Below are 71266 nucleotides of genomic sequence, written 5' to 3' on the forward strand. Positions count from 1 at the left end.
TCCACCTTGTTTTCTAAATAAACCAGGTTGTCTCTAGGCCATTAATGGGCTTTGGAAGAAAGGAGAAGCACCATGAGAGATAGCTCTTGCCTGGGTGATTTTTTTGTTGTTGTTGTTTGTTTGTTTTCTTCTCTTTACCTTGAAGGCATCTTTCTGCTGATTGGGATGAGGAGTGTTCAGTCTTTCCCTGCCCCATGTCTCTGTGCTCCTGGGAGGGAATGTTCAACTTCAGCTCCAGGCAGGATGAGCGCCCCAGCTTGGGTATTAAAATATTTGCTTTTGTCATCTCTCAGACAAGCAGTGGTCATGAACAAGCTCCTTGGGAGATGCAGCCACACTTGGCTCAGTCCTGGTTTGGTACATGGGCCAGGAGCCAGCACCCAAGCTGGGGCTCAAAGGCGCTGATGTGTACAGCGTGGAGGTGCACGCAAAGGTGTGAGGAACCAGATGATATGCCAAAATGAGTGACTGTGGGTGGCTGCCTGGGGATGTGGGAGCCATGGGAGGGACAGAGCACTCCCTCTCTGCCTTGTTTTGTCTGTGGCAGGTGACCTTGAGTTTAACAACTTAATGAGTGCTGTGCAATCACCAGCATCATTTGCATGTGCTGTGTCCCTGACAAGGAGGATGCTGAGCTACAGGTCGCACCCAGCGTAGGCTGAAGGTGACTTTATAACTGTCTTCCTTGAGCCTTTTCACTGTCTCTCCAGATGAGCAAAGGGGTCTCAGGGCTGCAGCATCCCACTCAGGGCTGCCCATGGAGCTGCCCTGCCTGTGCAGACAGCACCTGGGCACACCACAGCAGGCAGGAGCTGTCCTTGACCTTATCAGAGAGTAAGCATCTGCTGTCTGCAGCATCCTGCCTCGCCGCCTCCACAGCCCCGCCAGGGAGAAAGGATGGGGCAGGCGCTTGCTCAATCACAGCCATTCACTCCTGGGCGTAAATTTGTCTTGTGTAGCACGTGACAGGCGGGGAAAGAGCTGTAAGGGTTTGACAGTTGCTCCACTGCCTGGAGGTCCAGCACTGAACTGGGCTGGGGCTGATCACTACCCAGAAAATACTTTCCTCCTGAAACACCTTGCTGCTCAGGCTTTTTTTTCTTCTGTGTTGTTGTGTGTGTGTGTTTGTTTGTTTTCCCTGGTGTAAATACAGCTCCAGGCAGGGATGCAGGAGAGCTTTATCAAGGCTTGGTTGGAGTTTGAAATAGTTTTCTTCCAAAAGTATGTGTACTTACAAGAAATAGCTTCAACCCAAGCCCTGGGAAACCCACAGTTACTACAGACTGCTGTTTGTGTGCCCATTTCTTTTACCTGCAATTATGGGGAAATTGCCATCGTGTAAGCAGTGAGCTGTATGAATAGCTTTATTATTTATTATTATTAGACCTAGATGTGTGTTTTTCTTGAGATCATATCTGCATAAGCAGGCACAGTAATAATAGCTTTTTGGACTGGCCAGGTTTAATTTGTATGGACCGTGAAACTTTTGAAGCGAGGTGCTGTTTATTGCTGTATTTTAAAATAAACGTTATTAAGCAAGGTTAATCAATGGTATTAGCTTGCAGTAGAGAGATGTCTGTGTTGTCCAGGCTGAGTTCCTGTAAGGGCAGTTGGTCATGTTGTGCTTGCTCTCCTTGGCTGGTATCAGCAAAAGAGTGTCTTGTTACAGCCTCGTGCCAAGCTGTTTCAGGAAGCAACGTTACCCTTTTGTGGAATAATTTTTCAGGTGAGTTTAAGTACTGAGCTCATTTGCATTTCTCTTTTTCTGGTTTGGTCTGTTTGCTTTTGGGAAAGGTACGTAATATAGAGAGCAACAGCTTCTCAATTTTGTTACAGCACAGTGCTATCCGAGTATGGAAAATGTGACCAAGAATGGGTCAAGAAATAGGAAAAGATAATGTTTTCTCTTGGAGGACCATTATCAGGAGCTTTTCATCAAAAGAGTAAAACCAGAGCTGGGTTTGTTAATATATATCGTGACCTACCAGTATTTTTTGGGCTGCTTACCAGGTGTTTGTGCCTGTGCGGACACAAGAACATGTGGTTGCAGAGCCACACAGGCTGGCTGTTGCTGAAAAGAAGATGAAAACAAAGCTGAGTTGAAATGGTGTCTTGTCAAACTTGTGCAATTTGTGCTTTTGATGATGGGTGTGGTAGCCCAAAAGTCACCTCACGGTTGGTGTTTTGCTTCACTTTCTGAGCAGCTGGTGGTACCAGGCTTTGCCGAGAGAAGATGCACTGGAGAAAGACAGGCAGCCAAGGACAGATAAAATGAGAACTCAAAATGCATCACTTTGGGGGGATCTTTTTGTTTCATTTTTGAATCTCAGTATTTCAAAACAATATCAGGTTTGGAAACAAGGATTTTGACATTTAGTGTTTGATGTGGGCAAATAAAGGAGATAAAGAGGTCCGTGACAGAGCGCATGAGCTATTTGTAATCTATTGTGCAACAATTGCCAGTGAACCTGTGTCTTTGTGTGTTTAAAGTGTATTTCCTGACATTTACTGGCAATTTTAAAGGGATTTACTCTTCGCTATTTCATAATCCCTGGTTCAGAGCAAATTTGCAGATTTTGAACATCAGGAGAGACCATTAGTGCCATAGTCTATTTGGATAGGTCAAGCTACCTAAATTCATCCTCCTCTCTACTGAGCCCAATACTTTTTGTTCAGCTACAGCATGTCTTCTATAAAAGCATGATATGAAGGTGGAAGGCTCAACCACTAACCCAATGGTTTGTTTCAAGGTCTGATCATTATCACTATTTAAAATAAAAAGGGCAATTTACTTCTCATTTTTCTTTGTCTGCCTTTGGCTAGAAGAATTTATGCCCAAACATTCATGTGAAAGCAAATATTTCTTTAGCCCTCTCAAAGCAACAGATAGGCTACATATGTGCTGCAGTGAATCTGTGTACATAGAAAATAGATTACCATCCTTCCAGTGGTTCAGTGCTGTGGTCTGCAGGCAGCATGCATGCATTTGTAAAGTCGTTTGAGCTGCATTAAGGTCAATATAATAACTCAAACATAATTTATTTTAGTGGCTTTTCTTATTTATAGACATTTCTTCAGCCATTTGAAATCCAATGTTGCAAGCAAAATTAAACTGGCACAGAAAGTGAAGCAGGAAGGGAGGGTTGTGCACTTAAGTGGGGGCAGAAAAAAGGTGTTTACCTGGAAATGGGGAGTGGGCTGGGCTTGACCCCTTCTGGCTATTATAGGGCTATATTGCAAGATAATTTGGGAAAATATTCTAGGTGGAGAGAGGGTGTGAACCAAATGGTTCATACAGAGTCAGTAATTTGAGTGCTGTAGTTTTGTAATGTGTTTCTAATGCAAACTGTGGATGTCACCACTCCTGAATTTTTGGGCCTGGCTCTTATCACAGTATCAAACAGCTTATAAGAAAGTATTCAGAATACAAATGGGGAGAAAATCTTTTTCAGAGCTATAAAACCATCTTCTGTTGTAAGGAGCTTGGTCGTTTTTTGGCAAGGCTTTCAAAGAAAACAGTGAGATCCTCTAGATGAACAGGAAAATTAATATATTAGGTATTATGTAAATCCATACTTCAGCAGAGCGCTAGATAAGATAAATGGGAGCAAAGAGCAGGCTTTGAAGGCTGTTGGTAAGATTTCTGTATGTGTGCTGTGCCACTTGAAGGCTTGGTGCAGCACCCACAGCCCACAGGGATACTGAGGTCCTGCATCCCTCTCCTGATCCTGGGCTGCTCAAGGCGCTGCTGCAGCATCACCAACTAAATTTTGTCAGCCTGTGGTACAACCTTGCTCAGGCCACAGGGCTGTAGCATTATCTGTGAAAAACCTCTTTTCTCCCTGTTTTGTTGTGAAGGATTCCTTTGAGACCCCACCTGGAACAAAACTGTGTCCAACTCTGGAGCCCTCAGTACAGGAAAGACATGGACCTGTTGAAGAGGGGCCATAGGAGGCCACAGAAGTGATCAGAGGGATATGGAATAAGAATGTCTCACATGAGGAAAGACAGAGAGTTGGGGTTGTTCAGCTTGGAGAAGAGAAGGCTCCAGGGAGACCTTATTGTGGCCTTTTAGTACTTAAAAGGGGCCAATAAGAAAGATGGCGACAGACTTTTTAGCATTGTCTGTTGTGATAGGACAAGGGGTGATGGTTTTAAATTAAAAGAGGGGAGATTCAGACTAGACATAAGGAATCTTTTATAATGAAGGTGGTAAAGTACTTGAACAGGTTGTTCAGAGAGGTGGTGGATGCCCCATCCCTGGAGACATTCCAGGCCAGGCTGGATGGGCTCTGAGCAGCCTAATCTGGGTGAAGATGTCCCTGTCATGGCAGGGGTGGCACTGGATGAGCTTTGAAGGTCTTTTCCAACCCAAACCATTCTATGATTCACAGTTTCAATGTAGGTGGAAGAAAGCTCCTCAATGGCAGAACCAGGCTGTGCAGCCCCTTTACACCTCCCTGGACATTCTGTAGTGTGAGGGGATCAAGGCGCAGATGGCCAGGGTTACAGCAAACCCAATTTGTGTGCTGAAGCAAATATTAGGGGAGAGTCCAGCTTGACCCCTGCATACACATTTAAATACTTGATTATCGCTGACAATGAATTATCGAGATAAGGACTCGAGAGCAGATAAGCCCGGGACTTGTGCATTGTATACAAATATATGGCCTGACCTCACATCTCATGTGAGGCAGCAGCAGGAGGGATGTCAGAGCTCTTCCCTGGCGTGTCTCCATTTTCATGTTGTGCAGTTGTGCAAGACAGGATTGATACAGACACCCCCACGTGTGGGGCCACGTGCTTCACTTTTTCTTGCACTGCTTTGTCTCCTGACAATCCCTACCATTGCTCCATATATATATTTTGCTTAAGCTGCTTTTCAGAAGCCTCTCCCTGCTTCCACACTTATGCATCCAGACCCCTCCAGTATCAACCCATCTAAGCAATATCTTGGCCCTTGTTCAGAAGATGCAAGCCCATGCATGCCACCTTCAAGGCTATTCCTCAGTTCAACATCTCCTTTCCTATTGCCAAGCCACACACCTGCCCCATCAGCGCCCGTCTTCATCGTCAGGGGCTTCACACTTTGAAGGTGATGCCAAAAGCTATCAGATGACCCATAAAATGGTGTAGTCTAGACATGGAAAAAAGACTTTCTTTTTTTTTTCTTACACTTTTCATTTAGATGCTGAGCACTTTCCACCATGTTATTGAGACCATTTGCGACCAGAAATCAGTCCAGGCTGAAAAAATGTAGCTGTGCCTGTTTACATTATAAACCACAAATGTTTGTATCCTGCAACAAACATCTGGGCAGTGTCCAGACCAGACATTACAAATGTGTTAATTACCCTGAGTTAACCAGTAATCAATTCAGGGCTGGAACCTCGCGTGTGGACCTTTCCTCTGAAACGGCTGTTAATAACGGGGCTTTCATTTAGATCCTGACCTAGAAGCGTAATTAAACCATGGCACATTCTTGACTTTGAAACAAACTTCTGGGAGCTTGCAAAGGCAGAGCACAGACCCAGATTTACCAGGTTTAAATGAACGGCAATGTGCCACCTCTTTCATTAATGGTTGTTGATGGCAAAAATGTCTGCCCAGTAGAAATTGTGAATTATATAGGCAGACCTTGAAGGCTGTGCTAATAAACACATGAAAGGATTTGAAGGAACTGAAAATACTGGCCCATTGAAATCCTTTTTAATGCCACCAGTTGGGGAGAAGGTGTATTATTCAGGGCTGGAATTTCTAATAATTAAAGTGCGTCTTTTGTAATTAAGACAGTGCTTTTGATTTTTGCAGTATAAGTTTGCTCCAATTTCTTCATCAATATGGAGATGTATCACCAGGCAGGAGGAAACCGTAGCCATGACCTGCTGGAGCTGCTTTGATGGAGCCGAAGGATTTGTTTTTCCAAGCAACTGCTAAGAAAGGGCAGTAGATGGTGCTGTTATTCTCTTTTTCGAGGACGGTGTACTGAAGACAGAGGCATAACCCGAGCCGGACACGAGGTGTTACCGGTCCCCAGTGCCGCCGAAGCATAAATCAGGCTCCTTCAAATCTTGGGATGTGGCCTTCAGAAAAATAATCAGATTAAATCAAAAGGTATCCTTTCCTACATCTAGTGCATTTTGATCTTTCTGATGAGATGTAGAGGTCACATTTTTGAGCTTTTTGTCATACCCGTGTAATTTGATTTTTTTTTTTTAATTTTTATACTTTTTTTCCTCTTTGTAATAATGAGAAGTGGAATCTTCTAATCATTTCAGGAGCCAGCAAGATTCAGGGGAACTACATTAAATTAAGGAGAAACACCAGGATTGTGAAACTTGGCAGCAATACAGAAGCTGGTTTCAAAACAGCCTGGACTTCTGAAGGCTGTTGGCAAATCGAATGCATCTGACTATGAGTGATTTGGGATGCCAGGAACCACTCTGTGACCACAGAGCTCCCTACCCCATGGGTTACTGTGGCACATGCTTGAGGGATGACCCTCCTGGCCTGCATCCATCTGGACACCCCATTTCCTGAAGAGCAGCAAACCCTGTATCAGGATGACATTTATCAGTTATTTTTTAAAATGACCTGAAGATTTATGAGGCTTGATTCTTCCCCGTGGCATTGGAGAGGGCAGAACTGGGCCCCCTTTGGATTTCACTTTTATTTGCCTCTCTCTGCAATGACAGGTCTAAGTTCAGCCTTTGCAAACATTTCTCAACAGGGCAGCAATGATTGCGTGCGTTGGATAACCCAGCACCGGTGAAGGTGGCCAGGCAGGGGACGTGGCAGCTCTCCTGCCCTTCACCTCCTCCTGCCTTGGCCTGGGGTTGGCAATGTCAACCCTCCCCACTGCTCGCAGCCCCTCTTGTGTTTTCTCCAGCAGCAGCTGCTGGTGCTAAAAATAGTCCTCAACAGAGTAGTGGTGGCTCAGCTTTGGACTTCCCAGAAGTTTACTGGTATTCTGGCCTCGTGACTCCAGTTTAGGTGACCTGATGCTCAGCAGCACGGAACTTTGCCCCAGTTTCCCTGTTCGTTGTGGAACAATCTCAAATAATGTAGAGATAACAATCAGCATACTGAGTACAGCTCACTTTCTTATTTTAGGTTTGCTATAGACATGGTCATGAACAGCTCCAAGAAATACAATAGGCAGGGCCTAGTCCTTCCCTGCTGCATGTCCCATCTCCAGAAGAGCTACTGCCAAAGCTTCTATGTGATGGAAAAACAAAGTGGGCTCCTATCTAGAACCCTGATGCAGGTCTGAGAGGGCAGCACTGGTTTGGTGTTGGGCTGTGCATCAAAATAAGTGTCCAACCATACACACTTTAGACATCAAACTGTCCTGCAACATTGTTCTTGTCAGGATGTCAGGAAGAGCGGGATTCTCTATGCTTGCAAACACAGCAGCCCTGGGAGCAGGGGAGCTGCGCGGGCAAGGGGCAGAGCTGACACTGTCAGTGATGCTGCACTAATGAAACACCTTGTAGGGACTAATTAAAGTTGTGCTGGGCCAAGGGGAGTGGGATGGGATAAGTGGGAGTGTAAGAGCAGGCTGCAAATCTGCTCCCTGCTCTAACAAATAGTTATTTTCTATTAAGTGACCTATAGGATAAACTGCTTCTATGAGCCTCAGAGCAGAAACTGGAGCTGCTTCCCTTCTCTTTCCCCAAACCTACTCTGTGTACCAGGTGGAAACACAAGCTCTTGACAGGCTACTTTTTCTTTTTCCCCAAACCCGACCTTACTGTCTTCTTGGACTTGGTGTGGGTGTTTTTTGTTGTTGTGGCGGTGTTTTGTTTTGTTTTTTTTACAGAATTATGCCCTTTGACCTGGATCATGGTGACTGGTCATGCTGAAGGACGAAGAGCTTCTCTCCATTTTAAATTATTGCTGCAAAATGAGCAGGTTGCCATGTAGTCATGCCCTACCATACGAAGGTGCAAGGGACAGCATCCAGTTCCTGCCCCTTTTCCTGTTACAGGAGTAGTCTTAAAGAGCTGAGTCTCTTAAAATGGCAAGACTGAACATAACACAATTCCTGTTTTAATATTGTTGGGTTCTGAAATATCATAGTTAATGTTTATATCTGGGCAAGAACAAGCATTACCACAACTATTTTATTTTCCTATAGGTTGTATCAGTGCTGCGTTCCTTGTTCACTGGCTATCTAGTCCAGCTGAGACATGAAAATGGTGAAAATGTTGTGAGGTCAGTCAGTCTCCAAAAATGTTGGGCAAAATTCACTGATAACATAAATGCAATTGGCTCAGTTAATTTATATCAAGGAAAAAACCTTCAGTCCGTAGTGGGAATTTAGAATCTGAAAGGAAAAGCTGAGCCCTAAGTGGATAGCTGTTGCATGCTGTATTCAATAATTGCATTTGTGAATAAACAATTATTACCAATGAATCTCTTGCATATTATTGACAAAAGCACAGAAGCTGCGTTTTGGGGCTGCTGACTTACCCATTGTCAAGTGTGAACTGAGCAATTGTAGTGGCTGCTCCCTTAAGAAATTGTCCAAGATTCAGACTTATTTGTGTGCCCTTGCTTGCATCAATTAACAGTACAATCTTTTTTGTTATGAAAATGCAAACATTAGTAGCCTGAGGGGTCTTGTAAATGCAAATATGAAACTATAATTTTAATTTCCCTTTAAGTACAAAAAAGTTTTTGTTTGTTTGTTTGCTGTTACAATGTCAGGTCTCTCTCTCTCTTTTTTAAAAATTTATTTTCTTGTTTTAAATGCAAGATTGAATTTAGCCCAGGGAATTTGCATGAGGATCATTTTCAGTTAGCAGATTTGGGGAGGGTGAAAGCAGCTGCTGAAATCTGTGGGCTCCTCTCACAAGGGCCAGGCTCTGAAGGGTGCAGGGCAGGGTGGATGCTTGGCCCTGCAGCAGAGGTGGTGAGCTGGGCTGGGCAGTGTGCCCACAGCTGGTGTGGGCTGGTCCCCTGGGCTGGGGGAGAATTCCCATGTGAGGATTCTTTCCACTCACTTCAGGCATTTGAGGAGCCTAAATTAGGCACCCGCACCTCTGCCCTGGTCAGGAGAATGAGAGAGAGACCTTGAGATGTGTCCTTCAGAGGCAGCTTGGGCCTGGGTGCGTGGCCATCACTGTGGGGCACCATTTTGGGCCAAAACTGATGGGTTTGTGTTCAGTGCCACAGGGTGATACTGGGCGAAAGAGAGCCATCTCCTCAAAAGTAAGGTGGGAGATGACACCTGAGTGCATGTCGCTGAGGTGTAATGAAAGAGCTGGAAGAAAGTCCAAGGTCTGTTTTCCCCTTTGTTTTTACACCACACATATAAAAGTAAAATATGAAAACGCTTTGCTTTATTCCTCCTAGGTTGGCCTCAGTGTGCCCAGGTATGTGTCTAAACAGATTCCTGGAAAACCTGCCCTTGCCAAGGCGCAATCTGTAGCACTCGGGTTACAGTCTGCAGCTCTGTGAAAAGCAGCAGGGAAGCATGTCCTTGCTGGGGGGCCCTACCTGCCCTCCCTGCCTGCCTGCCCGCCCCTGCAGGCAGGGAGATTCTGGGGACACAGCAGGATATGGGGGACACAGCCCAGGCACAGGATTTGGCCAGGTCATGGTTTGCCAGCACACAGACAGAAGGCTGAGGTCAGATATACAAACAAATAAAAGAAGAAAAGCAGTCAGATGCCATCCTGAGCAGCTTCCACGCACTCTTCCCACCACCTTGCATCCCTGTCTGCGCTGCTTGGAGCTGCTAGCATCACCATCCTGCCAGCCCAGGGTTCTTGGGAAACCTTTTGTTTACTTCCTTGATGATTTTTAATTAGAGCAAAAGGACGATTAACCAACATAATAATCCCTCACCAAACTCCAAATGCTCTTGTTCTGCACTTTACGAAGGTCGTATTGCTGGTGCAGGAGAGTGAAGCTGCCATGGTTGGGTGGTGGTACCCACGGGAGGGTGTCATGGCCAAACCAATCCTTCATCTGTGAGCACACAGAGCGGAATCCGGCCCTGCCAGGCACCAGGGTCCATGGGTACCGTACACACTGCGTCCCCTCGAAAAGGATCTGTCTCAGCACGTGGAGCAGAGCTGGAGGTCAGGGAAAAAAAACCAAAACAAAACAGGAGAAATGTGTTTAAAGTTATTTGTTACCAGCTTTCTCCCCTTCACACCATTGCCACTTTTCGGGAGTCATCCAGCCTTGGATCGGCTGGTTGTTTTCCTTCCCCCCGCCCCCTCTCCCATCGCCCTCCTCTCTCTGGTGTATGAACGCTAGAGGCTCCCTCCTTCTGGTCTACGAAAAAACTTTTAGTTCCTGACTTTTTTTTTTTTTTTTAAACTTCCCTCAGGAAAAAAATGTGGAGTTAATTATCTATGTAAAATGTCAGATGCAGGAAAGGGGCTGTGCTTACTTGGATATCCCATCCGAGGCGAAGTGACTGATTTTTTTTTTTTCTTTTTTTTTTTTTTTTTTTTCCTAAGGGGTGGAAAGGCCCTCGCGAAATAAAAGTGCAGAAACAAGCCGGTGGCTCCCAGAGCGGCCGGGGCGGGCGCGGCGGGAGACCCCAGCGCAGCGCGGAGCAGAGCGCGGAGCCGAGCGCGGAGCCCACCTGCCCGCGGGAGTGCGCATCGCCCAGCTCCTCGCTCCGCACGTTTTCCCCCCGCGTACTGAGATCCTGATATATACATATATACATATATTTTTTATCCCTCCTCCCGGCTTTTCCTCCAGGACTTTTCCACCGCCTTGGGACACCCGCAAACTTCTCCTTCGCTCTCCCTTCCCTCCCGCCCCTCCTTTGCTGGTGGTTTTGTGCTTGTTTTGTTTTTGTTCTGCTATTTTTTTGTTGTTGTTGTTGTTGGAAGACCCGCCTGCGTTTCGCCTCCCGTGCCTCACCGGAGAGGCCGGGAGCGGCTCCGGCGGCGCGGGCAGCACCTCCCCGGCTCACCGCCTGCCAGCCCGGCGGCGCGGCTCGGCTCGGCGTGGCCCGGCTCGGCTCGGCACGGCTCGGGCGTTCGCCCCCGATAATGCAGAGCTACAAGTACGATAAGGCGATCCCGCCGGAGAGCAAGAATGGGGGCAGCCCGGCGCTGAACAACAACCCGGCCAAGAGCAGCAGCAAGAAAGCCCTGCTCATCTGCCTCGACTTCCTCTGCCTCGTCATGGGTGAGCAGCCGCGGGAGCTCCGCGGGGCTCCGCGCCCCTTCCCTCCGCTCCTCTCCCTTCCAACCTCCCCCCAACCTCCTCCCCAGCCCCCCGGACTCCTACTTTGGGAAAGTTTGGCGGAGGGCGGGCGGGCAGAGCTCGGCCGTGCCCCGGCCGTGCCGCTTCCCAAACAAAAGCGGAGCGGAGCCGGGCGCGGAGCGGGGCCGCCGGCCGAGGCGAGTGGGGAACGGGGCAGCGGCGGCGGCGGCACCGGCCGGGCCGGGGAGCGCGTCCCGCCGGGGTCACAATGGGGGTGGGCGCGGTGGGGAATGGGGCAGCCGTGGGACAGCCGGCTCCCCGCGCGAAATGGTGGGCACAGCACCCCTCACACCTCGATTTACTTTTTAATTTATTTATTTTTTGTTTCTCCCCACCCCCGCCACGGCCTGACCCGGCGCGGGGGGAACGCAGGGTGGGTGGGTGGCCGGGCTGCCGACGGGGCGCAGGGGGCACTGTGAGCTCGGGGATGCGCCCCCGGAGGGGGGCCCCCCCCGGGCAGGGCCCCACACCCCCCGCCTGCCCGGCCAGCGGCACCTCGGTCGGCGCCGGGGCCAGCTCCAGGTGGGGGTAGTGCTCTACGGCTGCCACAAACCGCCCCGCTTGGGTGTACTTCTTTATTTTATTTTTTTTAATAACGAAGGAAAAAAACCTTTTGCCACTCTAGTTACTTTGTTGCTCGGGTGTCGAGTTCACCAGTCTTTTTTCCCCTCTCCCCTTCTTGGACTGAGTGCTGGCACCTCGCTAAACTAATTTCTTTAAAAGTTGGCTTTGAAGTGCTCTCGGGCATCTCGTAGTCCCTGGCAGAAGTCTTAGCTTGCTAGCTTGGCTTTTGGAAATAGTACGGCATGTAAGGAAACTGTCAACAGTCTGTCTTTAAAAAGATTTTTGCATGCCAAAACATCAACTGTTCAATTGTGGCTGCAATGCTGAATATTTAATTGACAGACACAGGCAGGGGAAATCAACTGGCTTCCAACAAAGAGATTAATAACACAACAGCACGTGAGTTTAATACTCCAGACACCACAGTCTTTAAAACAATTGTTTCTGCTTAGAGCCCATTTTTTAAAGACTGTCAGTTTGATTTAATTTTTATGTAGTTTATTGATCATCTGGTGTATATTACAAGGCACTAATACATTAAGAAGAGAGGCATGGTTTTCTCTTTATATTCCCACAAGAATAGAGGCCAGTGCAGAAAACTTCATCTTCTTGTATCTGGAAAAAATAAAAATACTTATCCCATATATGAAACTAATGTAAGTAGAAACATAACTAGTTTGACTTACCTCACTTATTTAAACAGAAGGTTGGGTTTCTAGTAAAACACAACTCCTAGGAGTCAGAACTTTCAAACTTTTATTTACGTTAGTTTTCTTAACTTCAGCCCTTCCTGGCACGAGTAAGTGCTATTTCAATGGGTAAAGGGTTTTCTTCCCCTTCTCAAGACTAAGGGTCCTAAATGCAAAAGCACTTTGTTGACATGTGTTATTCTACTTGTGATAGTTTGGGTAAATAAAACTTATCAAGCATCACTGGAAGGTATTGTTAGCAGAGAATAACAAGATACAGTAAAAACTGTGATTGTTACTTTGTTTCACATTACTACCGGTGGAAATCAGAAAGTAAACATCAGAGTTAGTTGAGGTTTTTTTTGTTTTGCTTTGTTTGGGTTTTTTTGTTTGTTTAAGTGTAAGGAGCATTTAGAAGAGCATGAGTTCAACAGCTGAAGGAAAGCTTAGATCCAGCTGATCACCACCAGGTGAAGAGCACAGGTGGGATGTGGTAAGGGAAGCAATTACATGATGGATAGTCCATGATGTGTGTTTGGGGATGGGCTTTTTCAAATACACCCAGACTAGTAGTATCGGACCTGCTGGTGGATGACTGGGCATGAGTTGAAGGTGAAAAAAACATGCTCTAGCTGAAGCCTGTAAGAGAAAGATGGACAGATACAAGTTGATGGGTATTTACATGTTCAGTAAAGAAATAGACTCCTGTGTAAGATAATGAGAAGCAGAACTGGGTGAAATGACTTGTTTAAAGGTGGAGGTACTCATAGAGGTCTTCTGCTGGTGCATGTAGGCACATGGCCAATGGCCTCCAGTGCAGTTAAACTGAGTTACGCTTCTTGAGCGGCTGCCCAAAGACATTTGGAGTAGCAGGGAAACAGACGGCTTTTGCTCATTTGAGGACCACTTTAGGAAATATTAAAACTGATCATTTGATTTGCAGAGGTCTGTGACACTGCATTGACTTCTACTGCAGGTACTGCCATAACTCTGACCTGAAAATATTAAACTATGGCTGAAATGCCTTTCAGAAATGACATGTCAGCTCTCTTGAAGGTTGTAGATGTGTACAAGCCCTTCTTTGTTTACATACAAATTTAAACAAATTACCCAGAAGACAATTATCATAAACATCTAAGAAAGTCAGAATAAGTAAAGCAGCACTATCAGGGGCTTCCCTCAGTTTTAATTTGGTACGAGTCGTTAGAAAGATCCACTTTTGTCTTTCATTGTTAAGTACAATGGTTATCTTGATAGTAAATGCATAAGGGGAAGATTTGTATCTCCATTCTTTGGGGATCACAGAGAGCAAAGTCGTTGAACTGTAGGCAGAAGTGTGTTGCTGGTGGAGTAGGTTGGATGAAGATCTGCTGAATGAGAACCCTGCATTTCTCCTGCATTTCCAACTTGCATTGGGTTGGCATGGAGCTGAATATTTTGGAATACCCCACTCTAATGGGGCGCTTGGTACTGACATATCCCTGGTTTCTTGCATGAACAAGAGGTTTCATGACCAACACTGTGAACTTCCCAGAAATTTCATGTTGGTGCTTAACTCGGTAAAAGAGACAGAAAAGAACTGAGTGTGCATTTATTAAAGCAGGTCATGTGAGGGGGGAAATTAACTTTCTCCATCTGCTTCCTCCTCTCAGGAGGGCTCTGTTTAGAGAATTAGAAGATGCTTCCTGAAATTGTTAGGGCTGCAGGCGAGCTTGGTGGTGTGGAAGAGTCGCTGCTGCCGTGTCCCTGTCTCACTGGTCACCGTGACACATCTGAAAATGTGATTGAGGAGCTCAGCCGGGGGAGCTGAGGTTGCCCCCACTAAGCTGGTCCGTGTCTTCATGTTGTAGAGCTTTGGAGAACCCTCTGAGCCTCCTGCCCTGACCCTTGAGGTGGGAGAAGGCTCGAGGGAGACCTTATTGCAGCCTTGCAGTACTTAAAAGAGGCTTATGAGAAAGATGGGGTCAGACTTTTTAACAGGGCCTGTTGTGATAGGACAAGGAGTGATGGTTTTAAATTAATGGAGGGGACATTCAGACTAGACATGAGGAAGAAATTTTTTACAGTTAGAGTGGTGAAGTACTGGCCCAGGTTTCCCAGAGAGGTGGTGGATGCCCCATCCCTGGAGACATCCCAGGCCAGGCTGGACAGGGCTCTGAGCAACCTGAGCTGGGTGAAGATGTCCCTGCTCATGGCAGGGGCTGGACTAGGGGAGCTTTGAAGTTCCCTTCCAATCCAAACTATTCTATGATTTTTTGGAGTCTGCCCCACATATGTAGTAACATTTAAGGCTAAATTTACTCCCCTCAGACATGCTCTTTTTCCCATTAGCAGGGACTCTCCACATTCAGCAAACTCTGACCAGCCACCTGTGCTCTGCTGATAGGCACCGAGTCTAGCATTTAATCTCGGAAGAGGGGAAGACTGTGTCAGCAAGACTGATAGAGCAGATTAGGGTCTTCAGTAGCTTATATTTGTGCAGCTTGTAGAGGTAGAACAGCTTCCCAAAAGTTGTGCTTGTGCTATAGAATGGAGGGATTTCATCTGGCATACCTGCTTCCTAGGCTTGTGGAAATTTGGTTTATGGGAGCGCGTGTTTCAGGCTGGTGAGACGTAAACTGCACATAATTTACTGTGTCTTATTTTCTGTCTCTAATTTAATTATTTCTCTTCCGGTGGTCCCAGTTAATCTACACAACACAAGTTTTACTGCCTTTGAGAGGTTTTGAAGCAACAGGTGGATAGGCCTCTTATGACCTTAATATCTCTTCAGCTTTCTCAGAAATTTGGCATCACCTCTCCTGTAGTGAGCTTGATGCTAAAATAAACTTTGAAAGTAAATATTTATGGTAGCAGGACCTTGACATGTTTATGTAAAGTGGGGATACAATATTAAAATTTGGGCTAACAGTTTAGATTACTCTTAACTTTCCTCCTCTATGTAGAAAATTGTGGTGTTGTCCAGCTTTCAGAAGAAAAAAGGGTTTGAGCTCCACCAGAGGCTCTGCTGCTCTGTCATGGAAATTGGCATAAACAGGCCTGGGATTGTCATTTGTGTGCAAGGAGTGGGAGGAATTAAAGACGAGATGAGGTTAGAGTTATTTGGATGCTGTAAAGTTGAATTTGATGAGCTAAGTAACTTTGCTTTGTTTGGGTTGGGTGTTTTTTTTCTTATTTTTTTTTTTTTAAGACTACCCTGCATGCAGAGCTCACTTGTCCTGTAGATAAAGTCTTTCTATATGCTCTAGAAGAAACTGCTGGCTGAGCCATTTCTTATTTTCAGCAAGGGGCAATGAGATCTGACTGTACTAAACCAGATGGGCAGTCCCAACACCTTGGAGTTGTCTTCTCCATGATGCGTCTTCTCTGCGCTGGAGGAGGACTGAGTCTATACCACACATGAGAAGCTGTGTGGGCGGAGAGTCGTCATCGTGTTTTGAGCATCCCTAGATGGGGTTTGGTCATTAATGTTTATGTATTGCTTATTTTAATACCTGTAGCTTCTCCTGGTGGCAGTGAGCTCCCTGTGAGGCAGCAAGGTCTGTTTTCGGGATGGCTGGTCTGCAAGTGCTTCGGCAAAGGCAAGTTTGCAGGGGTGGCATCCTGGCACATTGTGTGGTTGTATCCCACCATCACTTGAGAGTAAAGGAGATTTTTTGAGCCTTGAAAAGCTTCCTGTTAAGCAAACAGTCAGCATCTAAGCAAGATACCAATCCTTAGTTTTTCCAGTCTCTTGAAAGACCAGAGGAGCCAAAGATGCCTGCAAGACAAAAAGAGATAAATATTTTGGTGGTGTTTAAAATACAGTTTTTCTTTTTTGCATTGGCTTTATAAAAACCAAAAACCCTATCAAGAGCAGGTTATTAGTGACAATTATACTTGAGGTGTTAATTGCAGAACAAGGAAATGCTGTACCTATGGCAGACTGAGTCCTTGGGGCTTCTGCTGGCTTTCCTGAGTTGGTGGAATTTGGCAAACCTGAAGATGTGTCTCCAGGAAAGCAGAATTATGTGCAACTGCTTCATGGCCAGAGGTGCTTTGAATCCTGTGTACCTGCTTCTCGGGCAGGCAGAAGATGGGATCACAGTTACAGTAGATGACATTTTTTTTAATCGTCTCTTGTTTGTAGTGAGCACAGAAAATAACATAAACATCACTCCCAGATCAAACAGAATATTTTTATACCCTTTAAATCTCAATTTAATATGCATACCTTTCTTAGGCTGTTTTGGTCTGGCTTTGTTTGTCTAGATACAGGCTGACAGTACATCCTCCAGATGCATGTGCCTCTGTATACCGCCCAGAGATGGTTTGCATACCACAGTCGGGGAACCCGCGCCTCATGGGCACCGTCTTGCAAACCAGGGCTCCTCTTAAGTTGCCTGCATCTGAGATGGGAAAGGTGTTTGTGTGCCTCCATCTCTTTCTGAAATCACGTAAAAAGGGGGAGGGGGGCAAAAAAGCTCCAGCCCTTCCCTCTGCAGCTTGCTCTGACAGAGCAGACTCCATCCTCTCCGTTTCGTTCATACAATGCTCCCGCTTCATCCATGGGAATCCAGAAGGGACCGTTGTGGTCGCCCAGTTTGCCTGTGCCTCGAACAAGGACGTGCCTGTTGCAGGCAGTGTGGGGAAAGGCAGCAGCAGCAGCCTAAAAACCCCTTCCATCCCAACGGCAGCTTTCCCCAGCCCTGTGCATCCCTGGGGCTTGCCTCCCAGGGGGCAGCAGGGAAACCCCCTCCCTGGATGCCGCTTTCCCTCCAGCGCAGCAGGATGCCAGCTGAGGTTTGAGTACAAGTGCTGTCATATTATTTTATTTTTCTTTCTTTTTGCTCTGTCTTAGGGCCCTGGCTTCTGCAGTTATGCTGGGTTTTTCTTTGACAGGTCAGGTTTCATATTAAAAAAAAAAAAAAGGCTTGAAAATGAGGACTAAGTGAATGATAAAGCCTCAGGAAAAGAAAAGTAATTTAAAGTAATACAGCATTTATTCTGCAATGGTAAAACCTGAAGTCAGTTTTTTAAATATGCCTGGGGATTTTATTTTTTTTCCACTGGCTGGTGTGGCAGAGCAGTAGAGAAGCTAAAGCAGCTCTCCATGCTTCCCTCCTCACTAAATGGTGCTGCAGGCTGCACTGCTGCATGCATGGGGGTACTGCCTGCAGCCAGCCTTCGCTGTGGCTTTGTAGATACACCTGCTGAGTGGTCTTGACAAAACCTGGGAAGAGACTGCCCTGTCCATCATTTAGGAAGAGACTGAACAACGCACTCAGACACATGGTGTGAACCATGGGATTGTCATATGCAGGGACAGGAGTTGGCCTCAATGATCCTTGTGTGTCCCTTTCAACTCAGGACATTCTATGGATCATCTGAATCATCTCCTCATGGATCACCACAGTCCCTTTCTCACAAGGGCATTTGTATCCCTTTCAAAGCTACCCCATCTATCCCTGTTATGCTCTCTCCCATGACATCTGCCTTGGAGAAGCACTACCTGCTCCATGAATTTTAGCAGGTGAGAAGCTCCTTGGGGCAGATCATGTGTCTGTGTACAGGGTTGTGTTGGAGCAGCTGTTTGGAAGTTACACTCAAGAATCCCTTAATGTCTTCTAGCTGCATGCAATGGCATAATTGTAATGGTGGGATCATGATTGGCAGAAGCTGGTCCTCAAGTTAGACTTGTGGAGGCAGAATGTCACCAAAGAAAAGAGGTATTTGAAGTGGTTTCATATAGCTTTTGAAGCAAACCATTGGAAAACCCACTTTAGGCATAAGTTTGTTACCAAGACAATGTATTAAAGGGTTTGAAGACTAGGTTTGTCCTGGTGGGTTTCTAAGTATCAGAAATTCTTATAAACTCCATCCTTTCAAGCTGGGCACGTAAATGGGCTTGTTTTTCACATGCATTGGATGTTTGAAGACAGAGGGTGGAAAAATGATTCTCTGCATCAAGTAAACATTACAAGCAGAATGTGAAATTTAACTCCAGAGCTTCTGATGCTCTGAAGATGCCTGTGTTCTTTATGCCATGTGTTCTTGTTCCGGTGTTGCCTGTAGCTCACACCCATATATGAGCTTGTCATATCTGAGCATATGGCCCTCTCAGTCAGGAGCTTCAGGGCCAGGCTGGGGCTGCCAGCCAAAGCTCACATGAAGCTGCATTTGGTCTGACAATGGTGATGACACTGAATCAGTGTAGAGCATTCATAGTTCTATAGCACTTTCCCATAATTTTTCATCCTTTGCTCAAAAAGACATGAAACTTCTGTTGGCGGTGGCACAGAGAAGCTTGGGATATGCCTCCAGCCTTTCTGATAAACCGTATCAGTGGGCTTAGCCTATGGTGCCGAGAGACACAGCAAATTGAGGCTGGGTTGACATTGGTGGGATAACCCAGACCTTGTCCTGAACAGCGAAGGTGGCTGTGGCATGGAGGTGTCCTTCACCGCTTTGGGAGTTTGCAAACAGTAGTAGGCTGCATCTTGGAGCCACTTCAGCTTTGCTCATTGGAGGAGCTGAGAACAGTGTGGTTCTTCCTTCTGTGGGGTTAAACAGAGAAAGTGAAAGTTACTGGTTAGTGGTTTTGGGCAGCCAGCCCTCTTGAAACAAATGATGCTCCCTCTGGGAGCTCTGTTTTCCCAGCAGTGTCAGGGTTGTAGCCTACTGCTTCGTGAAGGAAGTGACAAGTTGCACAGCAACCTGTAATGAGCTTTCAACTGGTTTTACTGTAAATTAGTGAGACTGGCGGTCATTTTTGAAAGCTTTTACAGCAGTGCCCTTGTATGTGATTGTGCGTGTGCTGGAGACAGGGACTGCACACAGATATTGGTTCCATCACTATTAATTCAGTGTGTGCTTATGCAAAGCTGAGACACCATTGCATGCCTCAAAATGAATTTGAAAGCCAATGTGACAAATGGGGTCTGGGCTTCCTGTCTTCTTGACACTTGGCGAGTTATTTACAACCTCTGTTCTGGGGTGGTGTGATGAGCCTTTCTTTAAGCCGGGCTGCAAGGCTCAGCTTGAGGCTGGCCTGAGTGAGCAGCCAGCCCAGCCCTGGTTATTGTTCCCACCGCACCGATGGTGACAGCAAGGTCTTTGCTCTGGTCTCTGTAGCAGCACAGCAGCCATGGTAACTGGTCTTGCACCACAAGCATTTTCAAAGCTTCCAAGGCTTTTCTGCAAAGCCCCCTGCTCTTTAAAGTGATAGTTTCCAAAGGGAGAGTCTAAAATAGTGTGGCAAACTGCTGGTAAGCGGGTCTGGTCCATGAAGGCAGGGTGTGTTCATGTTCTGAATGATGCTGGTGGACTAATCTTGGATGGACGGTAAGCTGATGGCAGGCAGCAAAACTCCTTTGAAGTTGATAGCTGTGAATCGTTTGGTGTTAGCAGGTGTCTGCAGCTGCTCTTTGATCACTGATCAGATGACCCTTGCTTTTTGGGGAGCTGCTTCTCCCTTGGCTGCCTGGGTTGCAGCCCAGCTGAAGCCCTAGAGGAGTCCTGTACCCAGATTTGAGCCCTGCTGCCCTCGGTCCTGCCCAGGCACGTCCCTGGAGTGGTTTGTGCTTCTGGGAATTTCTCATCTAAGGAGACAGGGAGTGTGAAGGAGCATCACGTCCATGCGTGGGCAGGGAGCTGGAACCCAGTGAGGGCACACTTTGAGGGCAGTGTTTCCAGTATGGATGCACCCAGGTGTCCGTGGGGTTGTTGTCGGAGCTACTTCTAACTCCAAACAATTTCAGTGAAGCTGCAAACTTCAGTGCTGCTGCTAGGCTGTCACCTGCCTCCCAAGGTACCTTTTGAAATCAGATCCTCAGTGATACACAACCATGAAGGAAACCTGTGGCTCCCAGAGCTGGGGCTGAAGTGTGTCCCCAGGACATGTGTGCTCCTGTCCCCCAGCGCCTCACCTCGATTCCTGCGAAAGCTTTCCCGGTGGCTCTGTTTCCGTGCTTTTGTGTTCTGCAGAAAAAGGAAATGACCCTGCATCACCTGTTGGAGCAGAACTGGCTCATCTGTTCCCAAAATAAGAGCTGAATTTTTTCTGTTTAAGGATATGGAGGGGAAAGGTGCCCTGGGACACCTGGTAGTTGATAATACCCAACACAAATGTCTGATTATCAAAGGGAGGGCTTGGAGGGGGATCTAGCCCACTTGTGCTTGCCAAACTGTGAAAAAATTCCCTTTGTTTCCTGACTATAAGAGGCTGCTTTCAGCAGAGGCCTCATTTTTTTTTTGTGCCCCCCCCTTTTAAAAAAATATTTATTTATTCCTATTAAAGTTTGCAGCACCAGTGACTATCTCATCAAATAATTCCATATTTTTTCCTGTAATTCAGAATGGATATTTTTTTCATTTAGCATTCCTTATTTCTTGGCCATCCCTGCAGCTTTAGCATGCAGCCATCATTCTGCTGCAGCTCCCACAAAGCGGCTGAAAACCAAGGTAACAGCAACATTTTGAGTGAAGGGGATGAAATGTGGAATAGGTTCAGCGCATTTCTTTGTCATTGTTGGAGTTCTATTCAGTCTGGAGCTGAATAGGAGGCTGATTAGCATGTGGAAGCATTTGTAAAGCATTGGGTTGTGAGGGTTAGTATTTTTTTTTTTTTTCCTTAAAGGAGAAGTTTTGTGGCATTTGTTTTTCTGAGTGAGCTGGCATGTATCATCATCAAATGCAAACCCATGGAAAAGTCAAATAGTGTTTTAGAGAAAGCCTGTTTTGATAAATCCCTGTATGCATGAGCACAAAGAACTTTTCCAGTGCCTAAAGGTCTAAGAGCTACTGCAGAGTCTTGGGACACAGCATGTTTAAAACAGGTAGACAAGTGAAATAGAGCTTGGGATGCATCTGAACGGTGAATGTAACATAAAGGACTTTGCTTTTGCTCTTGCTGAAGTTGTCTGCAAAATTGGGTATTGCTTTACAAGCACAGGACTGGGTCCACAGCCTGAAAATCCACCTGCTTAAATGCTCAGCATTTTGCTTTCACAGAGAAATATATAATGCTGAGGTCAATTAAAAAGCTAACTGCAAGTAAAAGCAACTTTTCCCTGATGAAACTGCTTCAAGTCCTGGACCTGAGTCTGGTTTTGAAGAAAAGGTTTGACCATTTTGGCTCAGGGTGAGGTGTGGGGCTGATGTTCCAGTTAGCCTCTTGCTGCAAGGTCTGCTGTGTTTTGCTCTGATTCGTAACTGAAATAATTGCCTTGGTACTATTTGTGAGTCTTGGATGGGTCTGTGCTAGACCAGAGATCCTGCCATGGGAGTGCCACACCTTCTGCCCTTTGTAGGACTGCAAGTTCTTGGGGGACTTGCAAACCCCAAGGGAGACAGGGAACTCGGTTGCATACCAGGGGCTGTATGGATGTAACACGCATGAGCCCCACACACATGAGCTTGCAGACTGAGTGGGCAGTGCAGGAAAATGCGTTTCATTTCTGGGTGCAATGAACTGATGGACTTGAAGTTGCATAGAAAGCTGATGGCAGCAGTTGGAGTCAAATCCTCTTGGTGGTGCATGTAGGAACCAGACCCTGTGCCTGGGTTTCTCTGAGGAGCAGTGATTCCTCCTCTAGTTTTCTTTCAACTATGCCAGTTGAAGAGATAAAAAAGCGCCTCTCCAGCTCACTGGTGTGTCTTAATGTAGGCTATTGAAGGCTGATTAAAGCTATTGTTTAATTAAGGAGGACTTAGCTCCTCCAGTCACAAATCACAATTAAAAGATCGTTTGAAGTAATTCTGCAATACTTTTTTTTCTTTTTTCACCTCTCTCCTTTAACGTAAAGAAATTTCCTAGCACTGTACGTGCTCCAGCACCAAGGTTTTGAACACTATTACAGGACCGCAAACCTGCTGGCGAATTTGGCCACTGCCAAAGGCATCTGAACATTAAAAAGCCTTGCAAGAGGGGTGGGAGGGAGTTCATTCTCAGGATACGCTGATTTGGAAAGGGAATCCAAACAAAGAGGCTTTTCAGCAGAGGCTGAGGCTTGGCTTCTCTCAAGGGCAGTTTGGGCTTGGGGAAGCATCCGGGAGGCAGCGAACAGAGCAGGAGTACATGAGCTGGATGCTGCGTGGTGTAAGGTTTCCCAGCACAGCGCGGTTTTGTGTTACAGGCTGGGGAACTGGCTGTAAACTCTCTTCTCTCTTTTTTTTTTTTTTTTCCTTCTCTTTTTATTTCAGTTGGAAACAAAAGAAAGGTTAAGGCTTTTATTTTTTTTTTTTTTAATAAGGGAAAAATAAAGGTTCCCATCCCATCCCCTGTGCCATCTCCCCTGTAGGTTTGGCAATGCCTCTTGCTGTTGATGCTGGAGGGGGACCCATTGGTGCCTCTGACCTGAAGAAACCCTCTGCTGTGTCCCAGGCTGACATCATGTTTTATTTTGCTCAGAAAGCATTTTATTTTGCTCAGAAATCACAGCTCAGTTGCAGGCCCACAGAGGGCATTCTGGCAGGAGCCTGGGGTGCTGGGGGGATAGGTGCCTCCTAAAGAAGGGCCTGGCTTAGATAAGGAGAGGTGAGGAAGATGTTTTTTACAATGATGGTGGTAAAACCCTGGCCCAGGTTGCCCAGAGGGGTGGTGGATGAACCATCCCTGGAGACATCCCAGTCCAGGCTGGACGGGGCTCTGAACAACCTGATCTGGGTGAAGATGTCCCTGCTCATGGCAGGGGTTGGACCGGGTGAGCTTGGAAGGTCCATTCCAACCCAAACTATTCTATGATTCTGTGAAATGAGATGGATGCTGGAGCATCTTCCTCACAACAGGAGGGCTCCAAAGCATGGTGTGCATCCACTGGGTCCCCTGTTCCCACAGCAGCCCTGTCCTTTGTGGTGGCACCCCTGAGTGCCACCATGCTCTTGAGAAGTTCCAGGAAGAGCTGAGCAGGGAGGAGGTGCTACCAACCATCCCAACCAACCAGTTGGGTTTTTTAATAGGCACCAGATGGTTTTAATAGAGGAAAGCTGAACTTCTTATGACCCTTCCCCACAGACGTTATTTGTTGTTTTGTAATTGTGGCCAGGACAAAACCATGTCCCAGAACCTGCAGTGAGTGTGAGAGCTTGGTGCCTGGTGCCTTCTTCTCCCACCCTACCATGAGGCCACCCCTGCTGCCCCCATGCTCCTCTGCCTCCAAATTATCCGGGTAAACTGCTGGGCATGAAAGACTTGAGGCTTTCCACTGATCCTCGGTTAAAGAGATTAGCAAGAGTACAAATTGGAGAAAACCAAAACATCTAAAAGCAAAGCGCAAGGAAGCAATAAAATGTCAGGCCATGTTTTGCCTTCCAGTTGATTAAAAATTCTTCTGATAAGCAAGAAAGCTTTCATGGCTGGACAAGACCTGTATTGTGTCAAATGCAGTGAAAGGTTTATTAGAAGCATAAAGTCTTGTGAGTGTTGGGTTGTACTTGCAGCCCTTCTGGCGTCGAGTTATCCTGCAAGGACTGAAGGCATTTTCTTGCAATGGTATGGTGGCAAGAAGTGTGATAGAAAGAGGAAAATGTATGGAAGTGAGGGTATCTGGAGGGGTGAGTGGTAGACATGAGTGTCTGAGTGCCGAACAACTGTCAGAAAAAAATAACATAGAAACTGGATGTTGGGGAAGGCTGTAGGGTAAAGGTGAAGCATGAGGAGGAAAACCTATTGAGTTACTGTTAAAGAGGGCCTTTGGGTGTTATACATATATCCTTAATGCATCCAAACCCATGAGTTTTGAGTGCCTAGTTGTCCTGTGGCTGTACTCCAGTAAATCTGAAATCATACGCGTCTCATGTGCTACTTGTTTCATGGTGGGTCTCAGAACAGAAGGCCACCAAGACACTGAAGTTCAGTGGACTCACCTTCGCTTCTGGAAAGTAGAAAGTGGAAGAAGGGAATGAGGGCTGGGTCGCCTGTTTTCCATGGGAAAAACAACAGTGGTGGCAAACCAGGCTGCTTGGAGACCTGCTCCAAGTCAGTGCCAAGATGCTCTACTGGGCTCGTGGTTTTTTCTCTTTTCTTGAGAAAATGGTGCCTGCATTTCTGTTTGGGGATCAAACACAAGACAAGAATGAAAAAACAGGAAAACAAAAGGTTCGTTTCCTTGCTGTTGTGTTTGTCTTCCCAAGGTTTTAATTGCCAAGGGCTGCTTTGGGAGCCAGCTGGCTGGGAGGGGATGCAGATTGCAAGTAAGAGAAGGGCCTTCTTCTGGTTCAAGGATCCGTGCTATATTTTCCTGCAGGAAATGCAGTTTGAATATTTTTTTTTTTTTTTAATCCCAAAGGTAGAAGTAGCATTTTTAGGTACCTGATTCCTCAGTTTCTCCAGTTAATATTAAAGCTCCTGCTGTTTCTGTTTTATTACTGATGGGAGTGAGAGGGTACAAGCAGCAGGAATGGCAAGTATGGAGTGCAAATTGTACCTCAATTTTAGAGTTTTTCTCCTTGGAGCAAAAATTATGCTTAACACAAAGGGAAAATACAATAGGTGGTTCAGCTTGCAGGCTCTTGGCCCATGTACCAAGGGATGCACTTGTCCCTGCAGATGCTGTGACCGTGACAGCAGGATCAGACCCACTGGTGTGTGGCCTGGGACCAGGCTGGAGAATCCCAATTTTGCTGCCAAAGCCTCGCTTGTACATTAACTTGAAAACAGGAAAAAAGGCCAGCTTAAAAAGAAGAATATATAATAATAAAGTATGGGATATTTGGCATGCCAGTTGTATAAATTTTGACATCAGCTACCTGCGAATCATCCAGCAGCATGTTAATTGGTACCCCTTGATAGATGAGGATTTGGCATCAGGTCTGCATGTAATTACAAGCCACACACAGAAGGACACAGGCAGCTAATGAACTCCTGCCAAACTCCAACTCCGCTTCTGCGGCTTTTGATGTTTGCTGGTCTTTCAGTGTTTTGTATAGTAAGCACTGAAAGGCATCAAATCACTCCTTTGACAGCATTTAGAAAGGATTGGTTTGTTGAATAACTGAGTCCCTCCAAACTTCCATCTGAGAACTGGAGCATCTATAGGCGCCTTTCTCAAGGGAGCAGTAAATAGGCTGGAAATAGAGGACACCCCCTACGAGCTGCTGAGCTCTTGCCTCCCTGACAGGAGCCAGACAGGCTCTGGTTGCCACGATCGTCTGCAAGAAAAGAAACTATTTCCATTTAAAAAGTCCTTCAAAACAATCTCGCTGATGGTACAGGCTTTTTCCCAAGTATCAAAGGGCTTTAAAATTCAAGCTGTGCAAAGTGGGTTGCAGTGTGTTGCATTGGTGTCACAAGGGAGATGGCAGAAGGTTTTTTGGGGGGTTTCTGCCCCATTGGGAGGATGGGTTTCCGTGATGCTGGATTTGGAGGGTTGTGGTGCTTTTCTGTAGATGTTTTTTTGCTGAGATCAGGTTTGAGCCCAAACCCTTCTCCTCTTTTCATGTCTGAGGTGACAAAGGGAGTTGTGGAGATAAAAACAATTTCCATGAAAACCTGCGATTTTCAGGCAAACATACCAGGCGGGTTTCATGGTAGTACCATGGTGAAGAGGAATAATGCAACTTGGCACGAAGCTCTTCCAAAAGAGGAAAAAAAAGAAGGGGGGGGGAACAGAAGAGCCTTTGTTAAAATTAACCACAATAAATAAAAGGACTGCCATTCCCTTGAGCTTCTTTAACCTTTTTTCCCCAATTTATTCACACATTCCTTGACAGCAGAGCACAGCATTGGTACAGAGGGGCTGGAAAGGGAAATAGGGATTTATCCATTTTTGGTTGTGTCCCTTGACTCAGTGTGAATAGAGACTTGGCCGCTGCCTGTCCTGGCCCTGTTTGTACTGTTCTTTAAGGAAACTGGGCTATGAAATGTCACCTGGCTGCAAAACACGGCCATCGTGATGAGGCTGGGGCTGTGCGTGGGAAAGGGGCTGTCGTGACACTGGGTATGACAAGGTGGATGTGCCTGTTGTGGCTGTCCCCTGTGCTAGCACTGGCTCTGTACTTGCAGAAGAGGGTGGTGAAATTTTAGGTGTCGCTGAGACACTGCCACTTCTGAGATGGTGAGAAGTTTGGAACCATGCTGTTTCCCACAAAATCTCTGTTTGGCTTTCAGGGACCCAAATAATTTGTAGGGTCTCATCTAGGCACAGATGGGTCCAGGATGGGTAAGTCAGCCCATCCTTGTAAGCAGCATGGGGTGGGCACATCTGTCACCCATTCCCAAGCTGCTTTCCACCATAGTAACTCAAACTTCTGTGGACAGCATGGCCAGGGCAGCACCCCTGCCTGCCCCTGCAATGTCACAAAACTATTCTAATTAAGACCATGATATATATATTTTTTTTTTATTTTTTTTTAATATTGCCTGGGTACCAGTGCAATCTCACTTATGTATTGGCGTACATTAGGGTGCCACTTTCATGCACTAACTGCAGTCAAAATACAGAGGAGGGAGAAAAGAGATAATTTTACGCCTTTTTAACATGTTGATGAATAGACAAAGCCTGACTGAGCTCTGCTCTAGGGACCACTGAGATCAAACCCCATCGCTTGAAGGGCCTTGGGATCATTTCCACTCATGCTTACATTTTTTTGCCTTTCTTTCAGCACTGTACTGTGTATTATATCCTGGAAACTCTACCAAATCTCGACTACTGAGGGGGAAAAGTTTCATTTCCAGTTAATCAAGGGAGTTGTGTAATACCATTTTCTCCTGGGGAACTTCAAGAAAAAAGAAAGGAGGAGAAGAAGCGGGGCGGGGGGGAAAAGGGGCGCATTATATTTAGCAAGTATATTAAGAGGAAATAAATTATGAAATAGAAGTGATTAGTGAACTTTTAAGGAAGAGGTCAGAAGTGCCTTTTGGACTACAAACTTTTTAAGCTTTCAGTGCTTGTATTCGGTTACAGAGTTATAACCCAGCCTTATTTGTGCAGGTGGCTGCTGCTTCAAATCCGAAGAAGGATTTTGCATTTACAATAGGTACATTGACAGAACTGGGTCAGAAAGCTACTTGCGGTAGGCATCAGTGCTGGGGACACCAGCTCTGCCGCCTCCTGCACGGGGGCAGTTGCTCCCAAAAACGTGCTTAGTTACAGCTGCCGTGCCTGGCTGGGATGCTCTGAGAAGGGGAGAGGAAGCTTGGCATTTCAGCAGATTGCTTTTTATTTTTTTTTTAAGGGACTTGATGTTGACCGGGTGAACTGGCTTTATTTTTGTTTCAAAACCTTTGTGGCTTTTTTTTTTTTTTTTTTTTTTTTTTTTTAATAGAAGAGAGAATTTTGTTGACTACTTTGTTGACTACATTGAAGGGGCTGCAGTTTTTTATTTCTACTCGCTCTTGTTAGGGTTCAGCATGGCTGTGCAAAGAGAAGAACCAGAGCTTATATGTCATGGTGTTTGGGTGCAGTAAGCTCAAATATGGAGTTTCTGCTGCTTGTTTTATATATTAAAGCAACAACAACAGCCCACAAAACTTTCCTCTTGAATAGAGACTGATGGAGTGGAGCAGATCTGTTATTATGCAGGGAAATATTAGGGTTCCTGCAGCCAGTGTTTGTCAGTGAGAAGATGTGGATGAAGGGTGAAGGGCAGGAGCAGCTCTATTCACCCTTTCATTGATTTGGAAGAAAACTCCCAAATTTCCCACAAAGTACTGGGGTGCCGTGCCCCTTTCCTGCAGCACGAACGTTGCCGGGGCCGGGCGGTGGTCCCAGCCCTTCCTCGAAGGCTGAGCCCGGAGGAGCTGTGGCGATGCAGGGCTTGTTCCAAACCCACTGACCAGCACAGCAAACTGTGTTCACTTCATTTGTAATTGAAAACATGATAGTCGCTGCAGTGTATTTTTCATATGATCCATTTGCCCTCAGTATTGTGAAGTTCACAGATACACTTTTAATTTTACTTTTTTTTCCTCCCTCTATTCAAGCTGTGTCAACCTAGGTTGGACTTGTCATATCTGCGAGACCTTCCAAAACACTTGGGTGTATAGAGGTGCCTCAAAAGATGCCTATGCATTAGGATTTTCATGGCATATACCATTTTATTCCTTGCTGTAGACAATGTGAAATGATGGCTTTGTTTCCATTATGTTTGACTGGAGCTGGCTCTGGATTCCTGTTGATAATGTCTTTTATATTCATCCTCTCTCTCCAACTATTGCTGGTTGGCCAGTGTGGCTTAAATCTGTTTTACTCCTACAAATGCAGAATTTTATCTGTGTCTGGGTATTGTGTCTTGGATAAGACCTTTTGTTCTTATTAATGCATTTTTTTAGGTATTATAAATATATGTGCACTTTAATATCAAGCTCTTTTAATACACTCTCTTGATAGGAAGGACACCAGATAGATTGACACAAGTAGGCGCAAAGGTTAGCGTGAGATATATGGGGGAACCCATAGCAAGTAGAAAATGAACTAAGATATTGGGGTTTTTTGTGGAAATCAACCCATAGTGTCCTAGGACTTTTCCAAACAGATCAAATCAGAGAAATGCAATATATGCTGATCCTTGTTTATAGGTTCTTTAGCACTCTAAAGCAGGTACCTGTTCCACAGTAAAGTCTAGGGTTTGTTTGTGTGTTTAGAGAATTGCCTATCCTTATGCGTCTCTGTAGCTGAGAGTAGTGGAACTGTAATAGGGTTGAATGGGAATCTGTTTTGCAAACACAGATATTAGATCTGTTTCCAAAATACAGGCAGATGCACAGAGCAGTCTTCTGGACTGTTAGAACTGAGGTGAAGAACAATTAAGACTGAGCAGGTAATAAAACAGAGACTTGATGATACTCTGTATTTCTGATGTTAACCTAGTTGACTCTTGCAAATATATGGATATCAAGATTCAATCAAAAAACATTGGGAAAGGAGGCACATCACTGATGCTTTCAAGACCTTTGAAAATCCCAGCATAATTGCCCAATTCAGCCTGCAGTAGGACCCTTCTTTTATCTACTGCTGGGCTGTGGATCACGTCCCTTGAGATAATTTTTTTTTTTTGGCTGACCAAGCCCCTATCCCTCCTTCCCCCACCTATTTTGTTGGTGCTGGTGCAGAATCAGACCCTATTGTGATTTTAAGCATATGCCTGATATGATGGAGATGTGGAAATACTTCTATTCTTCATGTTATTAAATTTTATCTGTGTGTGTATACATCTATATGATGTCAACTGGCTTCAAGAGTTGTGCACTATTGCAGCAGCTGCCAAAGCTCGTATGCAGTACTACAGTTCTTCTCTAAAAGCTGGGAAGCCCACTTTTAAAGCCCCAATAAAAGCCTACTGAAGGCTAATCTGTTTTTTATGCATTTTAAAATATGTACAAATGTTGTAAACCAAGTAAAGTTTATATGTGCCCAAGATCAGCCACTAAGTACTTCAAATAGAAAGCCCGTCACTTGTAGGTAACCAAATATTTACAGAATGTGTCTTGAATAAGGAATTAGGTGCCTCAGCCCTGCCAAATTATTTAATGATCTTTTTCACTTAGTAAGATAGACGTCTAATCTACCGAAACCTTAAAAACACGCCCAGGGCCTGGACACTGGCAGCCAAACACATCACAGAGTGCTTGTTAGAAATTACCATTGCTTTGTTGAGATAGCCAGCAACATCCCACTGACCTGCAGGGTTGAAAGAAGAAATATTTAGTGGGGAAAAAAAAAAGACTGAGATGGTGTTAAATTTGGTGCAAAGGTGAAGGTTGAGCAGGGAAGATGAAAGCTGCATGGTTGGGTCACTGCAGAAACGCCTCTTCCCCTCCCGCTCCCTTGGTTTTTCGGATGGGTGGCCGAGGAAAGCTTATCCCCTTTTGATTGTTGTTTTCTTTTTTCTCCATTAAATCTGCACAAGCGTTAACTTTTCAAAGACTCTGAGATTCAAAGTGCTATACCCAACACAGAGCCCTTTTTATTTCTGCCTTTGATTTTGTGCACATTTCAAGCTAGCCAGAGAGTACATGGGGTTTTTGCAAGGCTGTTGGTTTTTTTTTTTTTTTTTTTTAGGCTTAGTGATGGGGTTTTAGCTTTCATACTGCCAGCCTTCCCAAGATTATTGCCTATTAATTGCCTCTTAATAAAGGTGCTGACCAAGGAATGTTTTTTCCTTGGTGCTAGATTTCCAAACTTGGATTTGCTTTATTAAATAGAAAGACAAATAAATTTAAACCTTGCCCTGAGATAGCTTAGCATAGGACACCAGCGGTTACAGGTCACCAAGTCACTTGGACTTCCTCTCAACAAAAGCAGCATCGTTTTTCAATGTCCAGCCCCATGGCATCCCGTGGTGTCTCTCACAATTCGTTAGTGTCCACACCTGCTCTGTGTTGCCTGGAGTGGGGCTGAGCCTGTTTATATGGAGCAGGATCAGTCCCCAAGAGATTTCTATTATGACCATGCTTTGGAGCCCTGTTTGATCTCCTGCAGCATAGTGTAGATAAAAGCATGTGGTTGGGTTTTCCTTGTTCTGTTATTAAAGCAAAAAAATCCCCTTTATGTAAGGGAAAAAACACCACTTCCCTTCACCTTGTGAAGGATGTTACGATTCAGAAGATAATCTCATCTCCTTTTACCTTTTTGTGCATCAGAATAAGTAAATTCCTTTTGTTCTGTGCTTTGGTTTCCTGTGTCTGTGAAATGAGGATAACAGTGATTCTCTGGTTACACATGGATGCCCCAGGGTTGCCTCCGTGCCTTAGGGTATGGTCCATAGGCTGATGTGTCATTTCTCATCATGGAGACATCGGTATTAAGGAGGAAGACATGAGGCCCTTCTACAGCATTACTAAAGATTTTGCAGTAGGTCTGTACATGTAGGTGCGTTGTAGCCACAGCCAAATAGGACCATTTTTGGAGAAGTGTGACCGTCCCAAAATCAGTGTAATTTTTTTACCTACTGCGTATGTCTATTGCTAACTTCAGTGCAAGTTACCATTTGTTACCATTTTCTGGTATGTACCTCTTGTATCCTCAGTAGTTTTGTAATGTGGGTAGGGAAGTGGTGGAGGTTGAAAACCTTACAGGGAGTTCAGCTGTTGAATTTGTTGATGCAAATCACTGCAGCAGGGATGCGTAATCTGAATTTCCTATTGAAAGACTGAACCAGAGAGGCAGACAGGGTCAGAAAAAGTGAGGAGGCCACATGCACCATCTTCATGGTACAACCCTACGCTGCTTTCCAAGGGTATGTGTGGGCTGTAGCCTCTCTTCTGGATACCTTTGCCTTTGGCAGATCTTCTAGTGTGAATAATGTCTCTGTGGTGTTTTGCTGAGGGATTCCAAAGGCATCTCTCTCTGTGTTTAATTTTCTGTTTTCCAGACTTCCCTCTGTAGTGTTTATTCTGCAAAACCCTTTCTCTGGCTGTCTTTTGGCACTGCTAGAAGCTCCTCTGAGCTGGAAACCTCTTGCCAAAAAAAATGTGGGTGATGACCCACATTTCCAGGCACTTAGACAACCCGTCCTCCAAGAAATAACCTCATGGAAGAAGAACCTTCTTGAGCCCAATTTACAATTTGAAATGGGCTAGGGTCTTTCTTCCTTGGGTTGAAAGAGCAGCCGCTCACCCAGCCCTTGAAATCAAGGGCGTGTTATGTCTTGTAAGTAATATCCATTCAGCTATGGAGAGTATGTTTATGTTTCTCATGTTAAAAAGAAAAAAGGAAAAAAAAAGGAAAGGGGGGAAAAAAAATGGGAATCTGAGGTTACTGTTTTGCTGGAAAAATGTCAAGACTTGATTGGCAATATCCCACTAAACCACAAGTTCATAGGAGAGAAAACAAAACCATTGCATTTTCGAAACTATGCCTATGCGCATTTTAAGAAAATGTATACCGTGTAGGTCAGTTATGCTCTTATTATAGCTGTGGCAAGTGTACATGTAATTGAAATGCGGAAATACTACCCCATGCTGTTCAATGAATGAAGGGAAAAAAAAATCTTTATTATTCCTGGGTTCACATAATATATAGGAACACTATTGTCCTTTTTTTTTTTTTTGTTTAAAGCCAGTTTTAGATTTCAGATGTATTTTATTGTCTGTGGGAACATGTGTTTTACAGACCTGTCATGTGAAAGCTATTAACAAAAGGAACTGGAGAAATAACAATAAGCCACGTAACTGTGGCATGTCTACTCCCTGAGTTCAACTGTTACACTGCTGCTTCAAGTGCATGTGAAATTGGACCATACCAAGCAACATTAGCTCTTCTCCTGCAATTTTTCATTGGGAAACTAAAGATTTTTTAAGTGGCCTATTAATATTGGATTGCCGGCATCAGAGGCAGGTTTTGGGGCCAAGCTGGCTAGGCATCAAAACGGTTAAATAATGGAATGAAGATCAACTGGATTCACATGACATGTCCGATTTTTATTTACCAAATTGGAGCTGGGCAGGCAGTTCTGAAGCCTTTCCTCATCAGTTCAGATGTGTGGTGGAAACTGTGCTGCTCTGCCAAGCGCCATGGGGCCCAGTGCTTGTGATTAACCCATTTCCAGAGATTTAGAGAGGATCTGAAAGGGATCCTGAGCGGTGGCCCCGGCTGCTCTTGGGTACTTGAGAGGCTTCGGGTCTGTACATGGTTGTACCTGCTCGCATGGAACAGATGATGGGGACTTTCCCTTTCCTTAAGACTAACAAAACCCCCTAATAATCCCAGATTAGGCAAGCCTATTAACATGTAGGAAAAGGAGCCAAGTGCAATACAGAAAGTGATTCCCATGGAGATGGGGAACAGTATTTGGGCGACACTTTTTAACTCTCTGGATGGTACCTTTGCTAATCATATCTAGCAGATCATGATCACTAACAATGTACTGTGGCCAAATTTTGCTGAAACCCAACAGCACTTCATTTTATTTATTTATATTTTAGAAGGAAAAACTCTCTGATGTCTTAGACATCTCGGTTTAAACAAACCCACAGATACATAAGCAAGTTAGTGGTTGACAAATATTCCCTAGTGCTTTCTGTAGGATCTGGGTGTGAGACCTGTTGTCTTGGCCCAAGGACAGTTTGAATCGCTGTGTGTTTGTTTTCCCCTTACCTGGGTTTCGCTCTGCAAGTGGGAGGACGGTTTCCTGTACCTTGTGGTTTGTGATATACTCCCAATACAGGTTTCAGGGATTTTGAGGCGTGTTTTGGTAGGGATGTACTACTTCTCTCCATGATGGCCTTGACAGCAATGATGGAAGGGGAAACTGAGGCGAAGGGAAGGAGGGTGCCATGCCCCAAGGTAACATCAGGGCTGGGAAATACCCCATGGTTCTCCTTCCAGGTCTGAGGTAATGCTGTATTTCTCTGAAATACTTAAAAGAATATGGAGTTGCGTGCAGCAATTTTGAGGTATCCCCTTCATAATGTGTCCCCTAACTCATCATCCCCTGTTTTTGTACTCTATGCCTGGTGCAAAGGTCCAGCCGAGCTGTGCAGATGCAGGTTCTGCACAGGGGATTCACAAACAGCTTTTAAAATGGATTTCATCTGTTTTTAACATGACTGAAGGTGAACTGGCTCTGATGGGAGTTCAGCAGCTCTTGTGGACAGGCTGGCTGGGTCTGTGCTCAGGTTCCCCTTGCACAGATGGGTCAAGGATGGGTGTCCCAGAAGCTGCTTAAAGCATGTAGACTTATGGCATTAGTAGGCACAAACATACATATACTCTGCAAATACAGAGAGGAGGGAGCCGAAGAAGGTTTCAGAGGCCTAAAAGTAATGGGGATGGAGCAGGTAGGAGAAGCGGTGCTGACACTGGATACTCCAGTATTTGTTTGCACAGCTCTGGGCTGCCTTGCTGCGAGGTGCTCAGCAGAGCATCAGGCCCTCTCTGGAGAAAAGTGCCAGATTCATTTTCATGGCTTTTAGCAGAGGGATTGCTTTAGGGGTCCATTCCTGTAAGTTAATACCTGCAGTGCACGAGGCTTAACTGAAACCAGGCAGTGCAGACATCTGATAACCATAACAGAGGAGATGCTTTTTCTCCACAAGAGCAACTTGGAAAAACAAATCCCAATGCCATTCCCTTTGGAACAATAGCAATATGAAAAGAAAAGCATCAGGAATGGTGCTGCATGATTTGCAAGGGGTTTTCTGGTTGTTTTTGTTTGTTTGTTTGTTTTTTTGTGAGTTGCTTGTCTTTGCCTGTATTGCTGATGGGTTTGGTTATTGTCTCCCCTTTTTTCCAGCCGGGTTGCCGTTCCTCATCATTGAAACGAGCACAATCCAGCCCTACCAGCGGGGCTTCTACTGTGATGACGACAGCATCAGGTACCCGCTGAAGACGATGGAGACAATCAACGACGCAGTGCTGTGTGCTGCGGGCATCCTCATTGCCATCCTCGCTGTAAGTACCCACCTCCAAAACCTCCTCTCCTGTCCCTTGGGCATCCTCCAAGGCTTTTTGTCACCTCTTCAGCTGATGGCACCAGTGGCCTGTCAGTGTTGGGGGTTTAACAGCATCTTGCTGGTGTGTCCATACTGTCTACAATTATCTGACTTCCTGACGAGCATGGAGCAATAGACATTTGCAAATGAAAGCTTGTAACGGGAGGAATGAGATTCCTCTTGAAGCTCATAAACATCCCCAAAGCTGTTTGGGCAAGTCTGTGAGATCCACAAGAGTTTTTTCACTCTCCGGTAGAAGTTCAGAGTAAAAGCAAAAAGACTTGAGTGTCAGTAAGGACTTGTGCCTATTCAAATAACTCTTGGTATTTGCCTATTTTTAAGGTTAAGAAAAAAAACCCCAACATCTTTTCAGCTAACTAGTGCCTGGAACAGTTTCACAGGTTAGTATTAGAGTTTTAAGAGATTGTATATTACAGCCGTATTAAAAAGACAATTAAGACCTTCCAGGTGGAGCATATTCCTTGTGTCCTTGCTATAAAAAGTAGTTAATGCACCACCTTCCAGATGCCTCCTCATTTCTCTTTTCCTACCAGGTTTCCTAGAGCTGTGCTAGGAAACAATTGCATGGTGAGAGCTTTATATGTCAGCCAAAAAGCTGAATTCAGCCCAGGGAGCCGAGCTTCCTTACCCCACCACGTAACTGGTGCTGGGGCAGAAGGCAAGAGCTTCTCCTGGCTGTTGGTTAAACGCTTCCAGCTGAAAATTAAATTTCCCTATGAAAAGTAGCTATGTTTTCTTTCTCACCTGCTGCCAGCACAGCTCAGGTGCTTTCCCAGAAATGTCCTTCTCTTGGTCCTTCAGCTGGAAAGGAATGGAGATGGTCAAGAGCGCTTCTTTTCCCCTCTTGGCCTTCATCTTTCCTCAAAGGACCAATGTCACGGGTAATCGGTATTTTAGCATGGCATGGTGCCTGCTTTGGTAATACCTCATCCCCAGCCTTGCTGCTTTGTGGTGTGAATATCTCCATCATTTCCTGACCACATATAGTTGCTGAGCAAAGCAGGTCCCCAAAACTGACTTGTTCCTACACCCCCTCCCTCCTTAAAAGGTGCCAGACCCCCAGTTCTATAAACACAGCAGAATTTTACCCTGCAGGTGAATTACCTCCAAGTGTGGAAAAGCCATAAAAATGAAATGGAAAAGCCTCTCGTTTTCGCGTTACTGCCTGAGCTATCAGCACGCTGGCTCCATGTGGAGTGTGCTGCTGATCAGTAACGAGGCAGTGGCAAATACAGGAGTTGGAACAGAAACTGGAAACATAATCAGTTGCCTATGTGATCTGTCAACTTTCTACCACGAAATAGCAGGTCAATTAAAAGAGAAAGAAAATCCCCAAAGAATTAGTTGTTTCTGCTCTTGCTTCGCTGTGCCCACAACAAATATAACTTAATAAGGTAAATTCAAAAGCTCACTTATTTGCTGTTGAGTGATGCAAATGGCTAACGAGGAATTGAAGCAACAGATTTCTTTGCTATGGCAGCATGCATGGAAAATTCAAGTCAGCCTGACCTCTTTTTTCAGATGTAACCCAGATACCAGCATTACTGTAGCATAATAGAAATTCCTTCCAAATCCACAAAGCACTGACTCCGCTCCTCTTGTTCACAACGTTTGCCTTCAGAAGGCAGGACGGTGGTTATGAGGACTTCTAGGGACCCGGCCTTTTGGATGGCGCAGCCAAAATTTCACGCCCTTGCTTTACATGGTGTCACGGGCAGCCTAGCCTGGGGTAAAAGGTCCAGGTCATGTTTTAAATGGCTTGAGGACACCCACGGTGCTTGCTAAGTAAACGGTGGAGGCAAAGACCTTTGCTTCAATCAGGATGCGGGTGGATATGCATTTGGTTTTAATACCTACATATTTACTGACTTCAGGCAAATTTCCATGCAGATGACCCTGGAGATTCTCATTCCCCTGGGCTGTGTGCTCTCGCACCTCTCCTGACTGCTCTTCTTGCTGGAAGATGGTTATTTTGATCATCTTGAGCACAGAAGCATGTTGATGGTCCCTGGGATGGCCAGGGGAAGGTGGCGTTTTCCCCATCCTGAGCCTCATATGGGTACCGCTGCTGAGCCACCCTGCATTCCTACACCTGATGGGTCTTGAAAGCCTATAAAAATACCTAAGAAAATTAATTTCCTAGATGATCTATGTCACACAGACAGACTAGCTGATTGTTTTACAGTTGAAGGTGATGTGCTTCAGTGTGATTAGTCACAGAGAATGTTACACCAGAGACATAAATGATTAGAAAAGCTCTAAAATTAATTACAGGCTAATTGAGTTGCTGGTGATGCCTGATAATAACAATAAAGTGGGTACGACAACCCAAAGTCTGGCAAAAGCATTCCTAGGCACAAAAGTGTGGTATTGGCTCCTCTCTAGTGATCATCTTTCTTAAATGTGTGTGACAGTCCCCCAAGGGCTGTGCCTGTCACATAGGCATGGCATATGTCCCAAGCGGGTGGCTTGCCCAGAAGCACAAGGCACAAGAAGAGCTTAGTATCTCTAAGACTTTTTTTTTATCTCCCTTCAGTTCATGCACATCTGTGCTGCATTAGTTTTTCACCATCCTGCTGTATCTGGGATGGCACTGCCAAAAAATCCAAGTTTACCCAATTTTTACCTTCTCATTAAGATCTGAGCCGTGGCTGTAACTAAGCAGGGAGGGTTCAAGGCTGCCCAGCAGCGTGTTAGCAAGGGAATGAAGTCTCCAATTTACAATCTGCTACATGTATGCAATTACCCAGACCACCAAAGGTGAGAGAAAAATATTAATCCCCAGACTTTTGTCGGTCCCTGTTTAAAAAATGGTCACACGCCTTTCCCAGGGCAAGAGTCTCAGGTTAACATGGCTCCATTTGTGAGTTTGGAGTAATGGCACATCTACCAGTATCAGATGTCACGCTTAAGTTGCCTTGTCCCCCCTCTGCAAAAGCCATGAGTTTTGAGCCTTGTGGCTCCTGTTGTGAATTCAGGCTTTTGGGAGGCTGCAGGTGGTGGTCATGCCCCTGTGCAGGAGCATCCGTGTCCATTCAGGATGCTCTGGAGTTGCCTCCTGGCAGAGGAGCAGGAGGCACTCCAACCTCCCTTGGCGGTTCTCATGCCAGTAGATGTCCTGGCTGCCAGCTTGTGCTGGAAGGTGGTCCAAAATGGAGATAAACCATGGTCTTTGGAGTCTCAGAGGATTAAAATTATGCTGGAGCTAGTTAGCTGCAGCTTCCCAGACAACTCCTGGTCACGACCGAAAGTAAATCTCAGTGGCGACATGTAAACCCTGAATGATGGTGCAGCCACCCAAATATTTCTGTTCATGGTAGCAAAGCGCTCTAGCTTGGCCTTTATTTTTTATTATTATAGTTGTATCTCTCTTTGATAAAACCTGCTTAGCTGCCATTTCAGCTGCCCTAGGTCAACTTTTGTTTTTTCAAGCTACAGTACGAGTGAGTTCAAACAATGATACAGCTTCATCTCCTCTTAGTCTAATTGCCATACTTTCCAGTTTATTACTTTCCAAAGGTTGTGCCAAGCTTTTAAAAAAGGTAGGCAGGGGAGCCTTGTCTCCTGCATGCCACTGGCAGGCTGCCACTTTGGAGGAATATTGCTGGCTGCTCCAGAAAGGAATTAACATGAAGGCATTTTTCCTGACAGTTAATTTTACATATCACAGTCCTTGTGACTGGAGAGGGGCAAGGCTGAGGGGGTGGCTGAAAAAAAAACAACCACCAAACCTGCCTCAATTTATTACTCAGGTATGAAAACATTTAAAGTAATGAATAAAATCCTAAAGCTGTAAATCTGGAGCTCAAAAACTAGGTGTGTAATGTGGCAGAGAACAATTTAAGCCTTTGCCTCTTTGGGAGCGGTGAGACATTTGGACTTGATTTCACAGTCTGATTTTCATTAACCCACCTTTTAAGCATCAGGATAAAGAGAAGTAAGATCCTCTGCTCCTGGGCTGTGATTTATGGTGATATTGTCAAACAGCAGCACCCCTGTCACGAGAAATACATGATTTGTTGCCATGCAATGGCAATACCCATTGATATGCCCAGAAATAGTTGGCATTTATGGAGAATTTGAGCAGCTTGAATTTGGTCTATTGGTGGCTCATTTTGGGCCAGAATCTGAAAAGGTTGGGGCTTTCTAAGTCTTCCTCTGTTGTGCTTGTGGTTTTCAGAGGGGAAGATAAGCAGGTTGTTCATTTGTTTTCCTCCAAAATCAGTTTGATATGGGGGTAGTGGATCTGGCCTCCCCCTCCCAAATGCACGCTCATTCTTTATCCATTTTATGTTATTTTTTTTCCACTATGCTCGTATAGATGTGGGGCACTATTTCACTTCTGTAAAGATATGCCAATGTACTAAACCAAAAATGTAGTGTGTTTTGTTTGTTTTGTTTTGTTTTTTTCTTTCTTGTTTATGGAATTTTTCCATTAAAAAATTTGAGCATTGTGATCTCTTCTTGAGAGGGAAGAGGAGGAGGATGGAGAGACGCTGGGCTATGTGCTCTCCTTCCTTGCTGTGGAAGCAGATTTTCGTTTCGAGATGCTCAGGGGATGAAGAGCTGTCTTGGCTCCACGTTTGCCGCTCATCACTGGTCTCGCACAGCATCTTTCCTGCTCTCTAACCTCTCTGTTGTTTTCCCCCACAGATTATAACGGGAGAGCTCTACCGCATCCACTACCTGAAGGAGAAGTCACGCTCCTTTATCCAGAACCCCTACGTGGCAGCACTCTACAAGCAGGTGGGCTGCTTTGTTTTTGGCTGTGCCATCAGCCAGTCCTTCACAGACATTGCCAAAGTGTCCGTCGGGCGCTTGCGGCCGCATTTCCTGGAAGTTTGCGATTTGGATTTCTCCACGATCAACTGCGCTAAGGGAGTTTACATCCAAAACTACACCTGCAGGGGAAGCGACAGCAAAGTCCAGGAAGCCAGGTGAGATCCTGTGGTGTCAAAGTGATGGGTTGCTGCCACCAAAATGGTGTCTCGCGCTAAATATGTCTTGGGGTTTCTCTACCAGCAATAGATGACTCAAATGCTGCTTTCTCTGCAAAGGCCGTAACTCTGTCTGCCAGCACTGGGTAGTTTCCCTCGGGAATTGTGGGATGTGGCTGAATAATATTTCTTTTCCTTTCTCTTTACTCCTACACTATTGTTTTCCTGAGTGGTTACTCAATGTGGGAATTCACCCCAAAGCTGAGCTCATGGTGAGCAGCTCAAGCTGTCCCATGCATTGGAGAAGGGAGCTTCTCATACAAGGAGAGTCCACACAGTCACCTCCCCTTCAAGCTCTATCAAATCCATCAGATGCCCAGTTTTGACATTTCCAGGGGTGCTTTTCACATGCTGCAATTCAGCTTCCAGAGAAATTGCTCGCTTCTTACTTCTTTACAGTTTCCTGGTTGTTTGAGGCGAGACGATGAGTTATTGGGCTATCCTGGAAATAACTGCTGTCCCACGAGTAGACCAGGAAGGGACGAACAATGCGAGCATCCTGTCCATCCGTTTGCTTTCTGCCTTGCGAGCAGGCGGGGTGAATAACGGGCATTTTATAAACCAAAGGATTGGGGGTTGTAGGTCCCTCTGCTTTGGCACTGTCTCGCCAGCACCAGGCAAGTCACCATAATACATGTAAAATTATAATGCTGCGTAAGAAGATTATAGCGGCTGGTTCTTAGCACCTGCTTTGTTTTTCAGGAAATCCTTCTTCTCCGGGCACGCATCCTTCTCCCTCTACACCATGCTGTATTTGGTGGTAAGTGACCTCAGCTTTGCTTGAGACTGATCTGTCCCCTGTCCCCCTTTCCCAAGGTGCTCACCCGTGTTCAGTAGCAATAATGGCACAATGAGTGTTGGAGATGCGTTTTGGTTGAAAAAATGAGCCTGAACAGGCTGGTGGTGGAAAGATCCACTCTCAGACCTTGTGGTGCTATTTGGTGTGGAGGCTCCAGGAGTGACAGCTAGCTGTGCAGCTCGGGGATATAGCCAAGGCTGCAATTAAATCCAAATCCTACTAAATCTGTGGATGACCTTTGCAATTTTGCTCCCCCCAAGTTGGGTGGGTTTGGGGCAAGACAAAATTGATAGAGAGGGAACATGCACCATCACAGCTCTGCCAGAGGGTGAAGGCAGTTCCCAAATGTGCCAGTGGAGCAGGTGGAGCAGCCTCTGCCCACTGGGATCCGGAGCGGAGGGCTGGGACTTGTTTTTCTTTGTCAGTGAGAAATGGCTCTGCCCTTCCTGTGCCGGGGCTGGGGCCGGGGCGGCTGCCAAGGTGCTTCCTGCTAGGGGTGCTGGACCCGCACGCAGCTTTTTGGAGGATCTGGATAGTGATTTGTGTTTGGGAGGGCGTATTTATTTAAATTTTTTTTGAAAATCAGGAAAAAATGTTTTGGATCCCTTTCAAGATCTGTGCATCTCCTGTAAGCTCAGACTAGCACGCAAAGAAAGCATGGCACCGATAAAAACATTAAACATGAATTTTTATCTATGAGCAGTGCTCACCCCATCCCTTTGCCCTCTGAGAAGATAAGTTGCTGCTGCTCCCTCCTGCTTTTTCAGCCCTGGATCCCCCTTCCCTGTGAGCAATTTCTGTAATTTAATTACTAAGCTGTCCAGGCTGTTGGGAGCGGCATATTAAATTCTTATTTTTCCCCCTAATCTTGTTCTTGGAAAACTTTTGAATTTCTTTGGTAAACAGTTTGGCTGTTTTCTCCCAGCCACGTTACAATGCAAAACCATCCTGGGTGATGCCTTGCAGGAGGCTCAGCCCTCCGCTGCTGCATTGTGAAACTTTCCAAGTTCAGTTTGCCATTGCTTACACCAGCATTTATTTATTTCCAAGGAGATCTGCAGGCAGTCAGATAAGTCAGCCTCAAGATGCTTTTGAGCCTGGCATCTGGAAAGAGCAAGGACTGCCAGTCCTTATCAAGTTGGTAGTGGTTTCTCTCCAAATACTCAGCAAGATTTGGGTTGTGCTTTGAGGTATTTTTTCAAGAGATGCTGCTCTGGGGCCTTTTTGGAAGCCAAACCCAATACTTTACCTTCTGCACAGAATCATGCTCCGCAGCATCTTTCAGGGCAGGGGACAAACCTGGGGGCTAAGCCAGCGCTCACTCCCTGCCTGCATTTCCACCCATCTCACTTTCGTGGTGGCTGCCCAAAGTCACCGGGGCTTGACCCTGTTTCTGCAGGGTGCTAGGCAGACCATGTTGCTTTGCCAGTTTTTTTTCCACGTTCTTCTGAAAAGCCAGTGGTTACAGAGCAAGCGAGAAGTGAAATGGCCTGTGGCAGCACAGCAGGAATGATGGTGTCTGGAGGGCCAGTGGCAAGGGGTGTACTAGCCACCCCCAAACTGCTTTGCACTAGTGCTTGCTGCCTGATTTGCTTTTTAACCTTGCAGCAGGCTTCAAAAGTGGTGTTTAGTTCCTGTGTAACACTTCAGAGCAGAAAGATGCTTCTGATCTCTCTTTGCTGCCCTTCCCCATCCCCATATGGGAGCACCTGGGCTATCAGCAGCCTCTGCCCTTCTCCCTGACTGATCCGGGACAACAGGCTGCTCCACTTATCCCTCTCCATGAAGGGTTTTTGACACCCAGCCCCTTAAGAGTGATTTTATTTAATTTTATTCCTTGTCTCAAAACTGGGATAAGGTGGGTAGAAGGCTCCATCTGACCAGCTGTTATAGTTGCTTTGTGTCTTAAAGTCAGGGGAAAAATTACACCAAGTGTTCGATCATAAATTAAAGGGAGAAAAAGGCAATCTGAGACAAGACAGTGTGATGTGGTACGTGTCAGAGGTGAGAAAACGATGATCTTAAGGGTCTTTTCCAACCCAAATGATTCTATGATTCTAACAGGTCTAGCAGCACTCTGCTCTCCATCACTCCAGCTCCCTGGCCGCTGCCAGAGTGTGAATGAGAATTCTCATAGAAAAAGGGAGGCAGAAAATCTGTCATGTTGGAGAGGCTGTTAATATACAAAAATATATTAAAAAAAAAAAAAATGCAGAGGGCTTTATTTAATGTGAAATAAACTCTGCTGTTTTGCCAAGCTCAGCGATTGAGTGAGTTTTTGGAAGCCTGGCTAGAAATGTGTCATTCATTATGCCAGCACCTGCAGGGGGTGGGTTTGATGGATTTAATCAGGGATTTATCTCAATCAAAACTGTTGTTCTCCAGTTCCTGGGAAGTGAGGGCTGTGCCACAGCAGGTTGCTGCCAGTGCTTTGGGTACTGGGACTTTGCTGAGAGCCTTTGCAGAGTTTGGGGTGTTCGTGGGGCTGCAGAGGCTTTGCTGATCAGCCACGTCCTGAGTGCATTCCCTATTGAACAATACTTCATATTTCAAGGATAAGTCACTTCCCGTCTTTCCTGGCATTCCCTGGCTTTACTCTTGGAGCCTGTTCTGAATTATAATGTTTTTAAGTTTGCCTCACCTGGTGGAGACAGATGCCAGAAAGCTTCATTCCATGTTTTTTAAAAGATACCTGAATTCCCACGCATCCCACAGGGCTTTGCCTGCACCGTGGGGCTGGATTTGCCCAGGCATTTGGTGGCCAGTGCATCATAGAACCAGAGAATAGTTTGGGTTGGAAGGGACCTTCAAAGCTCCCCCAGTGCCACCCCTGCCATGAGTAGGGACATCTTCACCCAAATCAGGTTGCTCAGAGCCCCATCCAGCCTGGCCTGGGATGTCTCCAGGGATGGGTGACCACGACTTTCCCATCACCCAGTGCAGCAGCAATGCCCTGGTGGTGTTCATCAAGGAGAAGCAGTTTGGCCCTGGACTCCTAGTAGAAAAAACATGGGTAGATGTCAAGCCCTGGAGGGCTTTTCCCTGGGGGCAAAGTCCCAGGGAGAGGCACTTGCAAAACAGTAAAATATCCTGGGATTTAGTTCTAAACATTGAGACTTCAGGGCTAAGTTTCTCGCAGCCTTCTTGTCACCAAGAATACTCAATTAACATTAGGCCTTTGTATAAAAAAATTGAAAAGGGGAAATTACACTTGGGTAATCGTCTTTGTCTTAATTTTCCTTGCTTTGTTACTCCTTGGCTAAGTGAGCCTGTAATACATATTTATAGCAAGCTGAGGAAAGAGGGGGCATGTAACAGCTTATTCCATGTAGCCCTCGGGACCTGACCCACACCTCTCGGTTTTGTTTTGCTGGACATGGGGAGTCTTTGCAGAGAGCAATGTGGGTTTTCTACTCCCCTTCATGGCATGAAGTTGCCTGAAACTGCACAGAGGATGCGGAAAAACGAAATAATTATCTCTCAGCAATGTTGGCTGATTCTGAATAAAACAGGAGTAAAATAGGGCTGTCTGCATATTTAATGTGCATTCGTGGATGAGGTTGAAGTCTGCAGATCAGAATGGGGTTTAGTGTGTTCTACTCACTTATAAGAAAAATTAGAGATGTTGATGGTTCGGTGCATAAGGGTGAGCATGAGGGTTCTCTCTGGGTTTCTTGCTGAAGGGTGGAGAAAGTCCCAGTGCCCTGGTGCTGCTGTGTGATGACGTGCCCATGTGAAGGAAACTCCATGGTGGTTGTGGACTTGGAGTCAAGTTTAGAGATGACCTAAGTAAGAGGATAAACTGGAATTACATCAGAGGTGTGAACTGCGTTTCTGAACTGACAGGGATATTCCCGCTGGGGTGGGAGGTTGCTGTACACCTAGCAAAGGCAAGGAAGAGGCAAACAACTCATCCATTTGGTGCTGGGAGGTCTTTGCCCTTCTCCTGTCATTGTCCCCTGGCCATCTTGGTGCTAAAAGCCAAATTTTGCAGTTCCCCTTCCTCCAGCTGGCTTTGCCTAGCCAAGGCAGTGCGTTACATTGGGGTGAGTTTGAGGGGTTTTGGCCCCGTACTTCTTTGAGTACCCCTCTGTTTGTGGATGGGGCTGGAGATGGAGGTGACTTCAGGTCAGGCAGTCAGAAACAAGACCAGCCATTTCCCAGAATGAAGCCTTAGCTGTGACTAAGGGACGTGGGTGATGGAATTCAGCTTTGTGGTGGGAAGAGTGTGAGCAGGATGGGGTTTCTGGGTGGCAGAAAGCCCCGGGAGGCTGGAGGTGATGCTTTTAGCCCGTGTCCTCTGCCAGCTCCTCCTAGATGGGTTTACTCAGGGGTTGCATGTGGCTGCAGGCTGTTCCCACCAGCACTGTGGAAGTCCCCTGGCAGAAGAATAGTGATATGACATCCTTCAAACCATCTGCTTTGTGGTAACTCAGCCTCTGCCAGGAGACAGTGGATGGTGGGAGCTCCAAATAACTCCTGCTCTGTGTGATCCCATTTCATTCCATCCACCCTTGCTTCTCTTGATGCTCCTCCTGACTTTAACTGCCCCATGATGGTCTGTGGTGGAAATAACCCTGGTTGTGGTCTTGCTCCTCCATCCCCTGTCAGGAAGGGCTCCATCCAGCCCACATTTCCATCCAAATCTGGCAGTCCTTAGCAGGCAGCACTTCAGATTCGCTCCCAGGTTTAAAACCAAAACCTTCTAAAGCAGGTTTTTGGATAAATTGCCTGGAACTTCCCATTCTTAGTAATAGCACTAATTCCCTCTTTAGGGAAATTCTGATCCTTTCAGCTCCCAAGCTCCCCTTTTGCTTTTTGACCTTATTTTGTAACTAGTTTTCTTTCATACTGAGGGCAGAAGCAAAGTTTGGAGCACCCCAAGGCTCTCCTCTAAAAGTACTTAGGGGTCCTCAGCACCCTGGTGTTTAAGCACAGTTTTTGGCAGTCTTCATGCTTATAATAAACCTGTGGAATATGGAAAGTGCTGTTAGTTTCCATTCATACAGAAAAGAAAAAAAAAAAAGAGGATAATAAAGAGCAATTTTCCCAAGACTTCTAATGCAGCAGTAAAAGCAGCTCAGTTGAGATCATCACACTGATACTGTGGTGTCTGACGCATCTATTCGGGTGGGCTTTACTTCTCCAAGGTGTGCAGGTGTGGGGGTAAGTTGGGTGCTGGGGACTTGGGTGGCACCCCGTATGGTGCCACATTGCCTTTGCACACCTTTTCTAGACCTAAAGTGTGTAGATTAGGCACACAGTTCAGCACTGTGCTCTGGAAGGAACGAGTCAGTATATTAACACATGTGGTTTTTAATTTCTTCAGCCCCAGAAGTATCTGCTTTATTGTGTGTTCAAATTCAAAGTTAGCTTTTTATTCCTGATTATTGATTGGTACCTTGCTTTCTCACCTATAGATGACTGATTTAGTCCAAGGTTGTGGGATGCAGTGATCTGAGGGGATGTCAAGGCTGTGCAAAAGGGACAAATGTCAGATTACCCAGCAGCAAATTTCTTAAGGGGTTTGATGTGACAGAGCCTCATGACTAAAGTCAGATGTTAGGTTTCAAGTCTTCCTGGTAGAACTAAGACTAATTTTGCTCTGCAATAACATACTGGAACCTGAATCTTGCACTGTCACCTGGTCTGGGCTGAGACTCTTGAACATGAAAATAATCCTGAGCCTAAACCATAGCAGTTGGAGCACATTTTATCTTTTCTGTGCTTCCAAAATGCTACCGTCCACAAATGCTGTTTTTTCAAGGGACATTGTCTCTACACCGGGAAGTTGCATTTAAAGATGTCAGATTCCCCAGCTCTCTGTCACCATCTTCCCTGAATACATCCAAGGAGTATCCTGCCTGCACAGTTTATTCTCAGTGGCAGATCACTGGGTGCATGAGTACCATGGCAGTGAAAATTCAGCCAGCCTAAGGACTGCAACTAAAAATGCACTTCCCTGCTAATGAACCGCATAGATATTTGCTTGCAGGATGAAGTGCCTGCTGTTAAATCACTGCAAAAGTCTGTGCGGGATGGGGTTGTGCTGAGTTCTAGCTCAGGGTGGCTGCATTTAACTTGGAGAGAAAGCAGCTCCTCATCAGTGATGGTGTATTTGGTTTTTGTTTTTTGTTTGTTTGGGTTTTGTTTTTGTTTGGTTTGTTTTTTAGATATTCCTGGGCAAAATGTGCCTCCTAAATTTGATATGTTGGCTGTTGACTCCTCTTTCTCCTGAGCATAGAAATTGTTATCACAAATTAGAGAACCAGCCCTGTGATCCTTTCACTAGGTTACATCAGTGTGGATTTGCTGTGAGGATATAGAGAGCTGTAACTCATCCTGGAGCATCGTTGTACACCAGTTTGCATGGTGTGAGGTGTGCGCCGTGGTGACGTGGCTCTGTTCCCAGACTCAGGCTGGTTTGCAGATATATTTCCCAGAGCCATAATGCACATTAGCCAGTGCTGAGCTGTTTTGGTACAGCTCTGTTCCATGTTAATTGGCTAACAATTTGGATAATTTGGAGCATCTGCTCCATTCAAATGACATGATGTTTCATTTCCTCTAGAGAGCCCTGTGTGTGTTCTTTACAAAAAGGGGTAAATATGATGTTTATGCAACAGCCAAACATACTAAATTGGCCAAAACGAAACTTCCCCCTTATCAGCTTTCCAATTAATTCTGCTTTTATAGACAAATGGTGTCATTCAGCTACCTGTGGTTTCGGGGAACCCAGCGAGAGCTTCGTTCCCTTTTACATCAAGGCAGTGTAAACTGCTCTGGGTGTGTAAAAGGGATTGTAAATGGGTATTAAACTACTTTCCAGCCCTCTGATGTTGCAGAGTCCCGCAAAGCATGCTGGGTCTAACTTCTGGTGCTTCGTTTAGGAACAGGCAGAAAATACACACCTGACTGAGCCTGTGGGCAGCTGCAGGAGCCGAGTAGAATTTTCCAGGCACTTTTACACCTTTTGAGCCATTGAGTGCCTCTCTCCTCCCCAAGCCCGAGGGTTGCTGTGGTGTCTCTCTCTTCCCACAGCCTTCCTCTCCACACTCATCCCTGGGCAGCGAGTCACCATTTTCCTGCCTTCTCCTCCTGCCCAGCTTCCCGGTTCCCACAGGAACCAGCTGTGCCCACCAGCCAAAACGGAAATGGACCCGAGATGGTCACGAGGGCGGACACAATGTCCCTTTGATGTCATGTCAGCTTCATCATTTTTGGGTCGAGCAATCCTTGGGGCTGGCTCTGGAGGTGTGGCATGCTGCAGTGATGCTTGTTTTGCCTCTGAGAAATGCTGTGGGTCCTGCGTATGACCAGTGTGGGACCTTGCTTCTGTTACGTGCTAAATAGTGATGGGGAGGAATTTCTTTATGTGGCATGATGGGATGTTGTGTGAAGGCTGAAGTGGGGCTGTGGTGTGAGCCATGATGCAGGGGGTCCCAAGTCCCTGGCTCACTGAGGAAGGGCTGTACCCATCCACCTCTGCCTACATCCCCTCCATGGGTTAAAATCCCTCCAGCTCCACTCCCCTCTGCATGATGGAGGCCACATGTTTTCAAGGAGCATTCTTCTTCTTTGACAGCTCCCCCCTCCTTGAGCCAGAGGGGTGCAGGTGCCCAACAGCCAGCCCCACAGCGTGGTTGCTGCTGTGCATGCACATTTGGGGCACAGCCTCCCCTTTGCTGCCCTCAAATTAATGCAACCTATTTGTTTTCCTCTCCTCTCCACAGTTCTATCTGCAGGCCAGATTCACGTGGAAAGGAGCCCGCCTGCTCCGTCCCCTCCTCCAGTTCACCCTCATCATGATGGCGTTTTACACCGGCCTGTCCCGCGTGTCGGACCATAAGCATCACCCCACCGACGTGCTGGCGGGCTTTGCACAGGGAGCCCTGGTGGCTTATTGTGTGGTGAGTACCCCAAAGTGCGCACGGAACAGCAGTGGGATGCTGGTGGGGGTCCTTGCGTAATAGTGTGCTCCGGGGGCTTGGTCTGGTGTCACCCCGTGTCAAAGAACGCATAAAACTCATTTGCAGGTGGAACCTGCCAGTTGCAGCCTGATAGTCGGTTCTCTGATGGGCACCCAGCAAAGGAGGGTGCACCCTCCAGTGATATCCCCTCCCCATGAGCAAATGCTGCCGCTGTGCTGGAGGAGTGAAGCAATTCCTCTAGTCCCCCACCAAACAAACTGCTAATTTGGCAAAAAATGCACGATCCAGTCCAAAGCTGTTCCCTGGGAGCGAGAGCTGGTGTCTCTGCAGTGAGGGGAGGCAGGAAGATGCCTTTGTCGGGTGGTGGGTTTTTAACGTAGCAAAAGCTCCCATGAGAAAACAGCAAACAAAACCCGTGCACGCTTGTCCGTGGCTGCCTGGCTTGTTCTCATGCAATTTACTTTCCAAAGAGTGACCTGATTGCACAGCCCCCTAACTCGAAGTGACACATGTAAATGTTTAAAGTGGGCAGGCTGGGGACACGGGGTCGGGTGGCTGCCTCACAGAGAAGCAAATGGTCGTTCTTGTGTCTGTATGAACTGAAAGCAGGGGTTTAACAGCTTACCACTTTTGTGGTGTTGTGGAGATTTTTTTTTTTTTGACTGATTTAAAAGTAAAGCAGCCCCGGAGGCAAGGAATTAAGTTTGCTAATGTTATATATTTTGCAAGGAGAGAAAATAGCTTATTTATGTTCTTTCCACTCATTGATAATATTCCAAAGCTAAGACAAAAATGGCATTGTTGGGAAGTTTTAATGAAGTATTATTAACTCTGAGCAGTAGCTTTTAGGTTTTGCCATTGCCTGATGCCAATATCCCGGGAGGGGCAAGCAATTCAAAGGGAAAACCAGAGAAGCGTGTGTACGCACAGATATGGTCCTGTAACGACTGCTCACAGCAACAGCATCACAGGTTCTGTGTCCTTCACACCAATATTTTCAGGGTGTTTCTCCAAATCCTGGAAATATTTCCCTATCCCAGCAGTCAGCCGTAGCCCTGTGCTGGCAGCCCTGTGGAACAGAGGCTCTGGGCAATGTGGGGAGCAATGAAGCAGATTGTCTCAGTCCAGGTGCCTGAATTTGTATCGTGTGAGTTTGTCAAGACACCAAATGCACATCGCCAGGCAGTTTTACAAGGGAGTATTTAATTCTCCCTGTGCCTTTCTGCTTGGGAAGTGGGATAACAGCAATATATAGGGGGAATAGGGAGCAAGTGATCTGTCCATGGATCCCAGTGGTGGTTTCAGAAAGACAATAGCTCTCCGGATGCTCGGAATGGGTGTCCGGATGCGTCCTGACCGGGATGAGTGGCAGGGCTGGCCATCCTCTCCCGTCCTGTCCCTCTGGCAGCTGGAAGCTCTGCTGGGAAGGGGAGGCTGTGGTGATGCTGGGCTGGTTTTCCTGTGTTGAGGCAGAACTGACACGGGAAGCAGCTGCTTGGAGTTTCGCAGGCAGGCGCGGGTTTGCCTGCGAGCCCGGGGCAGCCTGCGCTGCTCTGCCCAGCTGGTTGGTGGAGGGAGCTGTTGTCTCTGCAGCCTTTGCAGGCATGGCTTGGTGGCTGGGGACATCTCAGGTGGCAGCTTAGGATTTGGACAGGCTTTAAACCCAACCCTTGTCCTGTTCCATCAGCTTGTGAGGAGCCAGCAATATGTACTTGTTCTTCTAAACCTGGCTTTGCTGGTGTGAACCATTGCCTTGGAGGGGCCAGCAGATTTTCCTCCCTTTTGGGAAGTGGCAACAAGGGACAGGGGAAGAGTCGCCTTGAGACTCCCTGGAGTTTGCATCAAATGTGGTGTTTAGCAGCTTTTTGCTAAAATTACTGGTATATCAGAGCAATTACTAGTATATCCTGGGGGTCCTTGCCCAGGTCTGGTATCCAGCTCTCATGCATGGGATGCCCTGAAGAAGAGGGAGGGACCTGGAGACTCATCACCTCCAACCCACCCTGGGTGATTCCAGAAACTCCTTCCCCCAGCAAAGCCTTCATAAGTCTGTTCTGATGATAGTCAGGGCCTGTTAAAATACCATAGTTTTCAGGCTGTGATTTTTCAGTAGAAACCAGTTGTGGGTTTCATCTCCAAGGACTGCCAGAGCTTATGTTCAGGTTGTGCTGCAGCAGACATGTTTGTCCTTCAGTGCCTGAAATAACAAGCAGAAGGCATTTGTGTCAAGCGCTTACCACTGATGAAACATTCAGACTTGGATCCAGGGTGAAATACGATGACAAATTCTTAAATGCGAATAGTTTTTATGTGCGTTGTAGGCAGCCTCTATGTGTTGTGTAGTTTATATCTCATCTGATGGAGGGAGAAAAGGGGAGGCGTCCCAGGGATATCCTCCTTCTGTTGCTCTGGTTAGCTCAGATGAGTTGTTTTAACCTCTCTGTACGTGATTAAGGATTTTTTCAATATAATGAAAAGGAATGGGAATTGTTAAGTAGCAGTATAAGATATTGGCTTCCTTTGTAAAATACACACTCAGCCTTCTGCCATCAAGTTTTCTTTATGGGTGGAGAGCACCTTCTACAGGAAATGGAGCTAATCCAAGTGAAAAACTTTGCACATTTGTTAGTCCTTTTTTGTGTTAAACAGTTCAAGCATTAGGAGGATTTAACACACTGTTTTAACCCCCGAAGATCATGTTTCATGATTCCTATAAGTGTTTATATAACCTCCAGCCATGTTAAAGTGAAATACAGTTTAAGGAGAAACGAGACCTCTTACCCAGTCTCTGAATTAAACCCTGAAAAGCAGTGAGCAGCACAATAAAAGCTAAAATACTCAGGATGACAGTCTACCATAACTCATTCCTGTACAAAATAAGGACCAGGCTCGGTGTAATCCCCATATGCTTCTTGCACTCTGCAATCTCCTACCATAAATTGATTTGCCATGGCTATCTGGGTGCAGAAATTGGACATCTTTTTGATTGAATCCAGCTCTCCAAGGTGGGCAAGCGAGCAAGATGGCATCAGAAATGCGCCGAGCTGGCCAAACGGGGGTTTTACAGTTATTAACGACCCAAAAGAAAACCATTGCCAGAGCAGTTCAATGTGCTTTTACACTGTGATGCTGCAGCAAGAGGCCAGGCTCCAGCTTGTGATCCTCAGTAGGTCCAGCTGGATCCTGTTATTTAACCAAAGGTGCAAATGCTGCCCCTTGGATGCCCTGTAAACAACTTTAGCTCTGTTATACAACTAGGCGGCCAGACACCAACATGTACACGCAAAAAAGAACTGGTTTGTATGTCACCTCCTTCCCTGCTTTTCCACCTAGCAATAAAAGCCAAGCAACAACAGCTCAGCTTCCTGCATCCCCGGTTATAATTGTAGGAGTAAATTGCCACTTACAGTGGCTTCACTGTTCAGCTCAGTTCCTTATCTGCTCACGCTGATAGGAACCTGCAAAAGTTGTTTCCAAGGATGACTTGACTTGCTGCATAGGGCTTTGGGTAGCTAGAAAATGTGGAGCTGCAGAGGGGAAGAATCTGTGCTCCTTCCCTTTGTTACCCAGCCTGGATGTGCTAAACTAATATTATTCCTTTGAGCACCTGGGACTTTTTTTTTCTTTCCTGATTTATTTTGCTGCTTAAATGTTGCATCTGAGTACTGCGGGAGAAAATTCAAACATGCTGCTAATTCCTACAACCATGTGCTGCTCCTCCCTGGCTTCAGCTCAGCAAACCCACATCTTGGCCCGAATTATCGGTGTTCAAGGATGTCTGAGATGAGATGGGAAATTTGGGCTGTCAGAGGCAGTTGGCAGTAGGACCAAACCTTGGGGCTTTGGTGCCAACTAAGAAAACAACGAATCCTCACCATTTTTTGTCCCATCCAGAGGATCTGTGCTCTCTGACTCTTTTTCCCTTCTGGCATGGGGCTGAGGTTTGGCAAGGGAGAAAGTGCCACGGTCCTGGAGGGCTGATAAGCTTTGTGCCGTGGCTGCCAAGGGAGGATGTAGAAGTTTCCTTCCAGTACTTTGTTTCTTATTGTTTTGCTACCTCCTGAAATTGCCAAGTGCTGGCTTTTTCACATCCGGGAGAGGGGTTACATCACAGGATATTTAGGAAGAAGTAGTCAGGAATAGCTCCTCCTCTCCTTAGGCTTTAGGACCAGACCCTGGCTCTGTACCAGTGCCTTGGTGGGGCATAAGGAGAGCATCACTCACCGTTGACTCATTGCTGATAACTTTTCACACAGCTTTGATTTGAAACCTTTTAATTGCCTACCTGATGTCTGGCCAAATTAATTGTTTCATACCAACTCCATCCCTAAAACCACTCACCATGAGTCAGGCCAGCCCTGTGGAGAACTTTGTTATTTTACTGGAGTGTGGGCCGTGTATCTGTTTCCTGGCTTTTCAACCTGTTCAGCAGAGGTTTTGTTATGGCACTCGGTGATTACGCATTGAGAAATGGAATTGTTTTTATGCCGTGTTTTGTGAGGTCTGAGCCTTTTTCCATATTGTACAGAAAGGTGGTAGCAGGTGCTTGGGATTTCACAGCTACCAGTGTTACGGCAGGCATTCAGTAGCACAAAAAGTGCTATTTTCGAAGTTTAATGATATTTATATATTCTGTAAACCAAATTTTTGAACAAAGCATCACCCAGAGTGACTAAGTTTGCCTTTTGTGCTTATTCCTACAGGTGTTTTATGTCTCTGATCTCTTCAAGCCCAAGACAAAGGCTTGCCTGCCTCCACCGCCCATCCGGAAGGAGATCCTTTCACCTGTGGACATCATTGAGCGGAATAACCATCACAACATGGTGTAGACCTTTGAAAAATCGGATGGGTGTTGTATTTTATTTTATTTTATTTTTTTTTTCAAAAAAATGACTGCTGACAGCAACTACCTGCTGCTCTCAAATCTCATCAGACAGTAGAATGTAGGGAGAGACTTTCTTGCCCGACCAGTAAAGTCTTACTCTGTGGTCTTTTCAACTTACAACATTTGGATAAAAGGGTAGTGGTCAACCAAGTCAAAAGCGACAACGAGAAAGAAAAACACAAAAGCCAAACAAACAAAGAGAGGTGCCGGAGTTCTGGATGTGCAATTGGTTTGAGTGTTCATGTTGTAGTGAACGCCAAATTGTTCATAGCCTAATGAACACTAAGGGATTTTTGGAAAGCTGGCCATCTTAGGGTTTTTTACTATGAAGATTTCCAATGCCTGCAAGAAAAAAAAAGAAAAAAACAAACAAACAACAACAACTCACGACTAAATTGTATAGCACTATATATGAGAAACAGCACTGAGTCAAGATCTGGGATTGGTTTGTAAGAGTTGCCTTTTTTCTCTTTTTTCATACTAGTTTATTTTTGCCTCCTCTATTCCATACTGTGACTTAGTTTAGAAGAAGCTTGCCAGGTCAAAGATCTCTGAAGGGTCTCGGTTCACACTACATGCCTTTAACGAGCAGTCCTGAGACGCGCAGTGAGGCTGAATAACTCCATCCTCTGCACAGAGAAGCCACATTTCTTCCTCTCCGCTCGCTCCCCAGCGAGGGTTCGTCCTTCCTGAGCCCCCCCCTACAAATGGCCCTTCATGCAAAGAGCATCCTCCACTTCCCAGCCATCCACCCCGCCCCCCTCCAAAAGAAAAAATCACAGCAGATTTTCTGCGTGCCCACGGGAGCTGGCGGTTCACGAGTCGGTAGCAGCGGCTCTGCCGAAGACGCGTTCGCACTACGACCCTGGGGCTGTGTCCTGGGGATAATTTTTTTTATTCTGCAGTTTCGGGACGGGCTGCTGGGCGGCACGTCCCAGCCTGGGTGTCAGTTGGCTTGTGCATCCTCTCCTCCCTCCTCCTTCTCCTTCTCCTCCCTTGGGCACCGCAGTGCACACCACAGCAGGTACCAGGCCCTGTGCTCTGCTCGGTGACACTGGTGGTAAATCATTTGTGCCTACATCGAGTGTGATTTATTATTATTTTTTTTTTTTTTTGCCTGGAAACCACAGGTTCTTGGTTTGCAGCCCTTTCACAGAGCGCGTTTGCAAAGGGATCCCGCAAAGCATGCAGAACGGCCATTTGCACATCCTTCTTACAGAATCCGTCCTATCATTTCAACTATAGCAAGCTATGATTTTTTTATATATATAAATATTATATAAATAATGTATAAAACCTTAAAAATTAACTATGTAAAATATTATTTCTGAAACAATTTTAGATATACCCACTATGACTATAAACTGTGTCCTGACCTGTGTTATTTACATTTTGCTGCTTAAAAAAGCATTGAATTAATTTTTTATAGTCAACTAAAATATTGTAGTTCTGTGGTAGTAATATTTTAATGAAAATAACTACAATTAGAGACATTTGTATAAAAAAAACCATATTAAATTGTCTGTATTTTTGTAATGTTCCATTTTGTAAAGAGAAGAATATTCAAAGACTTTTGTAGAATACAAAATTGAAGTTTGTATCTGCGAAATTATTGCTGTATAGATGTGCTTTTTAAATAAAAGCTCATAACACAACTAAATATCCTGGTGTGAGTTGTATTCTGCCTTTGGGTTGACCTTCCCCTGCGAGAGAAATAGGGCCCTTGCCCGGCAGGAAGGTTGGGGGTGACCTTTTGGGATTTGATGATGCACAAGGGCATCTAGATAAAACGGACTCGATGCCACTTTTGATGGGCATCTGAGAAGGTCCCACCAGCTCTTGGTTGGGGAGGGTATGATGGGGGCACTCATGGGTTTGCATTAAACTGCTCTTGGCTATGCCCAGTCTTTGAGCAAATCTGTTTTTATTGGGGGCATCCCTTTTTCTTTAGCAATATTATAAGCTTTAAAGAAATATTATTGAAATAAAATAGAATCTTGAAGAGCCACAGCCCAGGTGCTTGGTGTGCTGGACAGCCCCTGCCTAGGAAGGCTCACAACTATGCTCTGAAACAACACCTTTTCCATGAAAAACAGACCCTTTGCAGATGAACAAAAAACTTGCAGCTCTCTGGGTTGCAAAGATGTGGGTGGAAGGTGAAAAGAAGAAAAAAGCAAGTCCGCAACTTGTGCTCAGATATGCGCATGTGCACAGTATACAGTTACAAGGCAGCCTTAATATTTTTTTTTTCCTCCTCCCACAGAAGAAAATGAACTTTTCGGCAGTGACACAGGGACAGAGCTGCTTTTCGGCCACTCCTTGGGTGAACAGCATCAGCAAGATAACGCGGCACAGAAATAATTTGCAAGAATGCATGACAGGAAGCGAATACCACATCAAACTGCAAATAAGCAGCAGGTGGAAATTAAGTAAGCAGAACTCAGCTAGCACTTGCTATTATTATCCTAATTAGTAGTAATATTTTATTATGCATGGAAAAACTTTGTAAACTCGCACCTGTTCTAAATGCAAAGTGAGTGATTTGAAAGTGTTTGGGGGTTGAGTGTGTTGTAGAGGTGAGACTTTAACTTCAGGGCAATGGCTGTGAGGACAGACTCGTAATCCCCAGTTTATCTCCAAAATACGCTAAGAAAAGTGTTTGCTTTGCATCTTAACCCCCAGCTACTTGGAAGAAAACAGGAATACAGATGTCTGGGTGAAAGAGGAGGGCTTGGAGGAGCGTCAGAGGGGAAACAGCGCAGGAGGCGATAAGAGCCAGGGCAGAGCCCGTGGCTGTGGGGCCAGCGAGTCATGGGACCTTGCTCAGGATGTCTGGGTCAGGTTGGGGAGAGGGAGAAAAGGCCACGGATAAATCGGTGGGAGGTAACAGGCTGAATGTTATAGCACGGGGCTGAGCATCAGCAGTGCCAAGTCCTATTTCTGGCCTGAGCGATGGTCGTTTCCTCCTCCACTTCCCGTCCACCTCCCTGATGCTGTCCTGTCCCATCCCGTCCCATGCGTGCTCTCAGGCTGGAGTGAGTTAGGGCAGCTTGGCAGAGCAGCCTGTTTCGGGGGGTGCAGCTTTGCTGGGGCTCACCCCTGCTGATTGCTTGGGAACTAAGTAAAGGGGAGTGACAACTGCTGGAGGCATGTGTTGGAGAAGGTGATGTGTGGTGGCATGGTCTGCAGACACCTTTCTGGGTTAGCCAAGCGCGGAGTAAATGTTTAGGTGCTACAGGAAGAATGAGCACTGATATTAAATGGGCGTTTCAATGAAACCCCACAGAGAAGTGAAAACCAAGGGAGCAGGGGTGTAGGTACCTCAAGCTGTGAGCACGGTGGCAGGGTGTATCTATTGCCATCGCTTCCTGCGAGGCAGGAAGGAAGTGAAAGAGAAATGGGTGAAATGGAAAAAAAAAAACAAACAAACAACAAACCCATGTGAGCACTAGGATCCCAAGGCAATTGCTTTTGCGGGTGGTTCCTGAGCAGTGTCTGCATGTGCAGCAGGAGCTTGCACCTTGCACCACTCTGTTTGGTCCTTCATGCAAACACACATCAGCAGGGATGCTGAACAGCCAGGAGACATCGGGACTGACAGTTTGCATGCTGCTCCGCATGCTGCAGCTGTCCCGGATGAGTGAGACGGATGAACAAACTCCAATGTGTTCATGCAAACACGGTGCGTTGCTGGAGCCCCAGGCTGGGTGCTGGTTGTGGCCTTTAGTGCTGCAAAATCCAGGCTCCGCTCATGCTGATGCTAATCAAAGATTGCGGAGCGCCCAGCACAACCATCTGCTTTTAATGCTCAGGCCTGGCTGGCAGATCCTTTCTGCACAAGGGCCCATTCTGGTCAAACCTGTCTTTTTTTTGCACAGAGACTGGTTCAACGTGTTTTCACAGGCAGGGATTCATGCATCCACCTGACTGTGATGGGAGCAGGTCTTTTGTTCCAGGGTAAGAAAGGTTTACGCAAGCCCCAGGTTCAGCCGTGTTTCGGTGTACCTAAACAGCTTCACTCAGCAAGAATGCTTGTTGTACTTCTGCTCAATGATTTTCAAATATGAAGTTCTCAATCAAGGGAGGGGGAGGGAGGAGAATCGTCGTGCAAGCAGAGACCTGTTTTTCTCATGCTCCGAGTCTGCCTTGTTTTGAGTGTCTGAAGTTTTTATCCAGTTGTTTGTACAGATAAAACCAGCAGCCAGCTGTGGAACAGAGCACATCTTGGGTTGAGGTCCTGCAGTACCGGAGGGTGGATCTCAAGCCCAGGTCCATGGCTGGGGTGTAGCACAGCTGTCCCTGGAGACAGCACTCCACATCAGCTGCATTTCTCTACCCCATCTCCCATTTCTCTTTACACACCCTCTGCCTTCATACACTGCTCTCCTCCGAAAAGGCAAGTGATTCCTCCTGTGTGTTTATCTTTACCTCTGGAGACCAGATGAGAAGTTCTGGTTTTATGAATGAAGAGAATCGCTTGCCTCCTGGCTTCTGTAAATACGGTCCGTAGATGAGCCCAGAGACAGGAGCTACAGCCTGTCTCCTCCAGACTCTCCTACCCTTGTTCCCTGGGTGCTGCGTGATGGTTGGCACAACCCTGATGACCAACTTGCTTGACTTACCAAGCTACATGAATGTTGAACAGAAGCTGTCGCATTCACCAAAGCAAGCAGGAGGTAGAAAACAACCTCCTGTTGACTCAGTGTGTGTGGGGGGAAACCACACAACAACAACTTTCAATTATCACCTTTGCGCGCCACCGCCACTGGCACCAGCCAGCACGGGAGCGCCTGCGTTAGCTTGTCTTGAGTTACAATTTCCTCGGGGCACAGACTACACCTATGTGTGTTTTTGGGTTGTAGTGATCAGACTGGTTGTGAAGAACTCCCGCCCCGTCCTATCTGTAGCTAGAAGGGAGTGAAGTCACCGGGAAAATCTCCTGGTTTCCTTAGAAAGTCTTGTTCTGCAAGTTTGAGAGCCGCCGACTGCCACCACAGCAGTCGCTCGCAGGCAATGCTGCTTTAAATATATAGTGGCTCAGCCTCGCGTAGCATTTAATTTTTGTCTTTAACCCAGAAAATAACCGTCTAGGCTTTCTTTTTTTTTTTTTTAATCTCTCATCAGGTGACTCTCAGTGCTATGTTTCAAGACACGTGAAGCGTGAGGCTGCCAGCTAATTCACTGCTGGTGGCAAAGTCTTCGGCATCTGCGGGGTTTAAAGGCATGAACTCCACAGGGTTTGATCTCGCTTTATGCTAAGGGTTCGTAACCAGCAGGAACAATGGGCTGTTATTTAAGAAAAACACCTTTTAGTGTTTCCACGTGTCAGCAGAAAGTTGAGAAACAGAACCACCAAAACACAAAAATATGTGTACACACACATCTACGGATGGGAGAAATGGGAATTGAGGGGAATTCAGCCTGCTTCTGAAGGCTTTGAAGTGATTAAAATCATACCAAAACTTGAAATAATACGACTTCTCTTTCTCACCTGAAAAATGAATAAAGTGAAAAAAAGCCATCACTTAGTTTGTACAGGGAGTGATGTGAAAAACTTGGCTTTCCCACCGCACTTTAACGTCTCTGTTTCCAGGTGTGTAGTGTGAGGTCCTGCTAGCTGAGGTCAGCCTGAGATATAAATTAAATAAAGGAGCATTTAATTTGTGCTGAGCTGATCTTTCCCCTGAAGAAACATCATGAATGAAACAGGAGGAAATGTGCTGGTTTAATAAGGAGTTCAGAAATAAAAATAAAAACTAAAAGGTAAAGTAAAATCTAAAAGAGAAAAGAAACCCCCTTTTTATTCAAAGGAGGGAGACAAATCTCCCCTGAGCACAAGCAGGTCTAATAGACCTGCCTTCTGCACAAGTGCATAATTTGCTTATTTTCAAAGAAATTCTACTGATGTTGAAGGTAAATGAATAACATTGCTCCAACCTCCTAGGGCTTGTCTGAACAAGAAAGGTTGTTAATGTTTAATATGAGGTAAAATTTTAATCCATTTCATTAAACTGTCTAGATATTCTTAGTTCAGTTTTAAGCAGGATTAGTCCTGTTTACCTGAACTCAAGTAAGCACAAGTAAAACTTTGACTGATATAAGCCTTGCTTAAATTAAAGGAAGAATAGCTACCAAAGCTTAGCAGGGGGGGGAAGCTCTTATTTAAAATAAAAAAAAAAAGGGTTTGCTTAGATCTTTTTCTTTACAAAATATTCCTTTCCATGGGAAAATAATAAAAACTAGAAAAAACATATGGAAGTTTTGCTTGTAAACAATGAGATGACTGCAGCTGAAAAAGCACTACTTAATTCAAGAGAGGTGATTCTTTTCAGCAGAGCCAGCCTAAGCATCCCCTGGAATGGATGCAGAGCAAGGCTGGGCTGGTTTGACATGGAGCTTCCAACTCATGCATTTCGAAGAGTCACCAACACCAACTATAAACAAATGAGTCAATGCCAAGGCCAGCAGGATGCTCCATCCCTCACTCAGAAATAATCCAGCAGCTCTTCTGTTTAGCCTTGTAGCCCACGGCTAAGGTACTGCATATCCTTCAGAAAGGCATCCAGACCTGATGTAAAGGTGCCAAATTATATTGGATTTACCCCATCCCTTGGCCAGCTGTCCCACTGGCTCGTTGGCCTCACTGTTAAAAATATGTTATTAATACTTCCCTTGTTTTTCATTATGAACTGCTTTCTGTGTTCCCATGCCTCATATTCCTTTTGCTTTTATTTATTTTTTTAAAAAAGCTTTTTCTTATTAAATCATGCAATTTTCCCATAGCTGAATCCCCTGCTTAGCTTTTCATGGGATTTCCCCATAAATAATGCTTCTAAGTTTAAAGTTTGCTGACTTTTTGCTCCATCTACAAGAACATAAGAAAGGCTGAAAGTTAACACAAAATCAGTGGAGAAGGGACCACCTCGGGACCAATTTTTCTCTGTGCAAGCAATTAGACAGGAGCACCTTCTGCTTGTAGGTCAGATTTAATCTGCTGATGCTCTCCAAGAGGAGAGATTCCTTATCAGGTCTTAACCCCTTTGCCTTCCAGGCCCCAGAGGAATATTGGCTTGACAGCATTTGCCCTTCTTCATGCCTTCAGTCAGGCACCTTATCTGCTAGACCTCGGCGTACTTCTGAAAAACAGATAACCCTCTCTCTTGGGGATGTCCAAAGCTCCAGAAGAGGCCTCATTTCAAGAGGAACGTTAATGACTCCTGTGCCAATGTGTAAGATGTGTTTCTTCAAGCAATGTTGATTGGGGGAGCAGCATTTCTGAGCTTGGTGGGTAAGTCACTTCTTACTTTGTGCTTGGTGTAAATCAGGTGTGATGCTGTTTGTTAGGCAAGTGAACTGGGCCACCACGAACTAAGCTGCATAAGGCAGAAGTCTTAGAGGTCTGGAAACAGCAGCACACGGGGCTGACAGCAGATAACTGCATAGACACCAGCAAACGTGAGCTGAACAAAAGGCTGCAGAAGACTTTCCACCCACCATATCCTAACAGGCTGGTGGAGTAAAGGGAGGGATGTTAGGCAGAAGGTTACATCTTAAGTCTTATTTATTAAGGAAAAAATATTCAAATAACTGCACGCCTGCTCCTTGTCTGAATTGGCACTGAAAATAGGAAGGTAATTGCCTTTCTGAGCTCCTCCAGGAAGATTTGAATAAAGAAGACGAGCTTACTGGAGGCATTAAGCCATGCATGTCTTATCTTGCAATTAAGGGAGCAGTTCCCCACGGAAGTGGGCCAGGCCAGGCACCAAGCAGGTGGATTAACTGTTCAGAGGAAAGAGCATGGAAAGTAGCTTTCTTGCAGAGCAGGTCTCCATACAAATAAGTACAAGGCAGCATGGATTAGCGCTTAAACTAATGAAACACCCGTCAGACCCCTCCAGGAGAAGATATTAGCACATAGCGGTCCGGCCTGCGACAAGCTGGCACCTCTGCAAGGAGCCAGAGGGTTTGGTAGAGAACAGGCTGCCCGTAGCCAAACTCCCAAAATACACATTGTGCTTTATTGGAAACGTAACACAAACATTTCCAGCTCAGGAGCTGTAATGAGCTTCTAGTTTGCCTCAGGACGTTTTCTCCGAACTTGGTTATATTTATGAGAAGCTATTTTTTGCTTAAGTAGAGAAGGTGAAAAAAATTGCATGGCCTGAGCTCCACTTCCTCTGCACCCACCGCTGCAACCCTTGGGGCATCCGCATGGGTAAGGGGAGACCTTTTGGGGTGCATCCAGACATCAGCTGTTGCACTTTATCTTTTGTTATGAGGAGAAATATATACGTTTTTGCAGATAAAAGCCAGGCAATCAAGAGGTTTATTAAACAGAAAATGAGCTTCAGAATACAGAGAAGCAAAACCATTTGTATGGTGCTGAGGTGGGCGGGAGTGGTGGGGTGAGGTTGGAGAATGGAGATGGGTTTGGCTGTAAAGCACACCATTCTCTGCCCATGGAAAAAACTTTTATGGTTGGGCACCCCAGGAAACCAGGGTGGGTGTGAGGAATCAGAAAGGATGTGTATCCTCAGCGGACATACATACGGTATGTCCCTTATCTATACTGTACAAATCTGAGGCAAATCTGAACTTTTTTTTTTTCATGAAATGGGAAATTCCAAACAATCCTCATTAGAAAATGTTAAACATTTTTGTGAAAATCTATTTGGCCAACTACATTGCAGCCCCACACAGTTGCAGGCACTCAGCACAGAAGCAGCATCCTTACAATCTCAAAGCATTCGAGAAGTATGTTTTTATTTTCTTTAGTACTTCAAGACATGGTACAAACACGAAAAGAAGATTTGTTATTTTTAAGTAAGCTAAGCTCATATTCACCCAGGCAGCACCTCTGCAAGTGCATTTGCTTACCAGCCTGTGAGATATTGCCTGGAGCTTCTGAGCTCAGTAAAACTTGATCCTGCTGGCATAGCTGCCGGGTTCCTTAGCAGAGGTGACCTGTCTCCTTCCCTGGAGCACCCTGAGCTAATCTGTCCTAAGGGCTTAGCGGATGCTCGGAAGGATGCAGCCATCACTGTGCTAAAACCTCCAGGGAAGGTGGTGTAACGACCCATTTCCTTCTCCCTGGAGCAATGCAGGAAGGTAAATTGGGAGTCAATATGCCAACGATAATGTGATGTGGATTAAAATTAGTCCAGCGACAGGAGCGGCCCACACAGTTTGCTGTGCAACGCGCTGTTGTGCTGTGCAATGTGCTATTGCTCTGTGAGGCTATTTAGGTGCTCTCCTCCTGCAGATTTTAACAGGAGCTGGTGCTAACTAGGAGCCAGGGGTCTAAATAACCTTTTACATTAGGGGCCCAAGTCCTGAGCATGAGCCCTGCATGCTGCACCCATGCTCTGCTACCATAAATAGCATAAGTCATATAATGCTTAATCTGCATAAGCCCATCATAATTAGATAAAAGTCAGGCAAAACATCCTTCACCTTCTGTAAATAACTCAGGCCAAAGTCAAAATAAGTGCCAGCAGAGAGAGCATGTTCTTACAGCAACGGGATTTCCAGGAATGCTGCTTTTCTTACTGAAAAATCTCTGTTGTCCAAATGCACTCGGCATTTGAACAAACAGGGGCTAAACCGAAGTGAGAACTAACTGCTGGGGCTCAGCAGCACATGTTTCACATTAAGGAGCTGTTTGAGGGGCCTATGTGGCTTAGTGGATAAATCATCAGGTTTGTCCCCTCAGAGCTCGCAAGTCCAGAATAGGCTGTGGTCCTAAAGGAGAAAAAACTCAGTCTAAGCTTAATAGTTTCCATCACAGAGGTTGCACTCTGGTGTGAAACAACTGGTGCATAGGCCAGGTCTGCAGGCTGGAAACCCAATCCCCACCTTATGTGGGACCTTAGGAGCAGATGTAGGATGCAACAGTCCAAGTCTTGACATGCACAGCCTGTCCGAGGATCTCCTCCTCTATCCACAACCTTGGGAACAAGCACTGCCTATTGCTGAAACATGGGAAAAGTGATGAAAAAAAGGATGAAACACAAGCCAGAAGATCTAGCACACAAATAGCAAAGGAAAGAGAGATAAATACTATGATAGTCTTTAAATATCCATGGAGGAAACCAGCCAGGAGCCAGTTTGGCTACAAGCGGATGGGCTGGAAGTTCATGACAGATGATCCCGATATTACCGAGCAGCTAAGTGGATTTCTAACCACCATTTTCACAAAAAGAAGCCGAATGTCACATCCTAGAGATTGGGTTCATTTTCTTGGGAGGAAAAGGACTGCTAAAAGCCTTTAATAGCCCTTATTTAGGGAATTGTGATTATAAGGAGCTGTGAGAAATCCAGGCCTGATGTATGAGATGCCAAAGGCTTGAACGCTGTAAACAAGGGTAGGGAATATTTGTTTTGACAGCACGCTCAGAGCACAGGAAACATAAAGCAATGAGAGGACAACTCTGCACAGGAGTTCCCAGTCCTATATTTAAGAGCAAATCAAACTAAGGGAGGACCCCGCAAATTATAGACACCTACAAATAAGCCCAGACCTTTTGTCTCAGCTGTGGGAAGATGCTGAGGACACTGATAACAGAGATGGCATTGCACAATGCTGGGAAACAGGGGACATGTTGGTATGTCCACTCTGCCCAGGATCTTGGCTCTATCTCCAGCTACAGGCTGCAGGGGAAGGTGGGGAGAGCCTGGGAGAGGATAATTATGGAATAACCTGTTGATGGAGGAAGTAGCTTCCCAACCACTCTTTACTTAGAACTGAAGTTGTGCTCAAAAGGAGGAAGATTTATAGCCCTCCCCCACGGTTGTGTTGTTTTCTCCTTCTGGCCAGATTAGTTTAATAAATGAGAAGCAGGAAAAAAACTGCAGAAAAGCAAAGCCCCTACAGCAATGCCATGTCACATCATTAAATAAGGGAACCTTTTTACTTAAGAGGAATTGTTTGACCCACAATTACAGCTAAACTCCTATTTGGAAAATGGCTTTCAGTCTACAGGGGCTTCTCTTGTAATTTTAACAGGATGCAGCATTTGAATCTTCACCCTCTACTTTCAAGGGCAGTGTAAAGTGATTATATAATATTAAGTAGCAGCTACTTTTCAGGCTGGAAGGAGCTCTTCATTGTTGTGTGATTCTGCTATACACAAAGGCTCTTTCTGAAATTAAATACTCTCCGTAAATATCAAGTAGTATTTGGTTCTTGTTCCTGAGGTCTGTACACAATTCGTTGTAGCAAAACATAGGCTGAAAACTAACTTGACTTGTATGATAGAATGAGTATCGACTGGGAATTTCCAAACCCCAGCATCACCGGGGCAGCTGGAGCTCAAAAGATTATCAAGGGCAAAGACATTGCAGTGTCCTGAAACATGGGTTAACCATGCTTGCAATATTTACTGTCCCCCAAGACTGGATTTGCTATATTGAGAACATGACAGCATGTTTAAACACATTGCCTCATCGCCATTTAGATCTAAACCAATTGTGAATCGATAAACCAGCTCTGAGGTCACCAGGCAGCTTCTTTGGTGATAATAATAATTACATTCCTTGCATTTACACTGCGTTTTTCATTTGTAGATCACAGGAGACTTCATCAAAGCAGGCAGCAATCATCACTTCCCATTATTATCAGCAGAGAAAATGAGGTGCAGGGAAGGTAAACACTTTGTTTGTCCCAAACTAGGGATCAGGTGAGGGGGGTGGCAGGAATTTGGAGTCCCATGGGACCTTATTCAAAGGAGAAGACATAGCTACGGATCTACTCTCCTAAACGGATTAGCATGAAATTGCCCAAAACCTAAAGGCAAGGAGACATCTGGGAAGTTTTGGATGAACCACTTCTGCTTTGTTCTTTATTTTTAATTTGTTACCTTCAAAAAGAAACACTTCATGACAACTAGCTCTTTCTAACAAAGCTCTCCTGCAGAAAGGTTTCCTGACATTATAAGGCACTTTGGGATCCGAAAATTTGTGTATTTAGCCACAAAGGCCCTTTGACGGAGATGTGGGAACTCCAGACCTGTGTCAGACCTTCATGGCCAAATCTCCCCATCCCTGATGAGCATCTGGTCGTGGTCTCACCAGCAGGGTGTAGCTGGTCCAGGCTGCTCACAAACGCATAGTTCATCCACCCATCATAGCAGCTAGTCATCCTGCATGCTGGTAGACTCCTGCTTTAACTATTTCTCCACAAAGTATTTAAAACACTTATATCCCTCAACATCTGGATTGCAACCAGTTGTGGGACAAGACACGAGCTCTCTTCCTATCTCAAAGCTTTGAAAGGTGTTGGTCTCACATCCACTTCCTGGAGAGCAGGGCTCAGTTTTGACATCTCAGCAAATTTTTCTGCCTGTCCTCATGTGGGAAATTTCCTGCCCATATTTAAGCTTTGCACAGGCTCTTTCTGCTGTCATTTTCTATAATAAAAGAATTGGGAAAAAAAAACCAAAAGAGAGTAATACCAAAAAAGACCAGTCTGTAAAAATGTCCTCTGCTGTATCCTCTTAAGAAAGACATTAATATGGCATTATCCAATTGTACTTTTAAATTTCACATAACTTTTAATCAGGCTTCAGTTTCATTCCAAAGTTTGGGAAAGTCTGGGAAAAATAGCAACTTTTTTTTTTTTTAAATAAGAAATAGTGCCTTCTTAAAAACAAACAAACCAACCAAAACCAAATAGACCAAAAAACCCCACAACCCAATGAAAAACCTCCTCTTGATTCTTTCTGAGCAGTTCTTCAGGCCTTGAGCTGGAGTGTTTTATAATGTATAAAGTAATTTGTGTTTTGCATTCAGCAATGCTTTGGAGTCTTGCCTGTAGTTGTGCAAAGTTTCAGCAAAAAATAACCCCATGACAGTTATTTCAGTTTTTGAATCACATTTTGGTGTCAGAAAGGAACTGACATCTCAAAGATGGAAAGAAGTTTTTTCTCATAATTTTGTAAGTCTACACTTGTCTGAATCAACTCCATGAAAGCTTTCATTGCTGTTATTGTCCTGGCTTCCTTCATTAGAACCAGGCATATTCCCTAAAGAATAAGGAGTTTGCAAATCAGGGACAAAAGAAAGACTGGCACCCCAGGTTCTTTTAAATACAAAAGTGCAATTTGCATCTTTAATTATTTTTTTTTAGGTTGGTTTCTGTTCATTTGACTTTGCATTTGAGGGGGGCAAGTTCACAACAGAAACCAAATGATCAGCTGTGCTGAGCTCTGTGCTTTGCACTGGTTTGATTTGCTTTTCTACCCCCAAAAGAGCTGGCCTACTGCAAGGCAAACGGTTGCAGACTCACAAACTCAAAGCAAAATCCCAAAATGGAGACTAAACCCCCTCCTGTCCAGCAGCAGCAACAGAGTGTTTTATTGCGAGGCGTAACAGCGATTATTTGGGGGGCCAGGGCTGTGCTTGCTGGCAGCTCCCCGGGCAGATTTGTGCCTCCACTGAGTTTTGTGCAAGACTTGCCAAGCTACACGTCCCCAGCAAACCTGAAATGTGTATTGTTTTCTGTTTTACACAGTTCCCAAGGGCAGAGGGAGGAATTAAATCCCATCCTGAGCAGGGCTGCTCACCCTCAGAGAAGGAGGATCCCGCATGGAGGTGCTAATGTGCCTAACAAAACCATCATGGCGGGAAGTGTTGGGAGTCTCTTTTCTGACGAAGGCCATCTAAATACCAGTCCTCCAGAACAGTCTCTTCTTAGGCTATAAAAAACTAGCAAAGAAAAGGATCTTTGCATTTACTTCCTAAAAGAACCTGCTCCACATCCAACCTAAGGGATGGCTCAGGAGCTGGGGTGGGAGCATTGGCAGCTGCCCGGGGAGCCGGAGGAGAGCATGCTGTCATGCAAAGCAACCGCCAAGTACCTTAGGATCTGGTATGGAGACAGAAAATGGAAGAGAAGCCAGATTTCCTTAGGAGATGGGGCCAGAGGATCTGGGAGGTGAAGGCTCTCTGACCTGGCAGGTGATGGCTGTTCCCAGAGGATGCTGCAAAGTGAAGCCCCCGGCAGCCACCTGCCGTCAAGTGGCACTGTGAACCCTTCTCTGCTTCCAAGGAGATAAAACCAGTCTGTGGATGTCATATGTTTAAGCTGATTTAGATACAGCTGGTGTGCTGGGAACTGAAGGTAATTTATTTCTCTTGGCTGATGACCTGCTCCCTTCAAGGGCTGCGTTTTCCAAGCACTCTCTGCTTGGCCGCAGTATTTGTACTTCTGACAATTATTGTTATTTTTATATTAGGCTAAGATATTAAGCTGGTAGCCTGTAGACTCTTTAGCAAGTCTGTTTTGGTGACATATGAAGGAGATTTTGTAGATAGGCTGTTCAAACCCAGCTCAACCCTAGTCTGGCATTTAACTGCGGCTTGCAGAATATAATGGCTGAATGAATTTAGCCCATGCCCACAATAACTCTCTTTCACTGTAAAAGAAGTTCCAATAAACATGTCATTCAAATGCGAATGTACTCCAGTAAAAATTAGTGAGCTGATGCTATGAATAACCTGCAGAGCTATAGTGTAGTTTCAATTGCCCTCCCATCAGACAGGACCGAGATGATTAACACCGGATCAGCCATGATATGTATATTGCTCAGATCATGGTGTGTCATAAGCAAATGCAAAATTGCATACTGCATTGTAACAGCAGGGATGGGAAGATCCACGTAATGAGCTGGTTTTATAGTGAGAAACAAATGGGATAGTAACATAACCCTGGAAACAAGGGAGCGCTTCCAAGCAGGGTGATGGAACGGGACAGCAGTGTGTGAGAGCAGCGCTGAGAGTGACTCTTGAGTTAAATCAAGTACTTTTATATAAACAGAGGTGTTGGGTGTTGTTTTGGGGTTTGTTTGTTTGTTTTTGTTTGTTTTGTTTTGTTTTTTTCCTTGCAGTGGCTTCATACGATATAGCATGGATTTGAATAAATACTGTGAACATGTCCCAGATCTAGCCAGCTTGGGAGAGCATTTTATAAACTTAATTATTTTTGTTTGTGCTAAAATTAACCACTGCAAGTTTTTCTATTACCTCCCCTCTGTCTCCCTTATTTTATTAATAACTGGGTTCCTTCCTGTGAATCTGCCCCTCCAACCAGCAAGTCCTCCCCCCGACCTGTGGCCCCTTTCCACCGAGTGCTATTTTGCAAGATCTCTTGTCACCAGGGCTCTGCGAAGACTTTCGGTACGTAATGGGAAACATGTGTCTTTCCCGGCGCTTGCAATCTTACCCCGGCGAGGGCTGAAATGGGAGCGCTCTCTGCGGAGACAGGGAGCTGATGGGGAAAAGTTTGGAGCCAGAGACTGGCAACTTGGGTGTTTCTTTCTTTGCTCCAGAAGTGTGGGATCTCGCACCACAATGACAGCAGCAAACGGCAGTTTCTGCTGTGGAGGGGGTGGACATGGGCAATAGCGCTTGTGTCAAGCACTCTGGACAAAAGGGAGTGCGGAGGAAATAAAGAGCTTTTTAGAAGATGACAAAAGCAAGAGGATAGGAAAACAATGCGCAGATTGGAGCATTGACCAGCCACAGTTTTGCACATTTTCCCAAGCAAGAGAAAAAAAAAAAAAAAACAGAGGAAGAAGCCAGAGAAGATGCAGAGAAGTTGGGGAATCACTGGATTTTAAAAATTATTTTTCATGGTTCATCACCATCAAAAAGAAAAGTGGGCATCATAATACTGCATGCATGATATATGATATATAATATACATAATGTATATGGAATAATAGGCTTCATTCCTCATTGTTATTCCTTCTGGTTATTTTAATTTGTAGTCTTACGGAGAAAGGAGATCCTGTAATGAAATTGGTGCCCTGCACAAGCACCCAGAGTATAGGTTAGCTTTACTGCAGTGATAAAACCTGCTCATCACCTTAGCCACCTCCTTACATTATCTGGGATAGTGGGTGGTCAGAGCTTCTCAAGCTGCTGAGCAGCCAGAAATACAGTCCAGAGCAGTGAGAACCCGATTGCCATGTTCAAAATCTGAGTGTGACTTGGCTTCATCTGGGATTAAACACTGGAATAACAAAGCACGCAGGATCTGGCTGGTGTCTGACAGCCAGTGCTTCTGGGTTTCCAACAGCCAACTTCATTCTGAGAAAAAAATAAATTAAAAAAGATCAGGCTAAGGCTGAGGCATGTTGTTGTTTCCTCGTGAGTTCACTTGCAAAGGTCACTGCTCCTCTCCCCCCGCCCCCATGTCTCGCTCTCTCTGCAACGCTTTTGTTTGTGCAAGACTTCAGGAATTAAAACCTCATTTCAAGGGTTATGAGTAGACCGCAGCAGCGATACATTGCACTGATTATCAGCAGCAGGCGAGTTTTTCCCCGTCAGCTCTTTAGCAGCAGCAGTGTGCAGGATCTATATGGCTTACACTGATTTTTCCTGCCTGTAATTCTTTTTTTCTTCAGCTAACAGGGACTCCATTGCATTAGCAGGACAGACTTATCATGATAAATTACATAGGATTATATTGTTACAGGGAATTGCCATCACCTCAGCAGTAATAGAAAGAAAAGGAAAAAAAAGATAAATAGATAAATAACTGCAAGATATCTGGGCCTGCAGATAGAAGAGAAATGGCCCTAGTAGGGAAGGAGATAGACGTCTTCCTCAGGCAGAAAGATTAATTTAGGGAGACAGCACTCTGAGAAATCTTTGAATGAAAATGCAAAGCTATAGGAAAGTAGTTGTCTTTATGGAAAAGGTATGGGTCTGGGGTTCCTAGGGGTTTAAGGTTTCTAGATCTGGAGTTCATTTGTCAGTGCAATGATGGGAACAGCATTTTCAGAAGTGAACAGCAATTTTCAGTGTTCTAATTTCTGGGTAGATAAATGGAGAAACCTTGGGAGATGCTGGATTTCCCAGAAGCAGCTTGTACCCCCCCTGAGAATGTCAGGCTTCTTGCAGCAGGACCCCTGAAAACTGAGTGAGCCCCAAATCAGCCAGTTCTTTTGCAAACAGGCACATCGTTGATTAAAGGCCTGGCAGGAATGTTCTCTTTCCTGGCCTCTTGCATAACAGAGGCTAGATAATTAAATTTTATAATCTTTGCATCAAGCCTCTAATTCCCCGATTGTGTTACAGTATGTCTTTGAGAAAAAGCCCGAACCAAAATGCCTCCAGAAGCATCTTGCCTCCCTGAGCAGCCCTTACAGTCGCCCATTAGAAAGGGTCATGACTAGAGATGGTTTAACATTTCCACCTCCCATTAGGCCTGATCTTATCTGGGTTGAGCTTCCAGCCCTGGCATAATTTCTGCTGGCTCAGAGACTGATTTGCCATCACCAACCCTTTCCCTGCCATGGGGACCAGCCAGCTGAGATGGAGCCACCTCTTGTCCTTCTCCTTGGGGAACTCAGTGGGTCGAACTTCTGAGTTGCTCACCCCAGCCAGGCTTTCAAATGTCATTTTTCAGGTGTGCTTTCCTAAACCCTCAATAATTCACTGATATCCTCTCCAAAGTCTGACCTCCACACCAAGCCTGAGCCAGGCACGTTCCCAGCAGTGCTACCCACAGTAGCAGTGACACACGCCGCTTCTAACGCCAGCTTCTGCCTCTCTTTTATTTCTCTATATCATTATGTTCATGTAATAAATATGCAGAGGAGCTCCAGGCACCAGCCGTTTCCTTTGTTTGAAACGCTCTACCAACTGGATATTATCATATGATCATACACATGCCAGAGAAATAGCTCCCGATGCCAGTGCTGCTTTTACACTGTCTCTGCCTCCCTGTCCTCCCCTTTGCGTTTCCCATCCCACATTCACACGCTCACATTACATGGCTAGC

The 71266-nt window shown here is 45.5% G+C and overlaps 1 protein-coding gene across 1 annotated transcript; it reads left to right on the forward strand.

Moving 5' to 3' along the window:
- Nucleotides 1-10527: 10527 nt before the first annotated feature.
- Nucleotides 10528-55140, forward strand: PLPP3 (phospholipid phosphatase 3). Its single transcript, XM_082054734.1, has 6 exons — nt 10528-11163; nt 34647-34804; nt 39520-39803; nt 40566-40623; nt 48396-48572; nt 53297-55140. The coding sequence occupies exons 1-6, from the start codon at nt 11025-11027 to the stop codon at nt 53420-53422; spliced, it is 942 nt and encodes a 313-aa protein (XP_081910860.1). The 5' UTR covers nt 10528-11024; the 3' UTR covers nt 53423-55140.
- Nucleotides 55141-71266: the final 16126 nt, after the last annotated feature.

This window comes from Streptopelia decaocto (genome assembly GCF_964273445.1).
Source record: "Streptopelia decaocto genome assembly, chromosome: 5".
NCBI lineage: Eukaryota > Metazoa > Chordata > Aves > Columbiformes > Columbidae > Streptopelia > Streptopelia decaocto.

What these genes read in the sequence shown, in the direction of transcription:
- PLPP3 (XM_082054734.1), top strand. Translation starts at nt 11,025, where the DNA reads ATGCAGAGCTACAAGTACGATAAGGCGATCCCGCCGGAGAGCAAGAAT. An exon ending in AGCAAAGTCCAGGAAGCCAG is followed by an intron (nt 39,804 to 40,565) that starts GTGAGATCCTGT and finishes TTTGTTTTTCAG; the next exon opens with GAAATCCTTCTTCTCCGGGC. An exon ending in ACACCATGCTGTATTTGGTG is followed by an intron (nt 40,624 to 48,395) that starts GTAAGTGACCTC and finishes TCCTCTCCACAG; the next exon opens with TTCTATCTGCAGGCCAGATT.